This window comes from Bufo gargarizans, chromosome 1, assembly GCF_014858855.1.
Source record: "Bufo gargarizans isolate SCDJY-AF-19 chromosome 1, ASM1485885v1, whole genome shotgun sequence".
Taxonomy (NCBI): Eukaryota; Metazoa; Chordata; class Amphibia; order Anura; family Bufonidae; genus Bufo; species Bufo gargarizans.
This window is the reverse complement of record NC_058080.1, coordinates 504,390,391-504,462,479: the sequence shown is the minus strand read 5'-3', so window position 1 is coordinate 504,462,479 and position 72,089 is coordinate 504,390,391. Positions and strand designations below refer to the sequence as shown.

At 43.6% G+C, this 72,089-nt stretch overlaps 2 protein-coding genes across 2 annotated transcripts; one reads left to right on the top strand and one right to left on the bottom strand.

The window, feature by feature from the left end:
* Positions 1-13,482: 13,482 nt before the first annotated feature.
* On the top strand, positions 13,483-14,415 carry LOC122928392 (olfactory receptor 11A1-like). The gene has a single exon (XM_044281181.1). The coding sequence runs from the start codon at positions 13,483-13,485 to the stop codon at positions 14,413-14,415; it is 933 nt and encodes a 310-aa protein (XP_044137116.1).
* Positions 14,416-35,408: 20,993 nt separating this feature from the next.
* On the bottom strand, positions 35,409-51,665 carry LOC122928384 (olfactory receptor 6F1-like). Its single transcript, XM_044281171.1, has 2 exons — positions 50,792-51,665; positions 35,409-35,671 (listed from the first exon to the last, which is right to left on the bottom strand). Exons 1-2 carry the CDS (start codon positions 51,663-51,665, stop codon positions 35,409-35,411), a joined length of 1,137 nt encoding a protein of 378 aa, XP_044137106.1.
* Positions 51,666-72,089: the final 20,424 nt, after the last annotated feature.

Here is a 72,089-nt window from a genome sequence, read left to right as displayed (position 1 = left end):
GACATGGCGTCCCAGATTTCCAAAAAGAACTTTGAATCGTGACTCGTCTGACCACAGAACAGTCTTCCATTTTGCCACACTCCATTTTAAATGATCCCTGGCCCAGTGAAAACGCCTGAGCTTGTGGATCTTGCTTAGAAATGGCTTCTTCTTTGCACTGTAGAGTTTCAGCTGGCAACGGCGGATGGCACGGTGGATTGTGTTCACTGACAATGGTTTCTGTAAGTATTCCTGAGCCCATTCTGTGATTTCCCTTACAGTAGCATTCCTGTTTGTGGTGTAGTGTCGTTTAAGGGCCCGGAGATCACGGGCATCCAGTATGGTTTTACCGCCTTGACCCTTACGCACAGAGATTGTTCCAGATTCTCTGACTCTTCGGATGATGTTATGCACAGTTGATGATGATAGATACAAAGTATTTGCAATTTTTCGCTGGGTAACACCTTTCTGATATTGCTCCACTATCTTTCTGCGCAACATTGTGGGAATTGGTGATCCTCTACCCATCTTGGCTTCTGAGAGACACTGCCACTCTGATAAGCTCTTTTTATACCCAATCATGTTGCCAATTGACCTAATTAGTGTAAATTGGTCTTCCAGCTCTTCGTTATGCTCAAATTTACTTTTTCCAGCCTCTTATTGCTACTTGTCCCAACTTTCTGGGGATTTGTTGACACCGTGAAAATTTGAATCAACGTATTTTTCCTTTAAAATGATACATTTACTCAGATTAAACGTTTGATCTGTCATCTACGTTCTATTACAAATAAAATATTGACATTTGCCATCTCCACATCATTGCATTCAGTTTTTATTCACAATTTGTTTAAAGTCCCAACTTTTTTGGAATCCGGTTTGTATATGATGCCCTGCTCATTGCCTACAATATAACAATGTACCAATTTCAGGAAGTTGAATAAGCCTACCATAGGAATTCACTTTTCTTACCGGAATATCATAGCACACCTGGCAAGTTCTGATGGCACCCTGGTTGGGAATAGCTAATTTAGGGGACGATGCAGAGTTCTTATAATATCATGCAAGCAGCATTTAGAATGAATATGCTGCTTGCATACACAATAACCATGATTGTGAAATGTGATGCACAAGTGGAGAAGGTTTTTTTCCGTCCAGTCACTGATGGAATATGAAACACTGTCCACAGAATGCAGGTATAGGTGACAGTGACAAAGATTAAAGATCCTATAATTACTAATGCAACAAGACCAAAGTCAATAATTTGAAGTAAAGTTGTATCTGCACAAACCAGTTGAATCAATGGGACAGAATCATAGAAAAAGTGGTTAATTACATTTGGCCCACAATAAGGCAACTGAGCTTTGAAGATCGATGGTATGCTAACTGATAGGAATCCACCTAACCAAGATAGAACAACTAAAAAAATACGTCTGCTCCTCCTCATAATCAAGGTGTATTGGAAAGGAATGCAAACAGCGACATATCGGTCATAAGACATCATAGCAATTAGTATCAAATCTGCTGTCCCCAAAACAAAAAAACAATAGCATTGTGCCATACAGCCAGCATATGAGATACTTTTTGTTGTAGATAATAAATGAGTAAGAACTGTTGGTGTTATGATGCATGATAGGGAAAGTTCCATATAGGCATAGTTGGCCAGGAAAAAATACATAGCTGTGTGAAGTTGACGGCTTTCACAAACTAGAAAGATTACGAGGCAATTCCCAAATACAGTGACAAGAAATATAATAAGTAGAATGCAAAATAGCAGTATCTTAAAGGCCAATTTATCTGGAAATCCCACTAAAATAAACTCAGACACCTTAGTATGGTTACTTGTTGTGGCGAAACCAACCTCGCCACAGTGTTTTGGAGGGGGCTGTTTGCTAGCCTCCTGCCCCAGGATTATGGTCCCTTAAGTTATTGGGTCTTAAGGCACTTGGGACTGAGCCCTCTGTCCCTGGATTGCATCATTTGCCTTACTTGCTTGGATGGAGCACATGGTGAGAACAATAGATAGCGGCCATTTTAACTCACAGACACTGTTCTGACTTTTCAACACGGTGCTATCTTGCCTGTATTTGGTACACAGAGACATCATTCAGTAGTTTGAAACTACCAAACAGGGGACACATTTATTAGTGACTATTTTCTGTATAACTTGTATATTTTCAGTGTAACTGGCATAAAACTGTATCTTCCAAACTACTGAACGGATGTGGGTGAATTTTGGACATGTGGTTCACCCAGATCCCCCGGTTCCGAGGATATATTGGTTATGGGGTTATTGCATGTTTTGGGGTTCCTGTGATATGTTTTATAAAACTGTATTTCTCTGCCTTTGATGATTATATTCGTCATTGTGTTCAATAATCATCATCGGCAGAGGGGAGGATTTTGTGTGGGTGTGTTTCTATTGTCCCATTGTGTGTTTAAATGGTGATGTCTGTCTTGTTGTCTCCACATGTGTATTGGCGATCTCCCTTTTGTCCTGAGAGATAATTGGATTGTCTTCGGTCGTCTTCGGGACAGAGGGGAGGAAACCATGATGCATTGTGGGGATGTGTTGTATCTGCAACAAACTGTAATAAAAACCAGGCTGGGTGTGCCAGCACATCAGATCACTGCTGACCCTCAAGACGGAGCCTTGTCTCGTTATTGGGGGGATTCCCTGTATGCTGTTGGAGACTGATTGCCAGGAGTGTAAGCCGAGTGTACGCTTTTCCTGTTCGTCTGCTGACAGCTATTTGCGAGGTTCCAGTTTGGAGTGCTAATATCGCCTAAACCGATTTTAACCCCTTGTCTGCTGAAACGGTGCCGTTACACTTGTCATATTTAAAAGATGCATGTTTTCACAATGCCAAGCTGGATGCTACTGGACAGCACAAAATGACAAACCCAACAATACTCAACTATTGCAGACACTCACCCTTACTACTTTGGTAGAACTGACCAGATTTAGCCATCAGCCTATTCTACTGGCTTACAGTCGGGCTTGTCCAAACAAATATTTAAAGCATGATCTTTTTTTAACAATATATTGCCCCTTTACAGCATTATTATTATTATGAAGATATAATTGCTTCAATTGCCTCAATTACATAGGAGCTACTACCACCCAATTTCCTGTAGTGCTACCCCAAAAGTCTCAGCAGACAGAAATGATTTTGAAACCATTTAAAGTGTAATTCCAAAATATAAAGGCTTTAATACACAACAGTAGAAAAACATATACAATTAGAGCTGTGTACTCTTTGCTTTCATCGTTCCATGTGTTTTTATTGCTGCTAACTAGATGAGATGCAATAGTCGGCGATGCATTTTTATTACTTTAGGATGATCTGCCAGAACTTTTGGTTACAGTTATGTCTTCAGACACATTAAAATCCAACTTGCCAAACAGCAGGCGCCAGAGGCAGTAGTGCTATCCTCATACACATTTGATAGTTCTTGGGTCCTGTTGACATCAGTATGAAATTACATCAATTATCAGAAGCTGTCACTGGGGAGCGGGACCCACCAAATAATGTGTGTTTATCTAAGTTGGTACCATAGTATAATGGAAGAGATGTACACACTTTGTAATTGTGAAAATACATTTATGGCTTTAGTATTGCTATATCTTATTGTGCCAACACAGCCTTTAAAGCTTAAAGTCTAAATCTATTCAGCTTCCTAATAAGTGGAATCAGTTTTGGTATTTTTCTTTTTTTGCTGCAAATCTTGTTTTCCTCAGAGATAGAATGTAAAGTTGCAATTTCTCATTACAAACAGGAAAGCAACAAAGAAAACATCTTCAAGGTAAACAATTTTATCTTAGCTGGAAGTTTACAAAAATGAAATACATATAAAATATGCATAGATGTCAAGAACATGAGACATCAGGATTTTCCAGTAAAAGACTGGATTATTAGACTGATAATTTATGTACTTTATAGACACGGCTCTGTGAATTCTAATTCCTTCAGGTGCCGTGGTTAAGTCTCTGATGCGAAATTAATAATGGTTTACAAAAATAAATTTTGGTATTTAAGTTTGGTTCATAAAATAAACAGTAAACAGAATTTCATTTCACAAAACATTTAACCATACTATGTTAGCTATACTGTATGTACAGATTACAGAAAATCAGATTATTGTCTAATATATCACTTAGATTTATTTCATAACTACAGTCAGCACATGGACCAAAGGGTAAAAACTCAAGATCAATGTCATAGTATACTGAGGACATCCCCCCCCCAACTTGTTGCTCAGATGTATAGCCCTCAGTGGTACTGTTAGGCCTCTTTCACACGGGCGTCATGTTTTTTGCCCGGATAAGAGGCGGGTGCGTTGCATGATTTTTCCGCGCGAGTGCAAAACATTGTCATGCGTTTTGCACTCGCGTGAGAAAAATCGCGCATGTTTGGTACCCAGACCCGAACTTCTTCACAGAAGTTCGGGCTTGGGATTGATGTTCTGAAGATTGTATTATTTTCCCTTATAACATGGTTATAAGGGAAAATAATAGCATTCTGAATACAGAATGCTTAGTATAATAGTGCTGGAAGGGTTAAAAATAATAAAAAAAAGTTAACTCACCTTCTCCTCTTGTTAGCGTAGATCCCGGTCTGTTCTTTAGCTGTGGACTGAATGACCTGTGGTGACGTCAGATCACATGCTCCAATCACATGGTCCATCACCGTGGTGATGGAGCATGTGATCTGACGTCATCAAAGGTCCTTTAGCCCACAGCTAAAGAACAGACCGGGATCTACGCTAACAAGAGGAGAAGGTGAGTTAACTTTTTTATTATTTTTAACCCTTCCAGCACTATTATACTATGCATTCTGTATTCAGAATGCTATTATTTTCCCTTATAACCATGTTATAAGGGAAAATAATACAGTGAATAGACTGTCACCTAGAACCCATGCGTGAAAATCGCACCACATCCGCACTTGCTTGCGGATGCATGCGATTTTCACGCAACCCCATTCATTTCTATAGGGCCTGCGTTACGTGAAAAACGCACAAAGAGGAGCATGCTGCGATTTTCACGCAACGCACAAGTGATGCGTGAAAATCACCGCTCGTGTGCACAGCCCCATAGAAATGAATGGGTCAGGATTCAGTGCGGGTGCAGTGCGTTCACCGCACGCATCGCACCCGCACGGAAAACTCGCCCGTGTGAAAGGGGCCTTAGGGTTGAAAAGTCTGGACATGCTCTTTTAACTCACTCGCAATGTCTGAAAGTAGTAATTAGGAGGAAGGCTGCATTATTTGGTGGTGCCATTTTGAAATCCTTCATATTGAATTTAGATCATGTTTTGCCAATAGAAAGGGGTCATATGAGATATCAATCTTGGCTAGAATTTACTAAAAAACACATCTGAAGTTATGACCTATCTTTATCTGTTTAGGAGTTAATCAAGGTCAATGTTTCCTAGAGTGCTTTACATGATGTGTTCTATAGGTGCCTCTCAATAAATTAGAGTATCATCGAAGTTAATTTACGGTATTTCAGTAATTCAACTCAAAAAGTGAAACTCATATTCTATAGTGTGGTGATGTGACAGTATAGGTGCTGGGAGGTTTGTATATCTCACCCATATACCTCAGCTGGGTGAGAGAACTGAAATCCAGAAAGCTGCAGTCGTTTCAGCAAAGTGTAGTTTGCTGAGACAGTTTTGTCTAGATGTTGTTCTGAGCTGGATTTCATGTGGACTGGGGGATAGGCTTGGTAGTGGGATCTGCCAGTCCACACCCTTCCACTACATGTATTGTCTTTTGCCGGAGGTGATCGCAGGTGAGGTCTGCTGCTGTAATCAAGGTGGGATAAAACAACCTTCTGTGTATGACTTGGAGGAGGAAAGGCTGAGGAAGCCTGCGAGAGAGGGGAGCCAGAGAGGCTCTGTGTGGTCTCAGCTAGGAGGGCTGAGGGACCACGAGGCTTTGTAAAGCCTGAAGTTTGGGGGTGGCTGAGCGACGCAGACGGAAAGAGGGTCGCATAGTCAGAGTCGGTAGGCTGCTAGACCGTATATGGCTGAGGAAGCCGGATCTAATCCCGTGTGTGAACGGCGCTCTATAGGTGAGGTAGAGACAACACGTGTATTAGGTAGAGCCCAGACAGGCAGGTGTTTATTTTCGATGTTTATGTGTGTGATGGTGCTGAAGTGCCAAAATAAAGCACCTTTTAGACTTGAACCCCATTGTCACAGGAGAAGTCTGTGATTGTGACCCGTGAGAGAGAGTAATCCCTTAAAATAGATTCATTACTCACAGACTGATCTATTTCAAGCACCTATTTCTTTTAATATTTATGATTATGGCTTATAGCTGATGAAAACCCCAAACTCAGGGGGTAATTTATTAAGACCGGTGTTTTACACGCTGGTCTTAGTAACACCTATATCTGCCAGTGGATCTGCCGAAGTTATGAAGATGCGCAGGCCTCCACATACAGATGTGTCATTGCTAGCGCTCATTGTTTTCGCATAACATTACTACTGAAGCGCGAGTTCTCATAGTTCGCTATGAACGAAACAACCACTGTAACTGCAATGCACAATAAAGCCAGTAGATGGCAGTGTTAACCTAAACTAGGTAATTACACTACACAATACACTATGCCTAATCCTCATCTGCAACCTTACTGGCTATCCTCATCCCTACACTGTTAGTGATTCTTATAGTGATTCTTAACATCAAAGACTTATATACTACCGGCACATACTGCTCCGCAGTCTCACTCTGTCGATTTGGCTGTGTTCAAAGCAGTAGTTATGATTGCGATATTATGTCCCAGCTGTATATTCAGATTGTTACTCAGGGATGGAGGGGAGGGGGGGGGGGGGAGAGCTTGGAGATAATATCGCTATCATAACTACTGCTCTGCACGCAGCCAAATCGGCAGAGTGAGACATGGAGCCGGACACTGCCGTACAGTATGTGCCAGTAATTCCTGTATATATCATTTGGGCAGAACATGCAATGTTGATCCCGCTCCATTCTCAGTGACTGACCGGCTATCAATGGCAAGAAAATACAGAAGGCTTCATTTCAGCCTGGAAGGGGTTAAATAAATAAAAATATATTTAATAAAAATAGGTATGCACTCCTCCTTCTGGTTTTGCATATAGCGCTATAGATATATTGTACATTTATAAATTAAAAATACAGATAAAAATACACATTCAAGTAAAATAGGAATGGATATAAAAATAAAATTAGAAATAAAAATATTCCACAAACTCCATGTGTGAGATTCAGCATTTATTGTATAACACATATTAAAATTAAAAATAAGAATACAAATATATATGAACTATATACAGTAGAAGTAGATATATGTACACCAACTAGATGCCGATTAAATCAATTGATATCCTCCTGATCTTGTAAATGAATAAACAATATTAATTGGTTTGATAACTATATATTGATTTATATAGAGAAAAACAAATAATAATGAATAAAAATACATATGGAAAACTGTCAAGATAAAAATAAATAGATATCACTTAATCAATATCCATAAATATATATACAATCCCAGTGAAGATCGATGGATATGATCCTATTTAGGTACCAATAAAATGATAATAAATGCTGGCAAATGTACAGTATTTCTTATATGGCCCGGACCGACAGTACAGTATTTGCGGAAACTTTTAATGAAACTTTTTTGTATCACTCGTGTCGGCACATTAATACTCACTTTATGGACACCTAGATTACTGTTATATATCTAACCTTTCTCCGAGATTTATTAAATAAAAGCATCCAATATTTATTACCACATAATACGATCTGCCAAATTAGGCTTTGTCCTTAAGATGAAAACACACGGTTTTTTTAAGGAGTTAATTATACTGACTGGTCCATATGCTTTTCATTAGGTTAGGTAATCAGAGGACCAGCTAATTCTTCCCCTGAGACTTTCATAACATTTTCTTTTCTATTTAAATACTGCATTTATTTTCAATCAGTTCATTGTGTAGCTTTTAACCAGTAAGGTAAGAATTTCTACTGCATGTAATTCTTTAGTGCTAGCAATTTTTTTCCTTTTATATAATGTCTGCTAACATTTCTTGCTGTGTTTCCCTTTGCATATTTGCTGTAGGTAGATTATCATTAGTACAGATCATGCTGGGTATACACACAATAATATTTTCATCTATTACTTTATACTGCTCTGAACACTAAGACTTAGGGGGTGTTTATCATTTGAGGTTGTTATTGTGTCAGTTTGTGTCAGTTATTGTGGTGCAATGTGATTTACATCTATATGTGTAAAATTACACCAGAGGATTGCCTAGTGTAGGTTACAACTTTTTTGTGACTTTTGCAAAAGTCACACATGTGCGATAATCCTGGTCTAATCTCACTTTTAGTTCTTAAACATATACAACTTTGAAAAGTGGCAAGGAATACCAAGTGTCGTAAAATTTGACCAAATGTTGCAGAAAATGCTGCAATCTGCATGACGTGCAACATTTTTAAACCACTAAACTGACATATCTGATTTGATAAATGTTCTCCTTAAAGCTTTACTCTCCTGCAGACGTTACAGACAAACTCACATGAACCCCTTAATTGTTGAACAACTACAATGCAATGTCCAGTCTATAAAATACTAATATGATACTTACTGATTTTAGAGGTAATTCTGGGCTTAAATGTTTTGTGATTACATAAATTTAGATTTAAGAAACAGACTACTAATTTAGACTGTGTTCATATATGTAGCTATCATGTAATGATGATGTATTTTATTTTTATTTTTTTTTAACTAAAGCTAGATTCCAGCTTGTACAGGCCATGTACACTTTGGGGGCAGTTTTTGTTATTATTGCATTGTACTCTTTTTGAGCTAAAAAAATCTTTTTTTAATTGGTCTTTATTAAAAATGTTGAACCACTGTCTTTGTGCAGTCTTGAGTTTCTCTAGTAGCAGGATTTAAATTTTTACTTAAGTCCGTCCGTTAGACTGGCTCCTTATCTCTAATCTCTGACCTTATAAATACTCATTAAAGCCCAGTTCTAATCTTACTCATAAGAATGTGGCTTAAATAAGTGTTTATGACCTTTTAGTAATTTAGAGATAAGGTTTATTTGATGACCAGCGCAAAGTGCCAATACAAAGTACCATTCACACAGCTAGATAAACAGTTTACCCTTTGTGACAGAAAAGCTCAATATTTTTTAATAAAGATCAATTGAAAAAATGATTTTTAGACCAAAATTAGTAAAATGCAATTATAACAAATTGTCCCAGAAGGTGTAAATAGCCTTTAAAGACCTGTCATGGCATAAAAAATTGCAAAGTAAATTCATGTACTTGCAGCTGGTTGCTCCCTGAGTATAGATTTTATTTATTTCATTATTGAGATATGCCACCCCCATACAATTTGATGAACTGTATGTTAATAAGTGGTATGTGATCAGGGTGGCAGCCATATCTATTTTCTGTAGGTGATGTCTACAAAATCACTCTAAAGCTGTCCAATTGAGTGGACAGCCACAGAGTGATGCAGAAGCCCAGTGGTTTTTAAGTGGACATAAGCTTAAAGGGATTCTGTCACCTCCCCTCAGCCAAAAAACGATTTAAAAGCAGCCATGCAGCACAGCTTACCTGGATTAGGCTGTGCTGTTTTATCTTGAAATCCGTCCAGCAGTTACTTCAAAAAACGACTTTGATCAATAAGGAAATGCGTCCTGAAGGTGCCCAAAGGGGCGTTTTTTTCTTCCTAGTGAGCCCAGTACCGCCCCTCTTTCAGTGCCCAGCCCGCCTTCCTTGTATTTTCTAACCGCCGCCCCCAGCCTGCCACAGCCTCCCCTCCCTCTCCTCCCCCTCCCTCACGCCGAACGAAGTCTCGCACAGGCGCAGTACCCACTGAGGGCTGCGCCTGTGCGATCATCAGGAGACTGAGGGCGGCAGCTTCATCTTCGTCACTGGGCATGCACCGAGCCCAGTGACGTCCGATGCTCGCTCTTCCCTGCTGACTGAGGGAAGAGCGAGCATCGGACGTCACTGGGCTCGGCGCATGCCCAGTGACGAAGATGAAGCTGCCGCCCTCAGTCTCCTGATGATCGCACAGGCGCAGCCCTCAGTGGGTACTGCGCCTGTGCGAGACTTCGTTCGGCGTGAGGGAGGGGGAGGAGAGGGAGGGGAGGCTGTGGCAGGCTGGGGGCGGCGGTTAGAAAATACAAGGAAGGCGGGCTGGGCACTGAAAGAGGGGCGGTACTGGGCTCACTAGGAAGAAAAAAACGCCCCTCTGGGCACCTTCAGGACGCATTTCCTTATTGATCAAAGTCGTTTTTTGAAGTAACTGCTGGACGGATTTCAAGATAAAACAGCACAGCCTAATCCAGGTAAGCTGTGCTGCATGGCTGCTTTTAAATCGTTTTTTGGCTGAGGGGAGGTGACAGAATCCCTTTAAGTGTGACCTGACCAGCAGCTTTAGAAGACGAGTCAACAAGAGGGACATCACACTGCTGACTAATGTTCTTAAGCTGCTGGCCCTCATTGAAGCTTCTGTCCACTTTTGATGGTGCCCAGTCCTGGAATGATGTCTTCTTCTAGCCTGGTCTCATGTGATCTTTCTTATTCAGGTATTAAGTGGCATCGCAAATGGGACAGAAGCTTCTGTGGGGATTAGCAATGTCAGAAGACCTGTCACTGGTGTGATGTCCATTCTATTAACTTCTGCATAGCATTCAGGCTGTTCACTTTTATTGGACAGTAACCAATGCTATAACATCACCTAAAGAAATAAGATGTAGTGTTGATCGAGCGCCAAAGTGCTCAGGTGCTCTGATGCTTGAATAGAACACTTTGGGATGCTTGGGTGCTCTACAGAGCACTCGAGCATAATGGAAATCAATGGAAGAACCAGAGTATTAAACCAGGCACCCCCTGCTCTGAAGAGGGGAGGGTGTCTGGTTCACAGGAAAATGTCAGAAATTGATGGAAACACCACTGAAATGGTTTAGGAACAGCATGGGGAGGATGTCTGGATGCATCTTGGACTCTCAGGTCGCTACTGGGAACCATGTTGTCCAAGTAGTATGCCACTTTTACAGACTGACAATAATACGCACAAAACCGAAGATAAAATTGATTTTAGAGGAAAAATTATTAGGAACCATTATTTCCTGTATATTTACTTGTATATGAAGTGCAAGTGCTGCCAAAAATAACAAGGAAGAGGCACTTCGATACAACCTGTATATCACATAAAGGAGGGCTTCATTCACATTGTGGTACAATTGTTCAGGTAGTGGGGCTCCTACAGTCATAAAGCCTATGCACTAAGTGAAAGGTCTGCCAAAAATTACAAGGAACCGGCACTCCAATACATCCTTTATTACACATAAAGGAGGGCATCATACACACCCTTGAAAAATTATGATTAATGGCCTGCTGGTGACCCTCAAAAACATTAGGAGAAAGGGCCTGCTGATGACCCTCTAAAACATTAGGGGTGAGGGCCTGCTGCTGATATGACCATCTAAAACATTATGGGTGAGGGCCTGCTGCTGATCTGACCATCTAAAACATTATGGGTGAGGGTCTGCTGCTGAGCTGACCCTCTAAAACTTTAGGGGCAAGGACCTGCTGCTGATCTGACCATCTAAAACATTAGGGGTGAGGGTCTGCTGCTGAGCTGACCCTCTAAAACATTAGGGGCAAGTGCCTGCTGCTGATCTAACCATCTAAAACATTGGGAGCGAGGGCCTGCTTCTGATCTGACCATCTAAAACATTATGGACGAGGGCTTGCTGGTGACCCTCTAAAACATTAGGGGGGAGGGTCAGCTGCTGAGCTGACCCTCTAAAACATTAGGAGCAAGGGCATTAGGAGCGAGGGGTATAGACATCTGTACGCTGCACTGGGACGCAGAAGTGGATGTGCTAGATGTTGGTGCTTGCGAAGGTGCAGGTGCAGGGCGGGAGGCATCCGGGCCTGCATCTTGGACAGAGGATTGGCAAGTGATTGTGGACCCAGGCATTTAGCCCACCTATTAGGGTGCTTTGATGCCATGTGGTGGATCATGATGGTGGTGGTGAGGTCGCGACTGTTCATGCTACTGCTCATTTTGGTACGGCACAGGTTGCAAATGACAATTCTTTTATCGTCCACACATTTTTTTAAAAGCGCCAGACTGTGGAACACCTACCCATTGGCAAGGAATATTTGCTGGTCTGTTTGGTGTGGCCCGCCTTCTCCCTTTTGCCACCCCTTCTTATAACCTGTTGCGGTGCTGGGGATCCTTCCCCCTCTGTGCTGCTGTCCTCGCTCGGCTTGCCACCTTCCCAGGTTGGGTCAGTGATTTCATTGTCCACCACCTCCTCCTTCACTTCCTCACTCTGGTCATCCTCCTGACTTGTTGACCTAACAAGAGCCTCACTTATTGACAACTGTGTTTCATCCTCATCATGAACCTCTTGAAACTAATTGCCGTTCAATTATTGGCAACTGTGTCTCATCATCCTCATCCACCTCGTAAACATTATTTGCTGTTCCCCACCGTCATCTTTTTCTGACTATGGATAGATCAAGAGTTTGGGAATCAGTGCACAAGATCGCCTCATGTCCCTCTTCAAGCGGGCTTGGTGAGAGGGCCAAATCAAAGAATAGCGATGAAAAGAGCTCCTCGGAATATCCGAGTGTGGGATAACTTGTTTGCCAAGACTCTCCATGGTGGGAGGAAGGAGGATCAGGGTAAGGATTCTGTTGAGTAGACTCTTGGCTACTTAGACTGGACTTTGTGGAAGACAGGGTAGTGCTTAACTGACTGGAAGCATTATCTGCTGCAATCCAACCGACCACCTGGTCACACTGGTGTTACTTCGAGAGTGGTGTCCTGCACCGCCCTGCAAACTGGGACATGAAGCTAGGTATCGTGGATGAGTGTGTTTCTTGTGCTCTGGCAGCAGGCACAGTTTCACCGCGCCCAGAGCTACGGCCTCTGCATGCACCATCAGCAGCACGGCCACTTCCCGTCCTTTACTGCTCGCCTTGAGCATATTAAATGGTATATACGCTTGCAAGTATGTCACATGTACAGGAGCGCAGGTTTTGTAAGTGTATGCGCAAATAAATTACACTGAATGTCAGATATTTAGGATGCGCAAACGTTATACAGGAGATGTAGCGCAGGTAGGGCCGTGTTTAACAAGATGCAAAAGGGGCAAATTTAGAAAATTGTGAATTTTTCAAAATTTTTTGTAACTCTGGAATAAATGAAAAATATATTGACTTAAATTTAGCACTGTCGTGAAGTACAATGTGTCACAAGAAAACAATCTCTCAGAATGGCTTGGATAAGTAAAAGTGTTCCAAAGTTATTGCCACATAAAGTGACATATGTCGGATTTGGAAAAAATGGCCTGGGCAGGAAGGTGAAAACAGGCCCGGGTTGAAAGGGTTAATAATTATGATTAATTTGGTGAAATTATAATTAATAATCAACAATTATTCACTTGGTTTAAATGTATTTGTTACCAGATCATGCAAAAGAACAAGACAGATATCAACATCAATGACTTCACGATGACTGGATTTGAAATTCCTCGCACCTATAAAATTTTCCTGTTCGTTGTTTTTCTGATAACATATATTTTTACAATTTCTGGAAACTCTCTCATAATAACACTAGTGTTCGGATGTAAACAACTCAATAAACCCATGTACTTTTTCCTTGGCAATTTGTCTGCATGTGAAATCCTTTTGACCACAAATATCATACCGAACATGTTATATTTACAGATAGTAGATCAAGGTCTAATTTCTGTTACAAAATGCTTTGTACAGTTTTACTTTTTTGGAACTGCAGCAACTACAGAATGCCTTCTTCTTGCTGTAATGGCCTATGACCGTTACTTGGCCATCTGTAGTCCACTGAACTATGTCTCAATCATGGACCAAAGATTTTGTATCTGTCTTTCACTGTGTGTCTGGCTGGTTGGCTTAATGGCTACTATTGGAACAATAATACTGATGAGCAAATTGCATTTTTGTGGCACAACTGTAATTAATCACTACTTCTGTGACCGCGAGCCTATCTTAAGTCTTTCCTGTTCAGACACCACAGAAGTTAGAGTGCAAGCCCTTGTCTTCTCATTTTTTATTACATTATGGCCATTTGTAGCTATTATCTGGTCCTATGTTAGAATTATCCTTACTATTCTCAAAATGACTACATTAATTGAGAGGTATAAAACATTTTCCACGTGCAGTTCACACCTGACAGTAGTATGCATATATTATGGAACATTGATTATTATGTATGTGGTTCCTTCCAGTGGACAGTCATTTAATGTTAACAAATTACTATCTTTGTTATATGTTGTGGTCACTCCATTGCTTAATCCTATAATATACAGTTTAAGAAACCTAGAGCTAAGGAATGCATTGAAAACATGTGTCAGAAAGATTTTGTAATTCGGTAATTACCAACCTTATTACTGCAGGGGAAATCCTCAGACATGTTTCTACTCCTGAGGAACGTTTGCCCAGTGCGATAAAATGCCTTAAATATATTAACTGTCAAAGTACCTTTGAACAGGCTGAAATCAGTTTGCCCTACCTGTTGTAATAGTGTCAGATCTTGCTGTTATGGTTTTTAGGGGAACTCGTGATCAGGACTCAAGGAACCCAACATTTTCTGTGAACCATGTCTTATATTTGATTTATTATCTGAAGTGTATGAATATGTATTACCGCCCATTGAGAATATGAAATCCTTTTTAAATGTCTAATGTTTGGATATTTACCTGTGTTCTAGATTCTAGGTTTTATGACATCAAATGGCATATAGCATGGCATTGAGTGTTAAGAAACATAGGGTAGTTTTAATTCGTATTGTTTTCCGATGAGTAGAAACTATATACAATATAATTTATGGCAGAAGCAGCAAAATACAATTTTACCCTTCTCCTGACTGATACCTTTTAACAATGAGATCCCTCTGATGCTTTGGAAGCTCTCTGTGGACCATGGCTTTTGCTGAGGGATGCGACTAAGAAAATTTCAGGAAAGACCAACTAGAGCAGCTGAACTTTATTTGGGGTTAATCAGAGGCACTTTAAATGATGGCAGGTGTATGCTGACTCCTATTTAACATGATTTTGAATGTGATTGCTTAATTCTGAACACAGCTACATCCCCAGTTATAAGAGGGTGTGCACACTTATGCAACCACATTATGTTGATTTTCTTTTCTTCCCTCCACCTAAAATATTTCAGTTTGTTTTTCAATTAAGTGGTACAGTTTATAGGTCACATTAAAGGTGTAAAAAGTTCTGAAATGATTTATCTTTGTCTCATTTTTTTTACATCACAGAAACCTGAAGTCTTAACAGGGCTGTGTAGACTTTTTATATCCACTGTATATACAATCAAGTGCAATGATTTTTGTTTCCTGATTGATGATGATTTTTGATCCATTAAGTAATATTTTCACACTTTGTGATCCAGTCAGATTTTGGATATTACCTTGGTTTTTGCAGACATCACAGGTAATAATCTGTATTTTTTTTAAATAGAGTGGTAACCAGTCCTGCAGTATTTTGTGAACAAGAGCTGGTATAGACTCAAAACAAGTAGACATTGACTGTTTCACCTGTTTATGGATTTATAGTAAAGATATGGAATTCATGGAATGCTGAAAAATACTTTCATCATTTGAACTATAAGATAGTTAATTTTGTTAATTTCAGTACATCCGGGGTCATATAATACAGTTTGCCCCAGTGGGTTGATTTACATAGGTGTGACAACTCAAAAGCTCAGAATTAGGATTCTAAAACTTGTTATATAAAAGCACTGAGTATGATAGAACCAAGGTATGTGGAGCTGATAGTAAGCTTAAGTTCAGGTATGCTCAACCTGCGGTCCTCCATCTGTTGCAAAACTACAACTCCCAGCATGCCCTAATAGGTGTAGGCTAGCCAGGCATGCTGGGAGTTGTAGTTTTGCAACAGCTGGAGGGCCGCAGGTTGAGCATCCCTGCTTAAGGTCATCTCCAGACATTTTCAGGACAAGCACTTAGATAGGTCTTAGCATTTAGGTAACTCTTTAGGTAAGTTCTTAATGTCGGCGGGATTGATGGAGTTGTAGATTTAGTCAGGATTAGTAGTGTCCATAATACTTAGAAATACAGGCAGATATTTATCCATTATGCAATACTATCAGGGAGGTGTCTGACTGACTCTAAATTAGAGATGAGCAAACTTTGTGTTGGATTCTGTGAATTTTTCAAATTGTTGGGTCTGGTGTCAATCATCCTGCTCTTGGCAATAACCTATAGATTCTCTTTAGGGTTTAGGTCAAGCGAGTTTGTTGGCCAATCAAGCACAGTGATACCGTGGTTATTAAACCGTGTATTGGTACTTTTGGCAATGTGGCCAGGCGCCAAGTCCTGCTGGAAAATTAAATCAGCATGTCCATAAAGCTTGTCAGCAGATGGAACATGAAGTGCTCTAAAATATCCTGGTAGACAGATGTGCTGACTTTGGACTTGTTATAACACAGTAGACCAACAGCTGCAGACGACATGGATCCCCAAACCATCACTGACTGTGGAAACTTCACATTGGACCTCAAGCAACTTTGATTGTGTGACTCTCCACTCTTCCTCCATACTCTGGGACCTTGATTTGTAAATGAAATCTCCTGTTCTGCGATCCACTGGGTCCCACAGGGGTCCTCGTGAGGCTCGGCCTGCGGGGGACCCCGTTGGAGTAGAGGGACAGGTCACACATGTGCCTGGGGAGTCTTCAGTTCCGACTCATTTGCGGGCAGACATGGTAGTGCGTCCGCATGGTCGCCGCAAGGGAAGACTGCCGGGGTCTCGGAGGCAGATTGATCGGACTGGTGGCAGCACGGAGCGGATAGTCCTGTCTCAGGTATCACCTGCGATTTCCATTCCGGTGTCCGTGCCGACGCGATCGTGTATTCATGCTGGGCCGCTCGAGCATCTGCATGTATGCTCGGGTGGAGGTTCACAAAAGGATACGAGGCCGAATGTACGCGCATCTTATTCGCTATGCGGACCGCTGACAGGGAAAATACCTGTATGTAAATTCTAGTACATTAGAGGGCAGGCATGGGTTAAGTGACTAAGGACCAGCCTAGGCCGCACAAGTGTCAGGGATTAGGATCATTATATGACCTATGAGGAATAGACACATGGCACTTGGTGATTGGCTAGCAGGTACTTAAAAGGTAATCTCTCTGGTTGGTCAGTGCCCACTGTTGTTTTGACAACCCGGGTGTATGTTCATATTCTCCCAGACTTCCCTGTGCATGACCTCTGCCTTCCTCGATTTATGTTTAGAGACTGCCTCTGGATGCCTCATCTTTGTTGAACAGTTTGTCTCGTATATGACCTTGGATCGGAACCTGGAATTCCTGACCTCTCATCCTTAGGTACCACGTTACACAGACTAAAACTGCGCATAAGAACTTTGGCCTGGTCACTGTCTGTCCCCTTGGTGTTTACCTGCACAGGTTATTATTCGGGTTGGTTACCTGTATATGCTTACTGGTTTGGACTGTACTGTCATTTATTTAATAAACCCACTATTGTTTAACCTTTGTCTGGTTGCTTGGGGACAAAATTACGGGGGAGTTGTCGGATATTGTGGGAACAAAGAGCGAGATGCCATTCCATTGCGTGAGAAATTGATCCCACATGTTCAACTCAGCCATGACCATGTCGTCCAGACCTATGCTGCTATCCTGGGAAGGGGCTGTAGGAAGGAGTAAAAGTAAACGAGAAACAAATGCCCTACCTTGCGGAATTATGCGCATCGCAAAGTTCAGCATACCTAACAGGGACTGTAGCTGAACTTTCGTAATCACTCTAGTAGATGTGAAATTATGAACGACTTCCCTGATTCTCTGTAATTTGTCCCTTGGCAATCTAGGAACTCCACGAAGTCTGGGTCAGAATACCTGCGTAAGAACTGCTGCAACCGAACTATATTAACAACACACATGTAATTATTATCTGATTTTAATGAACAGACTACTTTAGGGTGGGCTCTGAAGCAGTTAGTACATATGTGTAGCAAGCGACACTGACTGAAGTTACAGGATGCGTAGTTGAAATTATTACAAATCTGTGACCTGCCGAGTAGTTTGATGGGTCTACCCAGCTTGTCAACTAAACCAGAGGATCTGTGTGAATCGGACGGGCCGGAACAGGACCTGTAGAACTGGACCCCTCACTTGGAACAGCCTTATGACACCACACAGTAGAATGGTCAACTGAATGGCACAGGGAGCACGAAGGTGCCCTAAGCCCGGCGAAATGCCTACAAAAATCTCTGTATCAATGTTAGCCCAATTTGTGAGAAACTGGAACTGACTTAAAGTGGCCGCTGCCTTGGCCGAGAAAGAACAATGGTAGTCGTAGAAGGAACTACCACCATACTTGTATCCCAACTCCGTTATCCTAAATAAATACAAATCAAGTTCTTCCCTTCTCTCATTCAACATCAGACGGATTTGTGTCAGAGAATTCTGAACTGTGACCTTGGAGACCTCTTCCTGCTGCTGAGGGCCTGAGTTAATGACCAGTAACCGGTATAACTCCTAGCAGAAGCGGGATACGAAATACCCCTTCTGGACAACTCCGTCATCAGCCTAGGGACGGTCCAACTGCGAAGAGACGACACACTGCCCCCTTCTGACATCCTGGCGGGGTTCTCGTCGACCGAAGTCTCCACTATGTCTGAAGCACATGACATATCCTGTGGATGCAGTATGCACAAATCAAAACCTGACTGTCAACCGACACCGGGATCATGTGACGTAAGCTGTGAGTAGGTCGAGACCCATGCAACTGTGAAGAATACGAGTGAAAAGGGACGAGAGGACCTGAGCCAAAGAGAAGCGATAGCTGAACCTAGAACACCCCAGTGATTGATGAGTCTGACGGTGGCACAACTGACCCACCACCAGAAGGAGATAAGAGGAATAGTAACACGACACAGCCACTGCCATACTGTACCCTGATGGTTGAACAACGTGCAGAATATATTTGAAGAAGGACGACACAGATCCTGGAATAAATCACATGTAAGATCCCTGCGTACGACATACCGCCAGGCGTAGAGGCGTGCGCCCAACAATACGGAGATCCTCTAACTAGCACTGAACAAGTGTGACGCCCTTCCCTAAAAAACAATTCCTTCAATCAAAAAGCATGTATTTAATTTTTTTTTTTTTTTTTTTTTACCCTCCTTTTTTTTTTTTTTTTTTCATTTTAATAACAACCCTAACTAAATCTCCCCAAGGTGGTCATAGCTCTGGTGGCCACTAGATGGAGCCAACACAGAGCACAGAGCCATGGACTGCACTGCCGGCAGTCACCACCAGAGGGAGCCTGCACCATCCAACGCTGCTCATGGACTGTATCGGCTCCAGCGGCCACCAGGGGGAGCCCACACAGTTACCAGCCGCCTGTAGCTCGTGCAGACAGCAGAGGAGACCACAAGCAGGAACGCACGGGTAAGTGTGCCGCAAGATGACATGGGGCCAGTGCGGGCATAAAGGGGGGGAGGGGAACCATGCTGCTGCCAAGGACCCTGCCTAACTAGTGGCACAGCGGCCTGTGCCAGACATTGAAGGGGGGGAGAAATTCGAATCGGGATCACGCTGACCCCTGCACCCTATGATTCATGCCATGTAGGAGCTGAAGCTGCCTGGCAGACTCTCCGGTGCAGTGTGGCTCCCCCTTTACCTAGGGAGCCGGCACTGCCGGCCGGACTTGTGAGATCGAGACTGCAAAGCGTGGCAGTCACTTACCTGATCCAGTAGCTCGCGCATAAAACAAACTTCTGGGAAACGAACTTCTGGGGGCTTGACCAGAGGCAATCCTCACGCACCGAACGAGGCCAGAGTTTGACACGTCGTTCATTGAAGGAGGGGCAGAGGTGCCATGATATAGGCAACCGTGCCCCTCCCACAAATACAGGCCAATTAATCGGCCTTAACACATGTTTCCCCTTAAACCACTCAAGTGTTGCTTCAGCAGTGTGTTTGGGGTCATTGTCCTGCTGGAGGTGAACCTCCGTCTTACTCTCAAATCACGCACAGAGTGATACAGGTTTTGCTCAAGAATATCCCTGTCCATCTTTCCCTCAGCTCTTACCAGTTTCCCAGTCCCGGCTGCTTGAAAACATCCCCACAGCATGATGCTTCTACCACCATGTTTTATTGTGGGGATGATGTTCTTTGGGTGATGTGATGTGTTGTTGGCTTTGTGCCAGACAAGTGAAGGACTGAACCATTACTATGTCTGCAGTAGAAGCCTGAGGCCTAGCCTCCTTCCTACAGGCTTTGTACACAGGACTATGGAGACCCCCACTCTGACGTATTTGGGTTAGAGGGAACTATAAACCTTGAATTTTTGGTTGAGTTTATCGGCCACATTTTTCGTATTCCCCATTAAAGTAGCATGGTGTTAATCCATAAACGCAATAATGGTTAACTCTGCTCTGAGACTCCAAATGAATGTGTTGGTTAATTTGTCCCTTTGTCCTATTGTGTTAGTGATGGGGTTAAGAAGTAGCCGACTCTGGTGTAGAGAATTAGATCATCCTATGATACACTGAGGAGATAATCCCATCTCATGGGTCTCCTCTTGCCCTATTGTTCCATCAAGACACTGTGGAGGGGATGTCTTTTTTCATACTGTTTAATTTTGGATTGAGTTATGTGTCATAAAGCTATCAGCCACTGCAATTATATATAGATCCCTCCATATTGGAATATCTTTATATCAAATGTTCTTAAGATTTTGGAGTTGTTCATCTAAAATCGGAAAATTTTGTGATCACAGACGTTCCTATTCCCTCCATTCGGAGAAGATGACTGGTGGAGGTTGTGGAGGTAGAGAATGAAAGAGGAGGTGGAGGCCGGACCATCCCAGCCTCTTGAGCCACCCCCACCAGGTGTGGGAGAAGTGAAGGAGGTTGAAAGTGCTGTACCCTCCAGCACCACCCGTCTCAGGACTCGGAGGAAGAGGAGGTGATCACCAACCCCCGGCAGGAGGGAAAATATGTGCACATAGCAATATGATTATGTATCCATAACATGTACATAAACATTAAAAGGGCCGACAATGAGGTGACAACACACACTCTAGTAATCCAAAAAAAGAACACTGGACAATAACTCTTTAATCTACATAAAAACAATTGATTTTACAAATAAATAATATTAAACTCAAATGAAATATCATTAACAAACAAAATAAGATTGTAATGTACTGAAATATCACTAACTAATAAACCATATAATGATGATCATAAAGATCACTAATAGAGTTGAGCGAACCCGAACTGTAAAGTTTGGGTTCGTACCGAACTTTAGGATTTTTGGACCCCGGATCCGAACCCGAACATTTCAGTAAAAGTTCAGGCTCTATATAAGCTTGAGTCACATAACGCTGCATGTCACTCTGCTGTTACAAGTGTAAGGAGAGGATGCTGCTGGACTTGTGATTTCAGGGAGAGAATAGGAGAGAATCTAACTCAGCGATCTACATAGAAATAGTTGTGTGGGTGCAGGGCACAATTGTTTTACCCTGCCCTGAGCCCATTGACAAAAAACAAAAAAAACTTTTATAATTCTGTTAGTTAGGTGGGCGGTGGTGGCGGCCATTTTATGCAAGTTCAGTACACAAGCACTGCCTCTGAGCTTTTGGGACATTGCAAATCACAATTTTTTTGGACAATCTACACCCTCTACATACAGGGGTTTGATTCAGGCATTTAAAATACCGCCATTTGGTGCACCAATATTGAATTCAGGCCTACACTGGTTCAGGCCGTGTTAGATACACCCTCTACATTGATTCAGGCATTTGAAATACAGCCATTTTAAATACATCATTTTGGGCAAATAAATCTTTAATTTAGGCCTACACTGGTTCAGACAGTGTGAGATACACCCTCTGCATACAGGGGTTTGATTCAGGCATTTGAAATACCACCATTTTGTGCACCAATATTGAATTCAGGCCTATACTGGTTCAGGAATTGTGAGATACACCCTCTACATACAGGGGTTTGATTCAGGCATTTGAAATACAGCCATTTTGGGCAAAAAAATATTTAAGGCCTAGTCTGGTTCAGGCCGTGTGAGATGCACTCTTTACATACTGTCGTTCTATTCTACTATTAATTAAAAACCCATTTAGGGCAAGATCCTAAATTCGAAAAATATGAGGAGAGCGTCAAATAAGGGACGTGGCCCAGGTTGTGGTGCTGCTGGTGCAGCTCCTGTTGCAGGGAGAGGACGTGGTCGATCTGTGCCAGCTACACGCACAAGTGAAACCCCTTCCTCAGGTGCGAGTAGGCGACCTGCAGAGGTATTTGGTCGGGCCTAATGCGTCTCGGCCGTGCCCCAGAAGTGGAAGAGATTGAGTGCACCGATTCCTAACCACTTATCTTTCAAGATGAGTACATGGGAGGACCATCGCAGCACGTCTTGGATGATGACGAAACACAGTTGCTGGGGCTTTCGAAAGTGTGCAGACCGACAAGGAAGGCAGGGGTGAATACTGGGTGGAAGATGATGTGGAGGACGATGAGGTCCTCGACCCCACATGGAATCAAGGTCAAGCGAGTGACACATGTAGTTCGGCGGAAGAGGCGGTGGTCACACAGAGCCACCAGCACAGCAGAAGAGGGAGCAGGGTGCAAAAGTGGAGCTGCTGTCTTCTAGACAGTACCCCAGCTACTGTCCACCGCAGCAAGGGACTGAGCACACCAATGCCAGCTACAAGAAGTTTCCTGGCGTGGCAGTTCTCCAGACAATGTGCTGACGACAAGACACGAGTGGTTTGCACGCTGTGCAATCAGAGCCTGAAGCGAGGCATAAACGTTCTCAACCTGAGCACAACCTGCATAACCAGGCATTTAAAGAGGACCTTTCACTAGAATAAAGCATCTAAACTAACATACAGACACGAAAAGCGGCGCCCAGGTATATCAATAAGTGCAGGGAGATCCCTGGGCGCCGCTTTTCGTGTTTGTATAGTTAGTTTAGATGTTTTATTCTAGTGAAAGGTCCTCTTTAAATGCCTGGTCATGCAGGTTGTGCTCAGGTTGAGAACGTTTGGCCAATCGCAGCGCTCAGCTCATAGCCTCATAGGCTTTTTTTTCTCTCAGGCTATGAGCTGAGCGCTGCAATTGGCCAGCGCTACAGCATGGGAGAATGAGACTCCGGCAGGTTCCCCTGGGTGGAGCCTAACTATGAAGATACCGGAGGCTATACCAGGAGAATGGAGCGGCGCCCAGGTATAACAGTAAGTGCAGGGAGATTCCTGGGCGCCGCTCTCCATGTCTGTATAGTTAGTTTAGATGTTTTATTCTAGTAGAAGGTTCTCTTTAAGTGCAAAGCACAAGCTGCAGTGGAGTAGACACCTCAAAAACCAAGAAAGTTCTCTGGCTCCTCCTGCTTCCTCTTCTGCTGCAGTCTCGGCCTCTTCATCCACCTCTGGAGTGACAGTGCCACCAGCCACCACGCAAACAGAGGATCTGCCAGCAACACCAACACCTGGGTCACCAAGCATCTTCACAATGTCCCACGAAAGCATTCAGCTCTCCATCTCCCAAACGCTGGAGAGGAAGAGGAAGTACCCCTCTACCCACCCACGATCCCTAGCCCTGAATGCCAGCATTTCTAAATTACTGGCCTTTTAAATGCTGTCATTCCGTCTGGTGGAGACGGATAGTTTTAAAGGCCTTATGGTGGTGGCTGTCCCACAGTACGTCGTGCCAAGAGGCCACTACTTTTCAAGGCGAGCCATCCCTTACCTGCACAACCAAGTAGGGGACAAAATCAGGTGTGCACTGTGCAACGCCATCTGTGGCAAGGTGCACCTGACTGTGGATACATGGACCAGTAAGCACAGTCAGGGTCGTTATATCTCCATAACAGGACACTGGGTAAATGCAGTGGCGGCTGGGCCTGTGGCGGATATCAGTTTGGCGAATGTCTTTCTACCATCAAGGATTGCAGAGCGCTTCAGTTTTCCTCCTGTTGCTTCGTCCTCCTACTCTTCTTCCTCATCCTCTATCAGCTCCTCATCCGGTCAGAGTAACACCTTTACCACCAACTTCAGCACAGCCAGAGGTTAACGACAGCAGGCAGTTTTAAAACGTATCTGTTTGGGGGACAAACCCCACACCTTGCAGATGCTGTGGACGGGCCTTGAACAACAGACCGATGAGTGGTTTGTGCCAGTCAGCCTCAAGCCCGGCCTGGTGGTGTGCGATAATGGGCGAAATCTCGTAGCAGCTCTGTGACTAGCCGGTTTGACGCACATCCCTGCCTGGCGCATATGCTGAATTTGGTATCATATGCTGAATTTGGTGGTGCAGAGGTTCCTTAAAAATTACCCCGATATGTCAGAGCTGCTGCAGAAAGTGCGGGCCGTCTGTGCGCGCTTTCGGTGTTCTCACCCTGCTGCTGCTCGCCTCTCAGCGCTGCAGCGTAACTCCACTTTGCACATGCTGGCCAGACTGTGCGAGCAGCAGCAGGCGATAGTGGAGTTTCAGCTGCAGCATGAACGGGTGAGTCGCTCTGCGGAACAGCACCACTTCACCACCAATGACTGGGCCTCCATGCGAGACCTGTGTTCCTTGTTGTGCTGTTTCGAGTACTCCACCAACATGGCCAGTGCCGATAACACCGTTCTCATCGTAACTATCCCACTTCTTTGCCTGTTTGATAAAACGCTGCTGACTATGATGTAAGAGGATGCGGCAAAGAAGGAGGAGGAAGAAGGATCATTTAATAGAGTTTCCAGCCAGTCATTCACAAGTGGCTCCGAGGGTGGGTTCCTGCACCCAAAAACGCCAGATACACAATTGTCCAGCCAGGGCACAGTTCTGGAGGATGACGAGGTGGAGGATGAGGAGGATGAGATAAAGGAGGAGGAACCATGTTCACAGGAGAATGGCACCCAGACCAGCTCATGGCCATCACTCAAGCATGGCTAGGGGGATACAGAGGACACAGACAATACACCTCCCACAGAGTACAGCTTTCCGTTGCCTCTGTGCAGCCTGGCACACATGAGCGATTACATGCTGCAGTGTCTACGCAACGACCGCCATGCGGTCTAACTTCTAACTTGTGCTGATTACTGGGTGGCCATACTGCTGGATCCCCGTTACAAGAACAACGTACAGTTCTTAAATCCCTTTGCTTGTAGACACGCTGCTGATGGCATTCCCACCTGACAGTGGGGGCATAGTGGAAGCACAAGGCGAAGGCAGAGGAGGAGGAAGAGGTCGCCAGCACAGCTGAGGCACCGCCAGCACCTCAGAAGGCAGGTTTAGCATGTCCGAAATGTGAAAAAGCTTTGTCAGCACACCACAACAACCAGCACCATCAGCTGATATGGAACAGCAGGAGGCAGCATTTCAGCAACATGGTGGAGCAATATGTGTGCACACGCCTACACGTACTGAATGATGGGTCTGCCCCCTTCTGGGTCTCCAAATTGGGCGCATGGCCTGAGCTTGCCCTTTATGCCTTGGAAGTGCTGGCCTGCCCTGCAGCCAGTGTATTGTCTGAACGTGTGTTTAGCACGACTGGTGGGGGTTATCACAGGTTATATTTCCCAACTAAAAATAAATTTAAAACCAAAAAGCAGTGTAGGCTACCTCCTCCGCTTCCACCTACACCACAACATCCACCGCCTCCTCAGCCTCCAACTCCATATGGACCTCGTCCTCCTAGATCAAGATTATTATTTTTTGTATTTTATGTTATTTAAAGTCATTTCCCTATCCACATTTGTTTGCAGAGGACTTGCCATTCTCTTAACCCCTTAAGGACTTTAAAACTCTTTGACTTACCCAGGCCGTTCTGAGATAGTTTTTTTGTCACATATTGTACTTCATGACACTGCTAAAATTGGGTAAAAAAAGTTAATTGTTTTGCATAAAAAATACCATATTTACCAAAAATTTTGAAAAATTAGTACATTTCTAAGTTTCAGTTTCTCTACTATTGTAATAAATATCAATACCCCCAAAAATTGTGATAACTTTACATTCCCCATATGTCTACTTCATGTTTGTAGCATTTTGGGAGTGATATTTTATTTTTTGGTGATGTTATAAGGCTTAGAAGTTTAGAAGCAAATTTTGAAATTTTTCATAAATCTTCAAAATCCCACTTTTTATGGGCCAGTTCACGTTTGAAGTCATATTGTGAGGCTTAGATAATATAAACCTCCCAAAAATGACCCCATTCTAGAAACTACACCCCTTAAAAACTGTTTTTTTCAAACTTTATTAACCCTTTAGGTCTTCCACAAGAGTTAATGGCAGATTGAGAAACAATTTCGAAATTTATATTTTTGGGAAAATCTTCCAATATAATCAATTTTTTCCAGGAATAAAACAAGGGTTAACTGACAAACAAAACACAAAATGGGTTGCCCTGATTCTGTAGTTTGTAAAAACACCCCATATGTGGTCGTAAACTACTGTTTGGCCGAACGGGAGGACATAGAAGGAGGGGAACACCATATGGGTTTTGGAAGGCAGATTTTGCAGGACTGGTTTTGTTTATACCATGTTGTGCCGGAATACATACAGTACAGACCGAAAGTTTGGACACACCTTCTCATTCAAAGAGTTTTCTTTATTTTCATGACTATGAAGGCATCAAAACTATGAATTAACACATGTGGAATTATATACATAACAAACAAGTGTGAAACAACTGAGAATATGTCATATTCTAGGTTCTTCAAAGTAGCCACCTTTTGCTTTGATTACTGCTTTCCACACTCTTGGCATTCTCTTGATGTGCTTCAAGAGGTAGTCCCCTGAAATGGTCTTCCAACAGTCTTGAAGGAGTTTCCAGAGATGCTTAGCACTTGTCGGCCCTTTTGCCTTCACTCTGCGGTCCAGCTCACCCCAAACCATCTCGATTGGGCTCAGGTACCGTGACTGTGGAGGCCAGGTCATCTGGCGCAGCACCCCATCACTCTCCTTCATGGTCAAATAGCCCTTACTTTCAAAGTTTTCCCAATTTTTCGGCTGACTGACTGACCTTCATTTCTTAAAGTAATGATGGCCACTCGTTTTTCTTTACTTAGCTGCTTTTTTCTTGCCATAATACAAATTCTAACAGTCTATTCAGTAGGACTATCTGCTGTGTATCCACCTGACTTCTCCTCAACGCCACTGATGGTCCCAACCCCATCTATAAGGCAAGAAATCCCACTTAATAAACCTGACAGGGCACACCTGTGAAGTGAAAACCATTTCAGGGGACTACCTCTTGAAGCTCATCAAGAGAATGCAAAGAGTGTGGAAAGCAGTAATCAAAGCAAAAGGTGGCTACTTTGAAGAACCTAGAATATGACATATTTTCAGTTGTTTCACATTTGTTTGTTATGTATATAATTCCACATGTGTTAATTCATAGTTTTGATGCCTTCAGTGTGAATCTACAATTTTCATAGTCATAAAAATAAAGAAAACTCTTTGAATGAGAAGGTGTGTCCAAACTTTTGGTCTGTACTGTACATAATTCCTCTGGGTAGCCTGGGCCACCTATGATATAGATGGACACTTTTATTACCACTACTCTGTGAGGCCGGCTATAAAAGGTCATGAAGGCTATACCAGGCCCACCTCATCCTGTCCTATAAGATAAAGATCAGCTCGCTGTCAAGCCTGGCTGGAGCGTGACGTCATTAATTTCCAGGTCTGGTTTGAGGAGAGCTAATAGCCCTTAATTAGCTCTGGGCATAAAACCAGTCCACTTTCATATTTCATTTATGAATCAACTTATGCCCTTTCTGACACCAGATCCAGGCTCTACAGAGTATTGTGGTTAATTGGGTATCAAATATGACCAGAGGATGTGATTCTGTAGCTGACCTATGGGTGGTAGAAGAACTACAGGTCCCAGCATTACCGTGTGTGGTCTCATTCTGTATGTAAATAAATAAGGATCGCAAATATGTATTCTGTACAAAAATATGCCGATGTATCAGGGAGATACAGGCTTAAGTACAATCCTCATTGTAGGAACTGAACTTTGATGGGGTCATAAAACACTTGGAGGCCAATCCCTAGGCTTCACAGTCACTCTGCTGCCATTGGCTGACAGGAGTAAGTCTCCTGCCCATGGCAGAGTTCATAAAAATCTGTGCACAAGGACTGAGGAGAGAGACCCATGGAACATCACCAGACACTTAATTGGACATTGACGGCATATTCCTGTATGAGAAGAACTTTGAGGGTCTCCCCTGATACATACTGAACGGGGTTTGCAAGGATTCAAAAAGGACATATGAACGACCATCTGAAACCCTCCAGAGAAACTAAGTATTCTTTCATCTTTTTCCTTTTCATTTGAACTGTCGTGATTATTTATATTGTTATTATTATTCTGTAGATTTATAGTCATTTTCATTAGATTTGTATGCACTGCTTTTTACCTCTTATTAAAGATTATAAAATCTAAATGGCCAAGTCTTTCATATTCTAAGCTGCTGAACAACGTACCTTGCCTTTGAAGAGACGTTACCAGATAGTTAGTTAAATTGCATTTAGGAATTGTAGCTGGGGGTGATTGACTGCGGTTGGTCAGTAAGTGATATCCGGTTCATCCATTGATCTGTGTGATAGTGAATGACCCGGATAGTCGGCTCGTGGAACCCACGTGGTGGCAGTTACCGAAGTGTAGTCGGGGGTGTTAGCCGAATGGTAATACCCCTGTCACGTGAGTTCTCTGTGTGTGCGCAGACTCCATCACAGACCACTACGTCACAGCTGCGGGATCCGGAGCGATCGGATCCATAGTTCGTGACACATGTCCCAATTTTGAAGCCCCCTGTTGCACCCCTAGAATAGAAATTTCAAAAAAGTGACTCCATCTAAGAAAGTACACCCCTCAAGGTATTCAAAACTGGATTTACAAACTTTGTTAAACCTTTAGGTGTTCCACAAGAGTTAATGGCAGATGGAGAAACAATTAAAACATTTCTATTTTTGGGAAAATTTTCCAATATAATCAATTTTTTCCAGGAGTAAAACAAGGGTTAACTGCCAAACAAAACTCAATATGGGTTGCCCTGATTCTGTAGTTTTCAGAAACATCCCATATGTGGTCGTAAACTACTGTTTGGCCGAACGGGAGCACATAGAAGGAGGGGAACACCATATGGGTTTTGGAAGGCAGATTTTACAGGACTGGTTTTGTTTATACCATGTCCCATTTGAAGCCCCCTGTTGCACCCCTAGAATAGAAATTTCAAAAAAGTGACTCCATCTAAGAAAGTACACCCCTCAAGGTATTCAAAACTGGGTTTACAAACTTTGTTAACCCTTTAGGTGTTCCACAAGAAAAATTTCCATTTTAACCCTTACTTTATTACTGGAAAAAATGGGTTAACAGCCAAACAAAATGGGTTGCCCTGATTCTGTAGTTTGCAGAAACACCCCATATGTGGTCGTAAACTACTATTTGGCTAAACGGCAGGACATAGAAGAAGGGGAACGCCATATGGTTTTTGGAAGGCAGATTTTGCTGGACTGGTTTATTTACACCATGTACCCTTTCAAGCCCCCTGATTTACCTCTAGAGTAGAAACTCCATAAAAGTGACCCCATCTAGGAAACTACGGGATAAGTTGGTTGTTGTTTTGGGACTATTTTAGGGGTAAATATGATTTTTGGTTGCTCTATATTACTCTTTTTTGAGGCAAGGTAACAAAAAATTAAAATTCTAAAATTGTTTCTACATTCGCAATTTAGTTTTGTGGAACACCTAAAGGGTTAACATAGTTTGTAAAGTAACTTTTGAATACCTTGAGGGGTGTAGTTTCTTAGATGGGGTCACTTTTTTGGAGTTTCTAGTCTAGGCTACATCAGGGGGGGGGGCTTCTAATGGGACATGGTGTTAAAAAAAAAAACTGTCCTTCAAAATCTGCCTTCCAGAAACCGTATGGAGTTCCCTTTGTTCTATGCCCTGCCGTGCGGCTATATAGCCATTTACGACCACATATGGGGTGTTTCTGCAAACTACAGAATCAGGGCAATAAATATTTAGTTTTGTTTGGCTGTTAACCCTTGCTTTATTACCGGAAAAAAGGATTCAAATGGAAATTTTGCGCAAAAATTGGTGTTTTGACACCGTTTTTATTTTATATTTTTAACACCGTTAATCCGAGGCGTTTGGTCAAAAGTTTTTTTTATAGCGACGACTTTTACGCACGCGACGATGCCCAATATGTATAGCTCTCAGACTTTGGAGACACTAAGCAGGCATCCTAAAAACTGCGGCCCTCCAGATGTTGTAAAACTACAATTCCCACCATGCCCTGCTGATGGCTGTAGGTTGTCTGGGCATGCTGGGAGTTATAGTTTTACAACATCTGGAGGGCCGCAGTTTGAGGATGCCTGCTCTAAAACTAATATTTTTGGGGGGAAATTCTTTTTTTTCTGTGTCTCCAAAGTCTGAGAGCCATAGTTTTTTATGTTCTCTAGTGGACTGTTGGGGATTATAAAAATGTAGTACAGAAGCAATCGATAACGCAGAGGCCCGGATGATCGAGGCATGTGTCACATTGAATGGTGGTGTCCTTCCGTTTCCCCCTCTTGTGACACACTCTGCATCTTTTTCGGGTTCGTCCCTTCTTTCCAGTATGGGGGACCACACCTGGAAAGTGTTGGCCAGGGACGATCCGGGCGCCTCCAGTTCCCGAGGTACTCCGGCCTGCTCTTTCCCGCTCCGAAAAGATCAGGGCTTTGAGGACTGCCTCATAGAACTGGAGGAATGTCCCTGTGCTGCCAGCGCTTCGGGATAGTACAAAAGAGTTGTACATGGCAACCTGTACCAAGTAGACCGCAACTTTTTTGTACCATGCCTGGGTTTTGCGCATGGCATTATATGGCTTGAGGACTTGATCAGAGAGATCAACTCCTCCCATATACCAATTGTAGTCGACGATACAATCGGGCTTGAGGACCGTTGCCGCGGTACCTCGCACAGAGACGGGGGTGGTGCTGTTACCGTGGATTGTGGACAGCATAAGGACATCCCTCTTGTCCTTATACCTGACCAGCAACAGGTTTCCACTGGTAAGTGCACGGGTCTCACCCCTGGGGATAGGTATCTGGAGGGGGTGGGCAGGAAGGCCGCGTTGATTTTTCCGCACGGTCCCACAAGCGAACGTGGATCTGGCGGCAAGGGACCTGAACAAGGGAATGCTGGTATAAAAGTTATCCACGTACAAGTGGTAACCGTTATCCAGCAGTGGGTACATAAGGTCCCACACGAGTTTCCCGTTAACACCCAAAGTGGGGGGACATTCTGGGGGTTGAATACGGGAATCTCGCCCCTCGTACACACGAAATTTGTAAGTGTACCCTGAGGTACTCTCACAAATTTTGTATAGCTTCCCGCCATACCTCGCCCACTTTGTGGGAATATATTGGCGGAAACTGAGTCTCCCCTTGAACGCAACAAGAGACTCATCAACCGCGACCTCCCTTCCAGGTACGTAGGCCTCCATGAATTTGGCCCCAAAGTGATCGATGAGCGGCCGTATCTTATACAGACGGTCATAGGCAGGATCACCTCGGGGGGGACATGCTGCATTGTCGGAATAATGCAGACATTTCCGGATGGCCTCAAACCGGGGACGTGTCATGGCCATACTGTACAGTGGGGTCTGGTATAGGACGTCCCCACTCCAGTATTGCCTGACACTGGGTTTTTGGACTAGACCCATATGCAGCACGAGGCCCCAAAATGTCCTCATCTCGGCTGCACTGACCGGTGTCCAGCCACCGGGTCTAGCCAAAAATGAGCCTGGGTTTTGAGCGACGAACTGTTGGGCGTACAGATTCGTCTGCTCCACCATCAGATTCACCAGTGGGTTACTAAAAAAAAAAAAACTAAAATAGTAAATTTCAGTAAACCCCACTGTGGGAATCTGGATTCCAGGATTGCCAGCAAAATCCGGAATCTCAGGCTCAAAGTCCACTGGGGGACACCAGCTAAGTTCATCGGCAGGGGGCTCCGGTGGACTTATTTGGTGGGCCGGTGGTGGTGGGGGGCTGTTGGGGGGGCGGCAAGTGGCAGGGGGGGGGTCTGATAGATGGATCAAAGAAAGTTTAGGGTAAAAGTTATTTATTTATTTTTCTAACTTTTCCCTTCTTTCCCTTCCTAATGGTGCCTCTCCCTCACTGACCCTAACCTACCTGGGTGGCGATGGGTGCAGGAGGGTGATGGATTACGATTAGGAGGACGCAGGTGCTGGTTATGAACGGTGCTGCACAATGAGGGTGCTGGACAGGAAGAGGAGCGCAGGAAGTTTGAATCTTGCGCCTCTCTCCCCTGCACCAATCAGCACCTTGGACAGCGGTGTTCAGCACCAGGGCCAGCACCGCCTCTTAAAATCTTCGTACTGCGATTGGTGGTGTGTAATCATGCCACCGATCGCAGTCTTTTTCCGGTTCATTGGGTCACCGGAGACCCGAATGGACCGGAAACGCAGAAAACCGCAGGTCTGAATTGACCTGCGGTTTTCAGCGATTGCCGATACGGGGGGTTAAATGACCGCCCCCCCGCATTGTTACGGGATGCCGGCTGAATGATTTCAGCCGGCATCCCGTTCCGATTAACCTCCACAGCGCCGGAATCGCGAATTAAAGCCATGACGTACCGGTACGTCATGGGTCCTTAAGGACTCGGGATCCATGCCGTACCAGTACGTCATGGGTCCCTAAGGGGTTAAACACATTTTGCTGCCATTTGCAGCACTCTACACTTTTCATGACTTTTTACAGCCATTTTAGTGCTCAAAAGTACAGATCCCCATTGACTTCAATGGGGTTCGGGTTCGGGGTCAAGTTCGGATCCCGAATTGGAACTTTTTTGTGAAGTTCGTCCGAACCCGTCAAACCCAAACATCCAGGTGTCTGCTCAACTCTATTCTTTTATTTTATTTTTTTATATCTTTATTACAATTTTTACAATTCTTACAAAATTTTCACAAATCATACATAATTACATAAGTTAGTTACATAAATTAATTTTTACACAACATCTTGTACCTACATAATTACATCTTTTAAATACATATAGATACTCCCCCCCCCCTCCCTCCCCGTAGTTAGTCGGAAGCCACAACAAAAAAATAAAAAAATAAAAATAAAATAAAAAAATGTTTCTTTTTTTTTTTCCCCCTCTCCTTCCTTCCTCATAGAAAATAAAATAAAGTTCTCTAATGTTTCCGTCCTCCCTCCACTGCCCCTCTCCCTCCCATTCCTCTCCCCCCCATTTTTATTTAACCATCTCCGCCACAGCCTGGCAAATCTATGTTTTTTCGTCAATCCGGTCAAGCAGAGCTCCTCACTGGCTATCGACCTCCTTGTGCGGTTTTCCCATTCTTTAACTGTGGGGGCCTCACTCCCCCCCCCCCAGTGCCCAAGTATGCATTTCCTGGCTTGGAACAGTAGTTTGGTTGCAATCTCCCTATGTTGAGACCCTTCCACTCCATCCAGCACCCCTAGGATGCATTCCTCAAAATGTCTAGGCACTGTAAACTGATGGTATTCCTCTATTTTTTCAATTATTTTTACCCAGTAGTTTTGAATTTTTATACATGTCCATAATATATGTATATCGTCCACCCCTATCTCTCCGCACTTTTGACAAGTAAAAACTTTAGTACTATAGTACTTCATTAGCCTTTTAGGAGAGTAGTAGAGACGATACATTATATTAAATTGGATTATTCTATAAGAGAAATTCCTTGAAACCCTAGTCTTTGCCTGCATGGCTGAGTCCCAAAAGTCTTCCCGCACAGGTTCCAAAGTGCCCTGCCATTTATGAGTTAAATTCTCAATTGCTCTTCTGTTATTTTTTTGATGCGACAGCCATTGGTATATTCTTGAGATCAATTTCTTGCTAGGTCTTAACTCAATATTTTCCAATGGCTGTGGCAAAGTGGCTATTTGGGTGCCCTTCCCTATCGCCTTATACAATGCATGTTTTAGTTGTAGGTAATAGAACCTCAGCCCTATCTCTCTCAGTTGATATTTCCTTTTTAACTCTTCATACGATATTATATCCCCCGCCTCCCATACCTGTCCCAATTTGTATATCCTATATTTCCACCAGATCTTCTGCTCGATTAATTCTAACTCTATGAGGGTAGTATTATCCCATAGTATGGTGTCTACATGTAACCCAGTTTGGGACCATAGTTCCTTAACCGACTCCCAGCTCTTGGCCATCAAAAGAATCAAAGATCTATATTTACCTCCCTGTTGGGCAAGAATACCCATTGCCATAACCTGAAAAATATTGTATTTCTCCAATCTTTTATTTATCTCTACTATCAAATTTTTATAATTTTGCGAGTTGCTCCATGTTGTCATATTTTTTATAATCCCTGACCTAAAGAAGAGCTCCAAATCTGGTACAGACAGTCCACCCTCCCTCTCCGGAATACTCAGTATCTGTGCCTTTATCCTCGTTTTTTCTCCTCGCCATATTAAATCAGTCAATAAGCTAGCTATTGTTTTAAAATATATTTTAGGAATTATCACAGGTGTATTCCACAAAATGTAATTCAGGCAGGGCAGTACACACATCTTAACCAGCGAGATGCGTCCTGCCATCGACATGTACAATCTTTTCCATATCCCTATTTTCTTCTTTATTTCCTAGATTTTCGGGATCACATTTAGTCTAACATAATCATTGGGATCCGAAGTGATCTGAATTCCCAAATATTTAACGGGTTCATTCATCATCTTAATTTCCAACTGGCCCGGTCTAAAGTCGTTCAGGGGGTCAATCGGAATGCATGCCGATTTAGACCAGTTTATACTGAGTCCTGCATGTCTACCAAATTGTTTGAATACCTGAAATATCCTGTTTAGTGATCCATGTGAACCCACAAATAGCATGATATCATCCGCATACAAGGCAATTTTTTCCTCATGGGTACGGTATCTGAACCCCACAATTCCCGGATCCTGTCTAATCATATCTGCAAGCGGTTCAATAGCTATGGCAAAGAGCAGAGGGGACAGGGGACATCCCTGTCTAACCCCCCTGCCGATTGTTACGCTATCTGAATATTCTCCATTTACAATCACCCTTGCAGAGATTTCTGTATACAACAGTTTTACCCATGTGACAAAGCGATCCCCAAATCCCATTTTTTTCATTGTGTTAAATAGGAAGGGCCATTCTATAGTGTCAAAAGCCTTTGAGGCATCTATAGTTACAATCAGCCGTTCTCCACAATTTGTGGGTTCAAACTCATAATATTCTCTGTGGTAGTCTTGCCCAACATGAATCCCGCCTGATCCTCATGCACAAGCACCGAGATCACCTTCCTAAGTCTATTTTCCAAGATCTTAGCTAATATTTTTATCTGTAGTGATCAGTGAAATGGGGCGATACGAGTCCATCAAGGCCGGGTCCTTCCCTGGCTTTAGAATAAGTGTGATCAAGGCTTCCCGCATAGAGTCTGGCAGTTTTCCCACCTGCTTCGCTGACTCCCAGACCATAAGCAGTTTCGGAATTAATATTTCTTTATATTGAGCATACACCTCAAATGGAATGCCATCTATGCCGGGAGCCTTGTTCTTTACTATACCATTTAGCATCTCGTACACCTCTAAAAGGGTTAAGGGAGCTTCCAGAGACTTACATTGATCAGTTGTTAACCTCGAGATAGTAATTTGATCCAAAAACTGTTGTATTTGCTCTGAATTTTTATTTAACTTACTTCTGTATATATCGGCAAAGTATTTTTGGAGAAGTTCTATTTTAGCTGTTTGCTCAGTATTTTTACGTCCCGTTTCATCCGTTATACAATGGATATACTTATTCTTTTTTGTTTGGGTTGCTACCAAGGCCGCTAGTTTTTTCCCAGGTATGTGTGCATGGATATAGTTATCCCTTACATCATTTTCTTTTTGTTATTCTGCCAATAGGAGCAATTCGTCCTTTAGTGCCGAGGCCTTTTCTGTCCAAGAAGTATAGTTTTGATCTGTAGGGTTTTTTTCATTTTTTTCTGCCTCGACTTCTAATTTTGTTATTTTCTCCCTTATTCCTTTCTTGTATAACCCTGTATACTTTGCAATAATCCCTCTAATAAAGGCCTTGGCAGCCTCCCATATTATATTAACTGTCGTTGATCCATCGTTCATCTCAAAGAACTCTCTTATCTCTCGCAGGATCTTATCGTGTGTATCCATCATATTTATCCATCCTATACTTATATTCATTCCTCTTTTTTTTTTTTTTTGTGTTTTAATATTTATATTAATTGTATTATGATCCGAAACACCACACTGTCCATATTTCACCCCTTCAATTTCCAGTGAACCTTTCTCATTTGTGAAAAAAAAATCTATCTGTGATAGACTCCAGTGAGTCTTTGAAAAACACGAGTATTTCCGTGAATTAGGGTGCATAACCCTCCAAATGTCAATCCAGCCCATCTCTTTAGTGATATTTTTTAATTTGGATCCCATACAGGGGCCCTGTTTATTCCCCAATTTACATCTATCTACTCTTGCATCCATAACGTTATTGAAATCCCCAACCACCAACAGTGATTTATCCCCTGCCTTAAGTGCAATATCGTAAATTTTTAATAGGACGTCGATTTTAAAGGGTGGCGGTATATACACACTTGCTATTAACCACGCTCTACCTTCCAATATACAGTCCTACAGGACATAGCAACCCTCCTTATCTACAGTAGCTTTCACTAATTTTATATCTATATCCCGATGTATTAATATGCTTACTCCTCTCGCGTATGCTGAATACACTGAGTGGAAAGCATATTGCATCCATGGTCTACCTATCCGATCCCTAGGTCTCCTTCGTCAGGTGTTTTTACTGCAGACAAACTATTGCGGGGAGAGATCTATGTATTGCATCAAAGACCTGCTACTCTCTTGGAACCCTACTCAGCCCCCTAATATTCCATGAGATAATTCTCATGTTTTTTGTTCATAATCCTATTCCATGGCCTGAGTATGGAGGGCCCTCTTTATTATAAGAGAATCGAAAGTATTGGAGCTGGGAAAACAGGGGAATGGCACAACGGGGATAGAGGAGAGCGGCAATGGGGAACGGCCAAGAGAAAAGAAGAAGATTTTTTTTTTTTTAAATTTAATAAAAAGGCAACCGACAAACCCCACCCATCCCTCACTATTGATCCAGGAAACCTAAGTCCTGGTTCTCTAAACTAGCATTCCCCCTTACAGTCCCCCGTACAACCCTGCCACCCGCTCAATCCTTTTTCTTTTCCTTAACCCATTCTCCCGCCGACTCTGCTGTCTCAAAGAACCACGATTTACTTTTCCATTCAATTCTCAGCTTAGCCGGAAACATCATTGAGTATTTGACGTTCTTTGACCGCAGTATTTTTTTCACATCCATAAACCGGCTTCTTTCATTTACTGTTTCTTTTGCGTAATCAGGAAATATCATAACTGTTGTACCCACATAGTCCAACCTCCCTTTCCTTCTTGCGCTGCGCAATATCTCCTCGCTGTCCCTGACCGAGAGCAGATTCAAAATCATTACCCTTGGTCTTGTACCTGGAGGAGGTATGTTTGCCGACACTCTGTAGGCGCTCCCCACAAAACTTTTGTGTTCCGAGATGTTCTGACTCAGTTGTTCCCTCAGCTAGTCTTGTATGAAAATACGAGGATCCTGCCCCTCTACTCCCTCTGGAATCCCCAGACATCTCAAAGTTGACCTCCTGGCCCTATTTTCCAACTGTGTTAATTTATATTTTATTTCCTTATTTTCTACCATTAACATATTTTTCTCTTTAACCACTATCTGCACTGTATCCTCTACTTCTATCAATCTATCTTTGTAGTTTTGTAAATCCGACCTGAGGAGACCAACTGTTTCTCTAATATTTCCAGTCTGGAGAGAGAGGTCCTGTATCGCCATATTGCATTTTTTATTTTCTGAAATATATCTTGCAGGCTAGGAGCCTGTTCCAAACCGGCTCTTTTTTTCTTTCGGCCTCATCAGTCTGGCCACCACTTCTCTCCCCAGACTGAAAGCCTTCCCCCACCAACCCCTTTTCCGAATTTCCCTCCATGAACCTCTCCCCCTCCTGGTCCATCAACCCATCCCCTTTTTTTTTCTTTATAGGGCTAAGTCCACGCATGCTAGTCAGAAGTAACTGTTTAGATTTCTCATTCCTTTTAGGCACTGGGGAAACCGTGGTGTTCAACTCCAGTTGGCCCTTTGCCTTTTCCCCTGTACCCTGTCTTGCCATTGCCCCACTTCGCCTCTAACCACCTTTCCTCCACCCCAGACTAGCCCAGGTACTCTATCAATATAGAACCACAGGGCGGGACAGTTCACTTAAGGAAATATCTATCACATGCACATATAACACCAATATCTTATATTCCCAGTCAGTTATCAATTAGCAGTCCATCTTTACTGTTAATAGTATAGTAGCGGTCACTTAACCAAAAGGTCTACAATTAATAGCATCGACAGCCAATAAGGCAGTAACACCATCTACTATACTAAAATCACCAATTTTTCTTATATCCACAAACAAATATGCATTAACTGTCTCACTGACTATCTATGGTTGTTAGAAATACAGTACAGTTAGGTAAACAAGAGCTCGGCAGTTAATTAGTAACAGCAGCAGTTGCAAGTTGTTAGTTCATAGATATTAGAAACAGTCTCTTGGTTATTTATGTTATTTAAATTAGTTACTGTTTACTCACAGTCACCAGTCCCCGTTTCTCCTTGTATAAGTAAATTACACTAGGAGTACTTGCATGCTGTACTGATTGCAAATTCCGTACCGTCCCAACCATGAGCAATTAACCTCGGGGCAAATTATCTATATGTCCTTTGTAGCAACCGGCCAGTAAACTTGGGGTTCAGGCTGCTTCAGCTTATTTTTTTATTATTTATTTATTTTTTTCCCTGTTTTGTTGTTATGTTCTTCCGGCCGAACAAGTTCTGGACCCGCTGCCCTCCCTCTAATAATCTTTGTAGCCCAATTCTCAACCTCTATCGTGGTCTAGCACCCAGATGCCAGCTTGTGGTTTTGTTTTGTTTTGTTCCCCCTTTTTTTTCTTTTTCCTTTCTCCTTGGGAAGGGGGGGTGGGGGGCACTCAGATTCCACCAGTATTGTTATTATTTAGAAACTGTTGTTCTCACCCCCTCTGTCCCTCCACCCCGGACCTGTGATAGATGTGTATCTGGTTTGAACATTATTCTGTAGTACACATTTTTGTCCACAAGATGGCCGCAAGCCAGATGTTTGAGCCATGTGTGCATTCTTTTGTTTAAGGTAAATAAGGGAGGGGGAAGAGGGGATTACATTACAGTTTTCAAATATACCTATGAACTCAGAGTTGAGGATGCTGAAACCACCCCTATCAGGTTAAGGAGCTAATAGTCTCTACTTAAGGAACACCCCTTTTGTGATGTCATGTCTGCTATTTGGTGTGGAGCAGGTTCCAGGAGCTGGTATAGAGCAGGAGCTAGGAGCTAAAGTAGAGCCTGATTCCCGGCGGCATCCCCGGCAGCCTCAAAGCAGAAATCACGGCGGCATCAGGGCTTCAGTCAAAGCGGAATCGCATCGGGCAGGGAGCATGGACGCCGAAGGGGTGTGTGCACGTCATCAGCGTGCGTCCGCACGCATGCTCAGGGTCTCATGTGAGAATTCGCTCAACTCTATTCACTGATCAATGGTACAAGTATCACAAGAATGTGATATGGGTCACATTAGCTGTAAGTGTGGTCAAATTGATAATCAGGGTTGAAAAAACATTTGAAAATAGATCACTTTTTTCAGACACACAGCAAGATCCAGCTCTGATCAGCTCACTAACTGAAGTTAGTAAATTAGAGCACAAACTGCTGCAAAAAAGAAATTTTTTAATTAAAAGTGTTATTCCATGAATAATGTAAACAATAAAAATCATATAGCACATGACAATCTCTTTCTAGCAAAGCTAGAACCAGCCCTGTACCTCACATAGACCCATAGTTATCCCCATTAATTGCTCTCCTAGATTTATATCAAGCTGACAGCTTAAGGTGTAGCTGGCTAGCTAAGACCTGTCCTAGGTTGCTATATTGCTTATATGTGTATACAGCTAGACTTGCCAATAACCTTAATACAGTTCCTATGTTTATATGTTAAAGACAAAAGCAGAGTTATTTACTGTGACTTAATGTTTGGATGTCATATAACAGTTATATATTGTGTTCCCAGAAGCAGAAAAGATAATATGCTTTTAAGATTCATTATATGGATGTAAGGTAAGCTCAATGACACAGCGGACATAGCAGAAAGCATAGAGTTAAGCTGTTGTTACTGAGTTGGAGGTAAGACAAATCACAGCCAGCCTCACACTGAGCAGGAGTCTTGGCCAATTACAGCCAATCTTACACTCAGCCTGTGTGGGAAATCCTAGCTGGAATCATTACACCAAAGGAGAGGAGCTAAACAGACATTCACTCCATTAAGAGCTGTGTTTTATGGAAGCAAGAGGCCAAAATATTTCCAAATTCCAAATTGCAAATTCCATACAAACCACAAATTGCATACAAACTGCGAACTGCTCATACCAGATCATAAGCAATTGTATAGAGCAAACTGCAAACCAAGTTGAGCAAGTAGAACTATTGGTTAACCTCAAATATACCTCTCAGAGAGATCATAATGTGCTTAAATAACTTAAAGTGAGAGTATAGATACTGAAGAGAGAAATATATCCACCATTTTATGTTGAATGACAAGATTGAACAGTTGAACCACCATCTTATGCATACCACCATTTTATGATATTTTATTCAACACATGTTTTGTACATGGACTCTCTGCTGCGAAGGCGGCAGTGTTATATATAAATGAAAGATTACATAGAATAAGCAATATGATCTGTAGGAGTGACAGGATGTTGGGTGACATCATACTAGAGGGTGAATGTATTTGCATTAGCCTTATTTCCATATAAGGAATGGTTTCTGCCCAGCACCATTGTATATGTGAGCCACACCTGTTTCCTGTATGTATAAGAGGCCGTATGGTCAAGATTAAATCAGAGCTGTTTAAGAGAAATACCGTCTGTGTGTATCAATGAGATAGTTCTCCAGGTGCCTGTATTTGGAGACGGAGGAGGAATCAGGGTGCATTCAGAAGCAGATTTTTTTCAGCTGGGGGCTCTGTCCGGGATAGAGCATACAGGAACTCCGTAAGTACGGAACATTCCTGTCTTTAATGACTGGGGACATTCTGATGCTTTCCGAAAACTCACTGTTATTTCTATTTTGAATCCAATTCAGACACACTGAAACGAATAGTATCTATCTTTAGGCAAGATAGATTTTAAATAGACTGCTGGCCAAGTCTAACAGATAAATTCTTTAGGGAAGGATTTAAAAGAGAAATTATTTTGGGAAGAATTCAAATATTGTCTGCAACCTGTTTTTATCTTGTCAGCCAATTTTTATTGCTTCTTATCTGTCGCTTTCTTCTGCTTTCTGTTATGTTATGATGTTATGAAGCATTAAGTAATTTTATTTTATGCTGAAGGTAAGCAGCAAATGATACTGTGAAAACTATACTAACTTTATTGTGTGTGTCCTGGAAGACTGTAAGACGCCCCACCACTCTGGTGAGGGGAAACCCACTAACCCAGAAACTGGTAAACGCAAGTGACGGTTTTAAGGGCTAATACTAACAGTCAGTTAAGAAGGAAGTTGAGCATAGACATAAGTCCTCTCTGACCCAGTTGACAGTAATTGTCGGAGCCTTTTACGGTTCAGTGCAGCCAATCCTGGGGAGAGCTCTGCCTCCGTCTCAATTAAGTTATAAGAAATGGGTGCAAAGCAAGGAAAGGTCTCTCCACCCCATCCGTATGTAGGAGAAACATGTAAGGATTATGTAGCCCGGGTCTGTGGGACTGATTATTACTTAGTTAGTCCCTGGTTTGATAATATGGCAGGATGGACAGAGGGGATGAAGTGTATAAATTCGTTCCCTCGGGAAGGGGCTAATGACACCTTCCATATGGATATGGTAAAAGGATTATGTTTAGGTGACACTGAAGCTTACCCACATTATGGTCCAGACGCCCAGTGGGACATGAAGTATATAGAAGTTGGGAGGGGAAAATTGGCTTACTTATACACCATATTGGTATGATAGACCAAATAAAAAGGTTAACAAACAGAAGTCAGAGAACCAGGAGGGATCTAAAAAGAAACATGAGTTAGAAAAAGAATTGACAAGGTGTTCACCTCAGAAGCCCCCTCCTCCCTATTTAGGAAATATCCCACAGATATATCCATCCCTTTCAAAAGATGACTTAGATTTACTGGCTGGATATACTGCTACCAATATCCAAACACCTACAGCTCCCCAGATCTTGCATCCACCTCCGCAGTTACCCCAACCTATGCCTGATCAGAGTGGTCAGGATCCAATGGCTGGTGCTGTTGGTGATGGGGATGCCATATCTCCCAGGCGCCTTAGATCACAAAAGTCTTTTCCCAAACCTGAACATATACCTCATCCTGATGAGGACAATGACCCTGAGGAACAGTTCCCTTTTATGAATGTAGGGGACACCTTTTTAAAGACACCTATTGAAGTAGATGATATTAATAAGATTGTTAAATACTACCCTAAACCCTCTTCATCTTCATCTGGGACATTTCATTATTTGAAGAGAGCTTGTAAATGGAGATGTCTGACTCAGGAGGATATGCGCCTTATAATAGATGGGATCGTTGGGCACAATTCCCCCTGGGATTGGAGTAAGGTCCCCTCTATAAGAACTGTAGAGCCCCCGAATACGCCGGCTGGAAATTATAAATTAAATACTGAGGCAGGCATAGACACAATGTAAGAAGAAATTAAATGTGAAATGGAGAGGTGTTTTCAGACTAGGCCTCGTTGCCGACTGCTGTAGCCTGTAAACAAATATCAGGAGAGTCTGTTATGGACTTTTGGAAGACGTTTAAAGAAGTTTTGAGTTTGGAGGCAGGAATGAGTATTCAGGATAATATGCATTCTATGCTCATTCAGACTTTCCTTACCAATCTACAGCCACATCTCCAGCTTACTGTTAAACAAATGATCTCTGAATGGCCTGGTCTTAATAAAGATCAATTTCAAAATAAGTTAATGGAGAAATATGCGGCGGGTTGTTTTTAAATAGTAAGACCTTAAGAGGCCCATTACCAAACTCAGCATAGGAATTGTCCCTCAAATCATCCCAATAGGGGAAGTGGCAGAAGAAGGGGTAGAGGGCCATGCTCTTGGAGAGGGGGGAATAATAGAACTCGTCCAGCAGGTTGCTTTAATTGTGGGAAGACTGACCACTGGATCAGTCGATGCCCTTACCCACTCAGGCAACATGCCCAAAATGATACCCAAGCTCAAGGCACCCAACCATATCCAAAAGCTCAGATCCGAGATCCCCCCCCCCCACTGCCACAGCCCCAGCCCCAGAATAATAACCCTCATTTTCCCGTAGCCTGGGGCAGCAGACATCACAATGAGGATGCCCGGGGGACTGTATCCCAGCATTCACTCTCATCATAAACCACTATAAGGAATCACCACTGATTGTGTTAACCATAGAGGGACATCCTCTCCCTTTTCTTGTGGATTCTGGTGCTACTAGTAGTGCTATATGTAAGGATTATTAAAGTGGTCCAAGAGAGAATGCTGAGCCCTCTGTGAGAATTAATGGGCTACTGACCAGATCTTATAAAACTCCTCCCCTCTCGATCCAACATCCATACAACCCCCAGCCAATGTTCACACACAGTTTTAAGATCATTCCAAATTGTCCTGTGAATTTATTAGGGAGAGATTTGTTTGTTCTGTTAAAGTTGCAGTTGGGGATTAGCAAGACGGGACACCTACATGTCACATCCTCAGTTATGCCCATTCATGTACCAAAGGATAATAGTTTTTTATATTTGGAATGCCAACCTCAAGATCCGCTACTTGATCCGGTTCCTCCTGAGGTTTGGGCAAATACTGACCAAGATGTTGGCCTTATCTCTTGTACACCATATAAGGCAATGCTTAAGCCCGGCGCTGCACCTGTTTACATTAAGCAATACCCCCTTTCACCAGAAAAAGAAACAGGATTGAGTCTATGTTGATGGAATTCCTAGAGGCAGGGGTTATTGAAGAAATTATTTCCCCCTATAATAGGCTGATAATATCTTTAGGTTTGTCCAGGATCTTAGAGTGGTAAATGCACAGATCATACCCATAGACCCTGTGGTTCCAGACGTACCATCTCTGCTACCAGCTATTCCTGCCCATGCAGAGTTTTTCTCTGTTATTGATTTAAAGAATGCATTTTTTTCTGTCCCAGTTGACAAGGAGACATGGCCACTCTTTGCCTTCACATTTCAATTTTGCCAGTATACTTGGTGTAGAATGCCTCAGGGTTATGTAGACTCCCCAGTAGTCTACTCCATTGTCCTCCAAGTTACACTGTGCCCTTGGACTCCCCCTCATGGCTCTGTCCTTTTACAATATGTGGACGATCTTCTCATATGTAGTTCTACTCGGGAGGCCTGCCAGGCAGACTGTGTTAGTTTATTACTGTGGTTATTTGAAAGTGGTCACAACGTTTCTAGGAAATTACAATGGTGTATGGAAAGTGTTGAGTATTTGGGCTTTGTTCTCAGTAAAGGTGAGAGGAAAATCAGCCATGCCAGAATTACCGCTGTACTGGGTCTGCCCCGCCGACAAACCAAGAAAGACATGTTGACATTTCTTGGCATGATTGGTTACTGCCGCCAATGGATTGCTGATTGTTCCTACTGTGATAATATTCTGAGACAAGCCACTAATACTGATATGCCTGACTCATTAAATGGTCTGAGGAAATGTTACAAGCTTTTAGTCATTTGAAATGTGCAGTGGTTTCAAGTCCTGGTATGGGCCTACCCGACTATGGCGTGATGTTTCACTTATTTGCCAGGGACAATTGTAAAACCATGGCGGGAATCCTGGCACAAGATCATGGAGGCAAATTCCGCCCTTTTACTTTTTTCTCAAAAGTGGTTCCCGTACAGGTTCAGGGCATGCCTACGTGTCTCTGAAGTTTGGCAGCCTGTGCTATGGTTGCTGAGATGGCCACGCCTATCACCCTAGGTCATCCCACCACTCTGCATACCTCACACAATGTTCAGGCCCTATTGAAGAACATACATACGCAACATATGTCAGCACAAACACTGAGTGGATTTGAAGTTGAATCCTCAACTTCATATCAAATACTCAGCACCCACATTCGGTCAAATGGCTATACTGAATGCCCTACTTGGCCACAAGGGGGAGCAGGATGATTTGCCTCCTCCCATACATGTACTGAACTTATACATGAACATACCTCACCTAGGCCTGGCTTACAGTCCACACCTATTGAAGGAGCACCTGATATTTTTGAGGATGGATCCTGTTCCCGCTCTAATGACAACACTTATCATGCAGGATATGCTGTGGTTCAACTCCATGATGTTATACTGGAATTGAATCCTATGCATTTTCAGTCAGCCCAAGCAGCTGAACTGATTGCCCTCATTAGAGATGTAAATGTATACACCGATTCCAAGTATGCCTTTGGGGTTGTACATGATCATGGGGTAATCTGGCAGAGGAGAGGATTAATAGATGCAGATGGGAGACAAATCTCACATTCCACCCTAGTACATGATCTCCTTGCCGACATCCAATTACCAAGCAAAGTTGCTATTATCCATTGTAAGGCACATACTGGTCTCCAAACGCACATAGCTAAAGGGAATGCCCTAGCTGATCAGGCAGCAAAAGAGGCTGCTGTTAGAACGACAGCAACAGTTCAAATGCCCTCCCTAGTTACAGACATTACCCTTACTGACAATCTATTGCTAAGCCTTGAGGATTTGGCTACCAGTAGTGACAAAATAGAATGGCAGTCGGAAGGTGCAGTACAAGACCCTGATACGGGGGAAACCATGTATCCCAGTTGCAAGCACACTGATTTGCACTGATTTTAATTGCACAATATCATGGTCTTGGCCATAGGGGAGCACAGGCAACCACTGACTTCATTCAGAGAGATTTTTTTTATACCAGGTCTTAAATCAAAGGTACAATCTCATGTATCACGTTGTATTATATGTCTCAGGAACAATCCAAATAATTCAAGGAAGGCCCAACACTAGCATCTGAATTACCCAACTTCGCCATTCACTCACTTACAAATTGACTTCACCCATATCCCAAAGACAGGAAGAAAGCAGGAGTATGCCATTGTAATTGTGGATATGTTCTCTAGATGGCCAGAGGTCTTTCCTACTACCAATGAAACCACACAAATTGTGGTAAAAATTTTGTTACAAGAGATCATCCCCAGATGGGGGTGTCCTGTTCAAATTGACTCAGATACAGACGTGGACAAAATTGTTGGTACCCTTTGGTCAATGAAAGAAAAAGTCACAATGGTCACAGAAATAACTTTAATCTGACAAAAGTAATAATAAATTAAAATTCTATAAATGTTAACCAATGAAAGTCAGACATTGTTTTTCAACCATGCTTCAACAGAATTATGTAAAAAAATAAACTCATGAAACAGGCATGGACAAAAATGATGGTACCCCTAACTTAATATTTTGTTGCGCAACCTTTTGAGGCAATCACTGCAATCAAACGCTTCCTGTAACTGTCAATGAGACATCTGCACCTCTCAGCAGGTATTTTGGCCCACTCCTCATGAGCAAACTGCTCCAGTTGTGTCCGGTTTGAAGGGTGCCTTTTCCAGACTGCATGTTTCAGCTCCTTCCAAAGATGCTCAATAGGATTGAGGTCAGGGCTCATAGAAGGCCACTTTAGAATAGTCCAATTTTTTCCTCTTAGCCATTCTTGGGTGTTTTTAGCGGTGTGTTTTGGGTCATTGTCCTGTTGCAAGACCCATGACCTGCGACTGAGACCAAGCTTTCTGACACTGGCTAGTACATTTCTCTCTAGAATTCCTTGATAGTCTTGAGATTTCATTGTACCCTGCACAGATTCAAGACACCCTGTGCCAGACGCAGCAAAGCAGCCCCAGAACATAACAGAGCCTCCTCCATGTTTCACAGTAGGGACAGTGTTCTTTTCTTGATATGCTTCATTTTTTCGTCTGTGAACATACAGCTGATGTGCCTTGGCAAAAACTTCGATTTTTGTCTCATCTGTCCACAGGACATTCTCCCAGAAGCTTTGTGGCTTGTCAACATGTAGTTTGGCATATTCCAGTCTTGCTTTTTTATGATTCGTTTTCAACAATGGTGTCCTCCTTGGTCGTCTCCCATGTAGTCCACTTTGGCTCAAACAACGACGGATGGTGCGATCTGACACTGATGTTCCTTGAGCATGAAGTTCACCTTGAATCTCTTTAGAAGTCTTTCTAGGCTCTTTTGTTACCATTCGGATTATCCGTCTCTTAGATTTGTCATCAATTTTCCTCCTGCGGCCACGTCCAGGGAGGTTGGCTACAGTCCCATGGATCTTAAACTTATGAATAATATGTGCAACTGTACTCACAGGAACATCTAGTTGCTTGGAGATGGTCTTATAGCCTTTACCTTTAACATGCTTGTCTATAATTTTCTTTCTGATCTCTTGAGACAGCTCTTTCCTTTGCTTCCTCTGGTCCATGTCGAGTGTGGTACACACCATATCACCAAACAACACAGTGATTACCTGGAGCCATATATATAGGCCCAATGGCTGATTACAAGGTTGTAGACACCTGTGATGCTAATTAGTGGACACACCTTGAATTAACATGTCCCTTTGGTCACATTATGTTCTGTGTTTTCTAGGGGTACCATCATTTTTGTCCATGCCTGTTTCATGAGTTTATTTTTTTACATAATTCTGTTGAAGCATGGTTGAAAAACAATGTCTGACTTTCATTGGTTAACATTTATAGAATTTTAATTTATTATTACTTTTGTCAGATTAAAGTTATTTCTGTGACCATTGTGACTTTTTCTTTCATTGACCAAAGGGTACCAACAATTTTGTCCACGTCTGTAATGGCCCAGCTTTTGCGTCCAGGGTATGTAAGGAGCTTTCCAAAACCCTTAGGATTGACTGGAAGTTCCATCTCCCTTATCACCCACAGAGTTCTGGGGTAGTAGAAAGAATGAATAGAACAATTAAAGAGAAAATAAGGAAAATTACTGGAGGCAAGTTCACTAACTGGAAAAAGTTCTTGCCTATAGCCCTAGCAGAAATTAGCATGTAGCCTAATAAGAATACTGGTTACTCACCATTTGAGGTCCTAATGGTAAGACCCTTGCCCACCCCTTGGGGTCTAAAGGCCCTCGTGATAGAAAAAGGGGATCTAGAAGTAGTACAGGCAGAATATGTGAGATAACTTGTAGAAATGTTAGATCAAATTGAACGAGATGTTGCCCGTGCCTCTCCTTTCTCTCCACATGAACCTACTCATCTTTTCCAACCATGAGAGGTGGTGATAGTTCAGCGCCTGGCAAAAGGACTACCCACCCGAGTGGTAGCAGTCACCAGAACAGCGATTCTCACAGAAGAGGCTCCAATCTGGATTCACGCTACCAGAGTGAAAAGGGTCCCTGAGGCTTCTTCTCTGGTGACGGACAAAGAGGGTGAAGCAGGTGTGAAATCCATGAACAAAGAGGGGAGCTCAGAAGAAGTTTCCCTGAAAAGTGCCTTGCCACAGGCTGAAGATGATGACCCCACAATATTCTGAAAGATTTGTTTGTCTGCTGATAATTATTAATCTTTGTGTTTTCTTATTCCGGCCTTCTCAGTGAGCAGGACAAAGAAATAACAAAAAGTAAGTGGTACTATACAGATACATTATATTGAATAACTTAGTGGCTCTGCAAAATAACTTAGTGGCTCTGGTTTTAAAATGGTAGAATATGTTTAATGGGACAGCCCCTTTAAATACTGTGAGCTGTCAGTTAGGATTGAATGAAAAGTCACAGCAATCTCTAGGTTCAAAATATTGTGATAGGCCCTCCAGTACTTAGTAGCATGTCTAACGTCAGCTGGCATCAGAAATATGACATTTCTTCACTTTTTTGTCAGAAAAGCTTGAATATTTTCCCAAAATCCCAAAGCTATGCAAATTAACTTTTCTAAAAAAAAGAAAAGATAAGTAATTCTTTCTGTTGCCAGCTGATGTTAGACATACTAATTTCCATATATTTTCCCCAGAAACCAAGAGCATTTCACTAGCCCACAGTAATTATCTCGTATATTAAGTGGTCTCCGTAATTAAAATAGTAAACAGCCAGAGGTTCCCCAAGGCCTGTAAACTAGAAAAGATTATTCTATCTGCTTTGCTGTCATAATGTCACGGACGGTGTACAGGAAACAAGGCAAAGCAACATGTATAAATGACTCGCTGGATCCAAAAGCTAAGGAACCAAGGGAGACCCCTGCAGAAGACCTGGCACTTTCCCTGGTTGCTCAGCCTATGCAAAGATCCTAATGGTGGAGGTTTGCATATCCACGAACCTTGACTATAAAGCCCTGAGCACCCTACAATAGTGAGGGGACACGACCACCGGCTCCCTACACAAGATACGGAGGGAGTCAGGGTCACCTGGGATCCAGCAAACAGAAAATAACAGATAAAGGTACAACACTTAGCTTTGAAGCAAACAGGAGAACAGAGTCAGCATGCACACACACTCCAGGAAGTAGCATAAGCCGCCCAGAAAAGCCTTCTGGGGAGGAATTTAAAGGGAAGCAATTAGTCCAACACATGACAGCTGAGAGAGGTTAACGAGAGGAGGAGCTGAATACCACAACACAGAAACTCAAGGAGGAGGTTCTGAAAGGCCTCTGTCAGAGCTTCTCAGCTGTCTGGTTGTGACACATAAAGAGCTTTTGTCCTGGAAGAGCTATTATCCTAGTAGTTATGCTACCAAGACTTTTAAAAGAATGACCAATGCTTGGAAGGTTATGCTATATTTGTGAAACACGCTCTTGTAATTATTTTAATATAGCTGAATGGCACATGTATTTTGCACATAAGGATCTTTCTTAATTTGCCTTAAATGAATTGCAAAGTATTTGCGTTTGTTAGAATCCCAATTTATTTGAAAACTCAGGATTAATACCAAATTGAAGGTTTAATAGTTGTATATAATAATAGGAGCTTTAGGCTACTTTCACACTACCGTTTTTTGCAGATCCATCATGGATGTGCAAAAACGCTTCCGTTACAATAATACAACCGCATGCATCTGTCATGAACCGATCCGGTTGTATTATGTATTCTATAGCCATGATGGATGAACACCATTGAAAGTCAATAGGGGACGGATCCGTTTTCTATTGTGCCAGATTGTGTCAGAGAAAATAGATCCGTCTCCATTGACTTACATTGTGTGCCAGGACGGATCTGTTTGGCTCTGCTTTGTCAGGTGGACAGCAAAATGCTTCAGGCAGCGTTTTGGTGTCCGCTTTCAGAGCAGAATGGTGACTGAATGGAGTCAAACTGATGCATTCTGAGAGGATCCTTTTCCATTCAGAATGCATTAGGGAAAAACTGATCCGTTTTGGACCGCTTCTGAGAGCCCATGACGGATCTCACAAACGGAAACCCAAAATGCTAGTGTGCAAGTAGAATTACATGTATAACAAACACAAAAGATCATTAATTGCAAAAAATAATAACAAAAGAAAGATTTTTTTTCAGTGCTGCATGAAAGTCACGGCTTCGGAGAGTATAAACAAGAGGATTAATTAGTGGAATTACAACTGCATAAAATATAGACACAACCTTATCTACTTTTGTGGAGGACCGGATATACATAAAGATAATTGTGCCATAGAAGGTCAGGACAACAGTTAGGTGAGACACACATGTTGAAAAAGCTTTGCTTCTACCTAACTGGGAAGGCAAGCAATACACTGCCCTCACAATCTGTACATATGACATACTGGTTAGAAGAAAGGAATATAGTATGATGATCCAAGCAAAAGCATAGTAAATTACATCTGTAGGCAGAGTTTGATTGCAGGAGATATTTAACAGTGGTATGAAGTCACAAAAAAAGTGGTTAATGATTCTTGGACCACAAAATAAGAGCTTTGAGCTAGGAATGACCAATAAGAGACTGCTCAAAAATCCACAAATCCATGACCACAAAGCCATTTGCTGACATAGGTTGGGGGTAGTAAGGGTGTTGTAGCGTAGTGGCTGGCATATGGCTAAGTACCTGTCATATGCCATTACAGAAAGGAAAAATAGTTCAGTGAATCCCAATGCATAGAAAAAGTAGACCTGGGCAAGGCAACCATTGTATGAAATTGTGTTGTTGTCAGTCATAACATCCACCAGCATCTTCGGCACTGTAGAAGTGATATACCAGATTTCAAGGAAAGAGAAATGGGATAAAAATATATACATAGGGATTTTCTTCAGAGTACAATCCAAGGTCACAATCCCAATAATGAGCATATTTGTAGCAATGGTCAAGATATAGATGGCAAAGAATATTCCAAAGAAAAGTAACTGAAATTGCCTACTGCTTGGAAATCCCAAAAGTATGAACATTCCTGCTTCACTTTGATTTCTGGATTTCATGTCTCATGCTGGCTTATACCTTTGGAGAAATCGCAGGAAATAGAAAAGAAATTACACTAAATTCTACTAAATATGCTGGTCACTTGTTTGGAGAACTCAAGTATGTACATTTTTATATACTGTTTGTACTGTATGTATAAGTATTGATAGAAAACCATGGCATTCTGAAGAAATTTTGTAATGATTTAAATAAGAAATCATTACAAAATTACTTCAGAGTGCTGTGGTATTATATCAATACTGTTACCCCCTTTAACACTGAGCACCGTCTATCTAGAGGAGGAGTGCTATTTAATTCTCCCGTTCAAATTTACTGTATGTATAAAACCTGATAACAAAACCAATAAAAAACCATTATACTTATATAGTTGGTAAGGTTGGAAAAAGACACAGGTTCATCAAGTCCAACCTATAATTCTACAGTACTGATCCAGAGGAAGTTTAAAAAAAAAACAACAACCTGTGAAGCAAATGTCTATTGGTCACAAACTGCAATACTTTTACTTTTAAGGCATCCAGGCCCTTCTTGAACCAGCTCAATGAATTAACCACCACAGCCTCCTGTGACAGAGAGTTCCATAGCCTCATTTCCCTTCTTTCCTCTAGATGTAGAGGATGTCTTCTTGTCATGGAAACGGGCTAGGCATAAACGGATCATTAGAAAGATCTCTGTATTTTCCATTCAGATACATGTACTGTACATTGTAATTACATCTCTCCTAAGCCAACTTTTGTCCAGACTAAACAAACCCAATTATGATAGTGATAAATAATGATAAATTATATGATATTCTAGGTGATGCAGTCCACCCACTCATGTAAATTAAGGTTAATTGCCCTCATTTGCACTCACTGTAGTTGAGCTAATACCAGTTTATTCATGTATTATCAGCCTACTTTACCTTCGGCAGTTAGATCAGGTGTCCCCCAGTGAGACTTGCTGGATTCCACAGCATCTGTTCTGATGTCAGTTTCCCTATTCATTCCCTTGAGTGTCTTGATGTCAGTCTCATACAAATGAAATAAAATACTGAATTTCTTTCCACACAATAGACACTGTGGGGATCCAGCAAGCCTCGTTGGGAGTCACAAGATCTAAGTTAAACAACTGATTATGTGTAGCAGCTCACTTACAAATGGGGAAGGGGGTGGGATTTCAGACCCAGGCCAAAGGAACTCAGCCAAACAATGCAAAAAGTGTATTTTTAAACACTCTTGTTACAATATTTTGTCCACAAATAGCTCAATTTCTGGCCAAATGTTGCAACTAGAGATGAGCGAATTTCTCAAAAATTCGATTTGGGCGGTTCGCCAAAATTTCTGAAAAGATTCAATTCAATACGAATTAATTTGTGGCGAATCGCATAAAAAAAACAGCTATTTCTTGGCTGCATAAAGCCTGTATAGTGGTGTAGAACACTGTGCCTTGCAGTAACATGCATAGGGATTCTACTATGGTAGTGAAACAATACTGTGAGTCAGTATGGCACGCAGATGACAGGTGTCGCTCTAAGAACCACTGTACACTTGACTTATTTGGTCAGTTACGGGGCAAAAACTGACCAAATAACTCAAGTGTGAACTCAGCCTTAGAGGTCGATGTTAGCGTCAAGAAGAAGCACACTCCTTTCACATCGTCATCAGCTGATTCCACATAGATGTCTACAGAACCTGTTCTATTTAACGCTTATACAAGTAGAGCCCCCCCCCCCGACAGAGTGGAAAGGGTGTCAGAAGTAAGTTTGTATTTTGCCCTTCCTCTGTTCTGTCAGAACAATAACCCCCCAAAAACGGATCTTGTATGTCGAGCATCCTCCTTCACTCGATCAACATTTGGTCAGTAATCCCTCAATATTGCTAATGCCCAAAAAAAAACAGAAGTGGATCCAAAACAGAGATGACACTTGAATTGAATATTTGCATGTCTTCTGAGTTTTTTACCCACTCCTGCTTTTAGCTACCAAATCAGCCAATTCTGACGGGACCATACAGGCCTACAGCTGCTACACAGACAGGATCCATTGTGTGTCTCATTTTTCCTTCCTTCTGACACATCAGAAGAAAGGTCAAATAAATGGTGATATCAACCAGGTCAAAAAGGCAAAATAAATGGGAAGGATATCCCACGGCGCAAAAAACACCCAGTTGTTGGAGTAATGATGGTTTCTGTTTATTTAGGCAAGCGGTACAACGCGTTTCGGTGTTTAACCCCTTCTTCAGGTACAATTGACTTGCAAAATAGTAGCCCAGTCATGGAGTGGGGAGGGTGAAAGCAGCATGAGGAGACTACAGAGTGGACAAGTGACATAGTGATGAGGTGGCAGCAGATTGAGGAGGCCGCAGAGTGGCAAGGTGACATAGTGTTGAGGTAGAAGCGGCATGAGTAGACCACAGAGTGGCCCAATGACATAATGTTGAGCTGGCAGAAGCATGAGGAGGCCACAGAGTGGCAAAATAACAGAGTGTGGAGGTGACAGCAGCATGAGGAGGCCACAGAGTGGCACAATGATAGAATGTGGAGATGGCAGCAGCAGCATGAGTAGGCCACAAAGTGGCAAAATGACATAGTGTTGAGGTGGCATCAGCATGAGGAGGCCAAAGAGTGACACAATGACATAGTGTGGAAGTAGCAGCAGCAGTAGCATGAGGAGGCCACAGAGTGGCACAATGACAGAGTGTGGAGGTGACAGCAGCAGCATGAGGAGACCACAGAGTGGCCCAGTGACATAGTGATGAGGTGGCAGCAGCAAGAGGAGGCCACAAAGTGGCAAAGTGACATAGTGTTACAGTAGCAGCAGCATGAGGAGACAACATAGTGGCCCAGTGACATAGTGTTGAGGTGGCAGCAGCATGAGGAAACCACAGAGTGGCACAATGACATAGTGTGGAAGTGACAGTAGCAGCAGCATGAAGAAGCCACAGATTGGCACAATGACAGAGTGTGGAGGTGGCAACAGAAGCATGAGGAAGCCACAAAGTGGCAAGGTGACATAGTGTTGAGGTGAAAGCAGAATGAGGAGGCCACTTAGTGGCACAATGACATAGTGTTGAGGCGGCAGCATCATGAGGAGGCCACAAAGTGGCACAATGGCAGAGTGTGGAGGTGACAGAAGCAGCATGAGGAGGCTAAGGAGTGGCATAATGCCATAGTGTGGACATGGCAGCATGAGGAGACCACAGAGTGACACAATGACAGAGTGTGGAGGTTACAGCAGCAGCATGAGTATACCACAGAGTGGCACAATGACATAGTGTGGAAGTGGCAGCAGTAGCATGAGAAGGCCACAGAGTGGCACAATGACAGAGTGTGGAGGTGACAGCAGCAGCATGAGGAGACCACAAAGTGGCCCAGTGACATAGTGGTGAGGTGGCAGCAGCAAGAGGAGGCCACAGAGTGGCAAGGTGACATAGTGTTACAGTAGCAGCAGCATGAGGAGACAACATAGTGGCCCAGTGACATAGTGTTGAGGTGGCAGCAGCATGAGGAGACCACAGAGTGGCACAATGGCATAGTGTTGAAGTGACATTAGCAGCAGCATGAAGAGGCCACAGATTGGCACAATGACAGAGTATGGAGGTGGCAGCAGAAGCATGAGGAAGCCACAGAGTGGCAAGGTGACATAGTGTTGAGGTGGCAGCAGAATGAGGAGGCCACTTAGTGGCACAATGACATAGTGTTGAGGCAGCAGCATCATGAGGAGGCCACAAAGTGGCACAATTACAGAGTGTGGAGGTGACAGCAGCAGCATGAGGAGGCCAAGGAGTGGCATAATGCCATAGTGTGGACATGGCAGTATGAGGAGACCACAGAGTGGCCCAGTGACATCGTGGTTAGGTGGCAGCAGCATGAGGTGTCCACAGAGTGGTAAGCTGACATAGTCTTAAGGTAGCAGGAGCATGAGGAGGCCACAGAGTGGCACAATAGCATATTGTGGAGGTGGCAGTAGCAGCATGAGGAGGCCACAGAGTGACAAGGTGACATAGTGTTGAGCTGGCAGCAGCAGCAGCATGAGGAGGTCACATCGTGGTTAGGTGGCAGCAGCATGAGGTGTCCACAGAGTGGTAAGGTGACATAGTCTTAAGGTAGCAGGAACATGAGGAGGCCACAGAGTGGCACAATGACAGAGTGTGGACGTGGCAGGAGCAGCATGAGGAGGCCACAGAGTGGCAATGTGACATAGTGTTTAGGTGGCAGCAGCATGAGGCTGCTCCTGCTCCTCCTCTCTTGTCACCTATGTAGAAAAAAGAAACATTTCACTTCACATTGCTTGTGCTCCAATGTCCTCCTCTTCCTACTCCAGTTCAGCCCTGACAGGGCTCATGTGGCTGTGAGATATACTGTAGGCACCACATCTCCAGTCCCATGACCAGCCAGATTTACAAGCATCTTTTCCAGGATTTGAATCAGTGAAATTACATTGTTCATCCCGTAGTCCTGGCGACTAACAAATAAAGTGGCCTCCTCAAAGGGCACAAGAAATAGGCAGGTGTTATGCATGAACAGTCACTGGCTAACATCGAAGTTACACAGGGGAGTATGTCTGTCCGCCTGTATAATTAAGAAATCGTTTATGGACCTTTCTCTGTTCGTACAGTCGGTCCAACATATGGAGGGTGGAATTCCAACGGTATAAACGTCGCATATCAGCCTATATTGGGGACGCCATTCTGTCACTGCAGGTCAAGAAGGGTTTGCTTGGCGGTGTACGAGTGGCTGAAGTGCATGCAAAGTTTCCTAGCCATTTTTAGGATGTCTTGCAGATGGGTGGAAGACATCAGGAACCGCTTGGGCGCATGGCTCAGCCCTCCTTGACTCAGTGCAGACAGCATGTTCTTCCCGTTGTAAGTCACCATGGTTCCGATTTTGAGTTGTTGTAGAAAAAGACAGGATTCAATTTCTTGATGAAGGACACAGAGCAGTTCCTCCCCTGTGTGACTCAGTTTGCCCAGGCAAACGAGGTGTAGAACAGAGTGATGCTGCTGTGCCCTGCACATGTGGTATGCTGGAGGAGCACTGTGAATTGTCCCTGCAGTGGGGGCTGAGGACAGGTAAAGGATGAGGAGGCAGAGGCGGACATTGTCGCAGGACCAACAGCATGAGAACTTGGAGGCGGAAGCGGCGTAACCTGGCAAAGTTGCTGGTGTGGCTGGGCAGGAACCACATATGCCTAATGGGCCATAAAGGACATATATTGTCCTTGCCCATAGTTACAGCTCCACACAACGCTGCCATGCACTTTGGAAGACACCGACAGGCTCAAGGACCGGCCCACCTTCTGTTCTACATATGTGTGCAGGTCTGGTACTGCCTTTTTGGCAAATAAGGATGGCTTGGGACTCTCCACCTTGGCTCGGCACAAGCATCCGTTCTCTTAAAGGTGCAGAGTCCACCACTTGGAAAGGGAGGGACTGCAGCACCAGCAACTTGGACAGGAGCACGTTCAGCTTCCGCGCAGTTGGAAGAGTGCACGCATACTGTTGTCTCTTGACAATTGCTTCGGTGATCGATTGCTGATGGAATGACTGACGATGAGGAGGAACAGGAGCATCAGGACCGGTAGAAGATGGGAAGGACAGACAGCTCCCTTTGGCTGAGGTGGTGGAGCCTTGACTGCATAAAATAGGGTGCATGCCATTGGGTGATGCAGTGGTTGCACCCTGGCCACGGTTCACCTTTTGCCCACAGATTCGGCAAATGGCCATGTTCACTTCCTCCGGCGGCTTTACAAAAAACTGGCACACCGCCGAGTATGGCATTTTCTCCCCAACACTGACTTACTGCTACCGCCACTTGGTCCGCAAAACCCTGTAACACTACTTTCTGGGCCAATAGGCTCCTGCAAAGTGGGTGGTCAACCTCAGGCACGTTTGGCTCCCGACCTCCAACTGCTGCAACCCTGCTGACTCCCGGCCACACTGTGACTCCCCTCACGCGCAAGCTGCCACCCTCTTCTACTGATAGTGATGAAGCCCCTTCGTCACCCGGCTTCAGATTGCAATCAGCTACAGTATCATTGAGTACTGTCTGCATGTCACTGTATAGTGGAGCTGAGTCCACAGCATATAGTACTTCTCTGGCAGAGGGAACAGAAAAAGGCAAATGCAGGTTGAAGACAGGTGAGGGCACAGGGCCTGCTTCCGGGCCATGCCAACTAAGGGTTTTGTCTGACAAACCCACCGACTCTTGGAGTCAACCATTCAAGAACCGTTGCTGGTCAAGACACGACCGCTAGCTGACACTAGGAGCTCAGGCCTCTACAAGTGACCCCTGATGCCACGCCCCTTTACTCTGCTGCCACCTGTGCCTTTTTTTTCCCACTTATACACGGCAAAAAAGGCTTTAGAACATATAACTGCACAGCAGAATGACAAATAATATATATATTTTTTGCCACTATTACACGCCAAAAAGGGCTGTAATTTTCTCACTTCACCAAAAAACGGCTAATAAGTAGGGTTAAATAAACCTAAACTGCAAAGTTTGGGTTCGTACCGAACTTTAGGATTTTTGGACCCCGGACCTGAACCTGAACATTTCAGTAAAAGTTCGGGTTCGGTGTTCCGCTATTTTATGGCGCTTTTTGAAAGGCTGCAGAGCAGCCAATCAACAAGTGTTTAACTCGGTGTCCTTAGAAGCCATCACAGCCATGCCTACTAATGGCATGGCTGTGATTGGCCAGTGCAGCATGTGACCCAGCCTCTATATAAGCTGGAATCACATAGAGCTGCACGTCACTCTGCTCTAATTAGTGTAGGGATAGGATGCTGCTGCTGTGAGGGAGAGACTAGGACAAAATCTTTAATCAGAAGTGCTTGATTACTCAGCAATCTACCTAGATTTTGTTTTGTGGGTGCAGTGCACAATCTTTTTACCCTGCCCTGAGCCCAGTGAACCAGAAAAATACCTTTTATCCGTCTGTTAATTAGGTGGGCAGCGGCTGCAATTTTATGCAAGTTCTGTGCACCAGTACAGCATCTGTGCATTTGTGACAGTCAAATAGAAGCTTGAAATACTGCAATTATATTCTGGGTTTAAAAAAATCACCCATTTTTGGCAAGACCCTACATCTGTGGCCTTTGCAGCATTTGTCTGTGTGCAATTTAAGCTGAAATACTGGAATAATTTTTGGGGTTTTAAAAAACACACATTTTTGGCAATATCCTCCATCTGGGGCCTATGCCGCATTAGTCAGTGTGCAATTTAAGCTAGAAATACAGCAATAATTTTCTGGGTTTTAAAAAACACCCTTTTTGGGCAAAATACTAAATTTTACAGCCCTTGCTGCATCTGTCAGTGTGAAATTCAAGCATTATATACTGCTGTCATATTTTGTTATTAAAAAAACACTCTTTTTGTGCAAAAAACTTAATTTTGCGGCGTTTGCTGCATCTGTCATTGTTAAAAACAAGCTTGAAATACTTCAATAATTTTCTGGGTTTTAAAAAACGCCCATTTGTGGTTAACCCTCCATCTGGGGCCTATGCCGCATTAGTCAGTGTGAAATTTAAGCAAAAAATACAGCAATAACATCTGTCATTGTTAAAAACAAGATTAAAATACTTCAATAATTTTCTAGGTTTTAACCCCTTATTTCACCTTAAGGACCAGGCCATTTTTTACTAATCTAACCAGTGTCACTTTATGTGGTGATAACTTTAAAACCCTTTTACTTATCCAGGCCATTCTGAGATTGTTTTTTCGTCACATATTGTACTTCATAACACTGGTAAAATGGAGCGAAAAAAATTCATTTTTATTTATAAAAAAATACCAAATTTAACTAAATTTTTTAAAAATTAGCAAATTTCCAAGTTTCAATTTCTCTACTTCTATAATACATAGTAATACCTCCAAAAATAGTTATTAGTTTACATTCTTCATATGTCTACTTCATGTTTGGATCTTTTTGGGAATGCCATTTTATTTTTTTGTGGACGTTACAAGGCTTAGAAGTTTACATGCAAATCTTGAAAATTTTCTGAAATTTTCAAAAACCAACTTTTTAGGGACCAGTTCAGGTCTGAAGTCACTTTGTGAGGCTTTTATAATAGAAACCACCCAAAAGTGACCCCATTCTAGAAACTACACCCTCAAGGAATTTATTAACCCTTTAGGTGTTCCCCAAGAGTTGATGGCAAATGGAGATGAAATTTCAGAATTTAAATTTATTGCCAAATTTTCCATTTTAATCCATTTTTTCCACTAACAAAACAAGGGTTAACAGGCAAACAAAACTCTATATTTATTGCCCTGACTCTGCGGTTTACAGAAACACCTGATATGTGGTCGTACACCACTGTACGGCCCCGTGTCAGGGCATAGAGGGAAAGGAGCGCCGTGTGGTTTTTAGAAGGCAGATTTCGCTGGACTGGTTTATTTACACCATGTCCCATTTGAAGCCCCCTGATGCACCCCTGTAAACTAAAGAATCAGGGGAATAAATATTGAGTTTTGTTTGGCTTTTAACCCTTGCTTTGTTACGGGAAAACATGGACTAAAATTGAAAATTTTCCAAAAAATACCTGTTTTAGCATCGTTTTTATTTTTTATTATTTACAACATTCATCTGACAGATTAGATCATGTGCTATTTTTATAGAGCAGGTTGTTACGGACGCAGGGATACCTACTATGTTTACTTTTTTAAATTTATTTAAGTTTTACACAAAAATTAACATTTTTGAAACAAAAAAATTATTTTAGTGTCTCTATAGTCTGAGAGCCACAGTTTTTTTTTGTTTGTTTTTTGGGCGATTGTCTTAGGGTATCATTTTTTGCAGGAGGAGATAACTGTTTTAATGGTGTGATTTTGGGGTGCATATACCTTTTTGATCGCTTGCTATTACACTTTGTGTGATGTAAGGTGACAAAATTATGGCTTTTTTTACACAATTTTTTTTTTTTACGTTGTTCACCTGAGGGGTTATATCATGTGATATTTTTATATAGCAGGTTCTTACGGACACGGCAATACCTAATATGTGTACTTTTTTTTATTTATTAAGGTTTTACACAACAATATCATTTTTGAAACCAAAAAAACTTGTTTTAGTGTCTCCATAGTCTGAGAGCCATCTTTTTTTTTATTTTTTGCGGGGTGAGGAGACTGTGTTAATGGTACTATTTTGGCGTACATATGACTTTTTTGATCACTTTTATTACCTTTTTTGGGAAGTAAGGTGGGCACAATGTAAATTTCATCATAGTTTCTTTTTTTATGGCGTTCACTATGCAGGGGATGTAACATTTTATAGAACAGGTTGTTACGGACGCAGTGATATATAACATGTGTGGGAAATTATTATTATTATTTTTTTAATCAGGGATAAACTCCCTCCCTCTGTGACTCCATCCTGTCCGAGGGCTGCAAAGGCACAGCAGCCCCCAGATGGGAGACAGAGCTCCCTCCCCTTCCATACAGCGGTCCCTACGGACCGCGGCATGGAAGGAATTAAAATGGCTGACATCTGCAGAGATGTCAGCCGTTTGAATCAGAGTGTCAGCAATTCTGAGAATAAACTGGGGGCGGGCGGAAGATCACGCACCCGACCCCCACACTGTCGCCCACCTCCCGCACCGCCCGCAATCCTCCCCCCGCTGTGCCCGCACAAAAACACAAAGGGCTGCGGGGGGGGGGGTTAACTTTGAAATATAGGCACTTTGAGGTTTCTGATCCCTGTGGTCACGGATCGCGCACCCGCCCCCCACACTGTCGCCCGCCTCCCGCCCGCGTCCCGAATCACCTGCAATCCTCCCCCCACTGCGCCCGCAAGCACAAAAACACAGAGGGCTGAAGGGGGGGTTAACTTTGAAAAATAAGCACTTTGAGGTTTCTGATCCCTGAGGTCACGGACAGCAGAGATCAGAAACTTGCATAAGCGCTACAAACCGCAGGTCTGAATTGACCTGCGGTTTGTAACGATCGGCAATGCTGGAGGGTCATAGGACCCCCCTAGGCATTGTCACAGGGTGCCTTCTGAATTATTTCAACAGGCACCCTGCTCCAATCACTGCCAGCCGTCCGGCAGTGATCAAAACTACACAGGACGTACAGGTACGCCCTGTGTCCTTAAGTACCAGGACATCAGGGCGTACCTGTATGCCCTGTGTCCTTAAGAGGTAATAAAACACCCATTTTTGTCAATACTCTCCATCTGGGGCCTATGCCGCATTAGTCAGTGTGCAATTTAAGCTAGAAATACAGCAATCATTTTCTGGGTTTTAAAAAACATCCTTTTTGGGCAAAATACTAAATTTTACAGCCCTTGCTGCATCTGTCAGTGTGAAATTCAAGCATTATATAATGCTGTCATATTCTGTTATTAAAATAACACCCTTTTTGGGCAAAATCCTAATTTTGCGGCGTTTGCGGCATCTTTAATTGTTAAAAACATGCTTGAAATACTTCAATTATTTTCTGGGTTTTAAAAAAACACCCATTTTTGGCAATAACCTGAAATTCAAGTGTTATATACTGCTGTCATATTCTGTTATTAAAAAAACACCCTTTTTGGGCAAAATACTAAATTTGCGGCCTTGTCTGCATCTATCATTGTGAGATACAAGCTTGAAATACAGCAATAATATTCTGGGTTTAAAAAAAAAACCTTTTTGGGCAAAGCACTTAATATTGCAGCCTTTGCTGCATCTGTCATTGTCAGATACACACATTAGATACTGGTGTTTTATTATGCTATTAAAAAAACACCCCTTTTGGGCAAAAAACTAAATTTGCGGCCTTGTCTGCATCTGTCAGTGTGAGATACAAGCTTGAAATACAGCAATAATATTCTGTGTTTAAAAAAAGACACCCATTTTTGGGCAAAAAAAAATATCTTGCTGCCTTGTCTACATCTGTCAGTGTGAGATACTAGCTTGAAATACAACAATAATATTCTGTGTTTAAAAAGACACCCTTTTTGGGCCAAATACTTAATTTTACAGCCCTTGCTGCATCTGGCAATACCCTGAAATTCAAGCGTTATATACTGCTCTCATATTCTGTTCTTAAAAAAACACCTTTTTTGGGCAAAATACTAAATTTGCAGCGTTGTCTGCATCTGTCAGTGTGAGATACAAGCTTGAAATACAGCAATAATATTCTGGGTTTAAATAAACACATTTTGGGCAAAGTACTTAATATTGCAGCCTTTGCTGTATCTGTCATTGTGAGATACACACGTTAGATATTGGTGTTCTATTCTGTTATTAAAAAACACCTATTTTGTGCAAAAAACTAAATTTGCGGCCTTGTCTGCATCTGTCAGTGTGAGATACATGCATTAGATATTGCTGTTCTATTCTGCTATTAAAAAACACCTATTTTGAGCAAAAAACTTAATTTGCAGCCTTTGCTGCATCTGTCAGTGTGAGATACATGCGTTAGATACTGCTGTTCTATTCTGTTATTAAAAAAAACACCTATTTTGGGCAAGATCCTAAATTTGAGAAATATAAGGAGAGCATCAAATAAGGGACGTGGCCCCGGTCGTGGTGCTGTTGGTGGAGATCCTGTTACAGGGAAAGGACGTGGTGGATCTGTGCCAACTACACGCACAAGTGAAACACCTTCCTCAGGTGCGAGTAGGCGACAGAACCTTCAGCGGTATTTGGTCGGGCCTAATGCGGCTTTATAAATGGTGAGGCCAGAACAAGTGCAGGCGATAGTAGATTGGGTTGCTAACAGTGCCTCCAGTTCCTTTACATTGTCTCCCACCTAATCTCCTGCTAAAAGATCAGAGTTGGCACCTGCAGCCGATGTCCATCAGTTTTTCACCTCACCCCCTTGCAAATCAGCCAAGCAGTCTGAGCCCCAAGTCATGCAGCAGTCTCTTCTGCTTTTTGATGACTCTGCTAGCAGGCTTTCCCAGGGCCATCCACATAGCCCTGCCCCAGAAGTGGAACAAGCTTTAAGATGAGTACATGGGAGGACCACCGCAGTACGTCTCGGATGATGACGATACACAGGTGCCAACTGCTGTGGCTTTCGAAAGTGTGCAGACCAACAAGGAGGGCAGGGGTGAAGACTGGGTGGAAGATGATGTGGAGGACGATGAGGTCCTTGACCCCACATGGAATCAAGGTAATGCGAGTGACCTGTGTAGCTCGGAGGAAGAGGCGGTGGTCGCACGGAGCCACCAGCACAGCAGAAGAGGGAGCAGGGTGCAAAAGTGGAGCGGCCGTCCCCTAGACAGTACGCCTGCTACTGCCCACCGCAGCAAAGGACTGAGCACATCAAAGCCAGCTCCAAGGAGTTCCCTGGCATGGCAGTGGCAGTTCTTCAGACAATGTGCTGGTGACAAGACCCGAGTGGTTTGCATGCTGTGCAATCAGAGCCTGAAGCGAGGCATAAACGTTCTCAACCTGAGCACACCCTACATGACCAAGCATCTACGTGCAAAGCATGAGCTGCAGTGGAGTAGACATCTCCAAGAAAAGGTCTCTGGCTCATCCTGCTTCCTCTTCTGTTGCAGTCTCGGCCTCTTCAGCCACCTCTGGAGTGACAGTGCCACTTGCCACACCGCAAACAGAGGATCTGCCAGCAACACCACAACCTAAGTCACCAAGCATCACCACAATGTCCCACGGAAGCGTTCAGCTCTCCATCTCCCAAACGCTGGAGCTGAAGAGGAAGTATCCCCCTACCCACCCGTGATCCCTGGCCCTGAATGCACAGTGGAAGCACAAGGTGAAGGCAGAGGAGGTGGAAGAGGTCGCCAACGCAGCTGGGGCTCCACCAGCACCTCAGAAGGCAGAGTTAGCATGGCCGAAATGTGTAAAAGCTTTGTCAGCACGCCACAACAACCAGTACCACCAGCTGATATGGAACGTCTAAGCAGGAGTCAGCATTTCACCAACATGGTGGAGCAGTATTTGTACACACGCCTACACGTACTGAATGACGGGTCTGCCCCCTTCAACTTCTGGGTCTCCAAATTGGGCACATGGCCTGAGCTTGCCCTATACGGCTTGGAGGTGCTGACCTTCCCTGCAGCCAGTGTATTGTCTGAACGTGTGTTTAGCACGGCAGGGGGTGTTATCACAGACAAGTGCAGCCGCCTGTCAATAGCCAATGTGAATAAGCTCACATTCATTAAAATTAACCAGGAATGGATCTTACAGGACTTGTCCGTACCTTGTGCAGAATAGACATGTATACTGGCCTTAACCAGCCATTGTTATACTACAGCGCAATTGCTCATTGTTGTATTTTGGATATTTCACACTCTTTTGGAGTGTACCCTAATAAAAAAATTAAAATTAAAAATTAAAACCAAAAACCAGTTTTGGCTACCTTGTCCTCCTCCACTGCCTCCTCAAACTCCTACTCCATATGGACCTCCACCTCATAAATCAAGTTTATTTTTTTTAATTTGTATGTATTTTTTTATGTCATTTCATTAATTTGTCTGTTACATTTTCATGTAAAATTCACCAATTTTAGGGTGTGCTATAACACTGCTATACCAAGTAGACAGGTACAAACATTTCACTAATTTTTCTGTTACATTTTCTGTTGAAATTCACCAATTCTTGGGTGTGATATACCCCTGCTTTACCTAGTAGACAGGTAAAAACATTTCACTAATTTGTCTGTCACATATTCGGGTGAAATTCACCAATTTTTGGGTGTGATATACCACTGCTATACCTAGTAGACAGGTAAAAACATTTCACTAATTTGTCTGTTACATTTTCTGGTGAAATTAACCAATTTTTTGTGACATGATTAAGAGGGATGGCCGGGGGCATCTGTATTGCTCCGCTAGAGGTGAAATTCTTGGACTGGCGCAATACGAACCAAAGCGAATGCATTTATCTAGAATGTTTTCATTAATCAAAAACGAAAGTTGGAGGTTCAAAGACGATCAGATACCGTTGTAGTTCCGACCATAAACGATGCCGACCGGCAATCCGGCGGCACTATTCCCATGACCCGCTAAGCATCTTCCGGGAAACCAAAGACTTTGGGTTCCGGGGGGAGTATGGTTGCAAAGCTGAAACTTAAAGGAATTGACGGAAGGGCACCACCAGGAGTGGAGCCTGCGGATTAATTTGACTCAACACAGGAATCATCACCCGGCCCAGTCCCCGAAAGGATTGACAGATTAGAAGCTCTTTCTTGATTCTGTGGGTGGTGGTGCATGGACGTTTTTAGTTGGTGGAGCGATTTGTCTGGTTAATTCCGATAACGAACGAGACTAATTACGCATCCCCCGGCGGTGAGAATTGTGTTCACCAGACTCTTGGATAGTGATACTGGACTTGTAGGTGAGGGCCTAGAGGTGAGCTGACGCTGTAAAACATTATATGCGCGGGCATACAGGTGAGCTGACCCGGTAAAACATTATATGCGTGGGCCTGTAGGTGAGCTGACCCTGTAAAAGATTGTAGGTGAGGGCCTGCTGGTGAGCTGACCCTCTAAGAAATTATATGCTAGGGCCTGCAGGTGAGCTGACCCTGTAAAACATTATATTCATGGGCCTGCAGGTGAGCTGACCCTGTAAAACATTGTAGGTGAGGGCCTGCTGAAGAGCTGACCATATAAAAAATTATATGCCAGGGCCTGCATGTGAGCTGACCCTGTAAACCATTATATGCGTGGGCCTGCAGGTGAGCTGACCCTATAAAAGATTGTAGATGAGGGCCTGCTGGTGAGCTGACCCTCTAAAAAATTATATACCAGGGACTGCAGGTGAGCTGACCCTATAAACCATTATATACGTGGGCCTGTAGGTGAGCTGACCCTGTAAAAGATTATAGGTGAGGGTCTGCTGGCGAGGTGATCCTCTAAAAAAATGATATGCGAGGGCCTGCAGGTCTAGCTGATCCTGTAAAACATTATATGCAAGGGCATGCAGGTGAACTGACCCTGTAAAACATTATATGCGTGGGCCTGCAGGTGAGCTGACCCTGTAAAAGATTATAGGTGAGGGCCTGCTGGCGAGCTGACCCTCTAAAAATTTATATGTGAGGGCCTGTAGGTGAGCTGATCCTGTAAAACATTATATGCGTGGGCCTTCAGGTGAGCTGACCCTCAAAAAATTCCCTTTGGCCCTAGAATAATGCCCAGTGTTCAAAGGCCACGTACCCTGAACTCAAAGAGTTCTGAGGACATAGTTGACTGGCTAACACTGGACACCCAATCCTCTACAGCTTCCGCTAGGAACCTTGAGGCACCATCCTCCTCCAGCTTAGCTTCGGGCACCTCTCAAGTTACCACTCGCCCGCTTGCTGCCACCACCAACACTAGCACCTCAGCCCCTTCACTTGATCTGTCAGAGGAGTTATTTACACATCAGTTGGAAGAAATGAGTGATGCGCAACCATTATTGCCAGAGGATGTAGATAACAGGGATATGTCTCAGTCAGGCAGCATTGCACACATGGACGTGCGGTGTGATGATGATGATGTTGTACCTGCTGCTGCTTCCTTTGCTGAGTTGTCAGATACAAGTGAAGCAGTTGACGATGACCATGTGTCCGTGGATGTCACGTGGGTGCCCCCTAGAAGAGAAGAAGAGCAGGGGGAAAGTTCAGACGGGAAGACAGAGAGGAGGAGGAGACGAGTTTCAAGCAGGGGGAGGTCGTCGCAAGGAGCTAGTGGCACAGTCAGACAGCATGCATCGGTACCCGGGGTCAGCCAGACAGCACGCCAATCAATGCATGCTGTTGCCACCACCAGAATGCCGTCATTGCAGAGCTCAGCAGTGTGGCATTTTTTTGTGTGTCTGCCTCTGACAACAGCGATGCCATTTGCAACCTGTGCCAAAAGAAACTGAGTTGTGGGAAGTCCAACACCCACCTAGGTACAACTGCTTTGCAAAGGCACATGATCGCAGATCACAAACGCCTATGGGATCAACACATGAGTACAAGCAGCACACAAACACAAAGCCACCATCCTCCTCCTGGTCCAGCATCTTCAGCCATGTCAACCACTGCTGTCCTCCTTGCCCCCTCTCAACCACCCGCCACTCCGCCTCTCGCCTTGAGCAGTTCCTGCTCATCTGCCCACAGTCAGGTGTCTGTCAAGGACATGTTTGAGCGTAAGAAGCCAATGTTCCAAAGTCACCCCCTTGCCCGGTGTCTGACAACTGGCTTGTCGGAACTCTTAGCCCGCCAGCTTTTACCATACAAGCTGGTGGAGTCTGAGACCTTCCAAAAATTTTTAGCTATTGGGACACCACAGTGGAAGGTACCCGGCTGAAATTTCTTTGCACAAAAGGCAATCCCCAACCTGTACTCGATAGTGCAAAAGGAAGTAAATGGCATGTCTGGCACACAGTGTTGGGGCAAGGGTCCATCTGACCACTAATACCTGGTCTGCAAAGCACGGTCAGGGCAGGTATATCACTTACACTGCGCATTGGGTAAATCTGCTGACGGCTGCCAAGCATGGAATGCGTGGCTCTGCAGAGGAGTTGGTGACACCGCCACGACTTGCAGGCAGGCCTGCTGCCACCTCCTCTACTCCTCCTACTCCATCCTCTTCCATAACCTCCTCGGCTGAGTCCTCTTCTGCTGCTGCGTCTTGCTCCACATCAACGGCACCCCCCCAGCTCCCCAGGGGCTATTCCACATCCCGGATTCGGCAGTGTCACGCCGTCTTGGGGTTGACTTGCCTGAAAGCAGAGAGTCACACCGGACCAGCACTCCTGTCTGCCCTGAAGGCACAGGTGGATCAGTGGCTGACTCCGCACCATCTGGAGATCGGCAAAGTGGTGTGTGACAACGGAAGCAATTTGTTGGCGGCATTGAATTTGGGCAAGTTGACACATGTGCCGTGCATGGCACATGTGTGTAATCTGATCGTACAACGCTTTGTGCATAAATACCCAGGCTTACAGGACGTCCTCAAGCAGGCCAGGAAGGTGTGTGGCCATTTCAGGCGTTCCTACACGGCCATGGCGCACTTTTCAGACATCCAGCGGTGAAACAACATGCCAGTGAGGCGCTTGATTTGTGACAGCCCGACACGTTGGAATTCAACACTCCTAATGTTTGACCGCCTGCTCCAACAAGAAAAAGCCGTCAACGAGTATTTGTAGGACCGGGGTGCTAGGACAGCCTCTGCGGAGCTGGGAATTTTTTTGCCACGTTACTCATGCGCAATGCCTGTAGGCTCATGCGTCCTTTTGAGGAGGTGACAAACCTAGTCAGTCGCACCGAAGGCACCATCAGCGACATCATCCCATTTGTTTTCTTCCTGGAGCGTGCCCTGTGAAGAGTGCTGGATCAGGCTGTAGGTGAGCGTGAAGAGGAAGAGGAAGAGTTGTGGTCACCATCACCACCACCAGAAACAGCCTTATCAGCATTGCTTGCTGGACCTGCGGCAACGCCGGAAGAGGAGTGTGAAGAAGAGGAGTCAGAGGAGGAATGTGGCTTTGAGGAGGAGGAGGAAGACCAACCACAACAGGCATCCCAGGGTGCTCGTTGTCACCTATCTGGTACCCATGGTGTTGTATGTGGCTGGGGGGAAGAACATACCTTCAGTAAGATCACTGAGGACGAGGAACAGGACATGAGTAGCTCGGCATCCAACCTTGTGCAAATGGAGTCTTTAATGCTGTCGTGCCTGTTGAAGGACCCTTGTATAAAAAGGCTGAAGGAGAACGACCTGTACTGGGTGTCCACACTACTAGACCCCCGGTATAAGCAGAAAGTGCCTGAAATGTTACCGAATTACCGGAAGTCGGAAAGGATGCAGCAGTTCTAAAATAAATTAAAAAGTATGCTTTACACAGCGTATAAGGGTGATGTCACAGCACAACGGGAATCTAACAGGGGAAGAGGTGAAAGTAATCCTCCTCCTACCACGACCACGCCGGCAAGGACACTTTACAGACGTGTTGTTGATGGAGGACATGCAGAGCTTTTTAAGTCCTACGTATCGCCACAGCCCTTCGGGGTCCACCCTCAGAGAACGACTCGACCGATAGGTAGCAGACTACCTCGCCTTAACTGTCTATCGACACTCTGAGGAGCGATGAACCCCTTGACTACTGGGTGTGCAGGCTTGACATGTGGCCTGAGCTATCCCAATTTGCGATAGAACTTCTGGCCTGCCCCGCTTCAAGTGTCCTGTCAGAAAGGACCTTCAGTGCAGCAGGAGGTATTGTCACTGAGAAGAGAAGTCACCTAGGTCCAAAAAGTCTAGATTACCTCACCTTTATTAAGATGAGGTATGGATCCCGAAGGGACTGATAGTGGGCGATACATTCGACTAAAAAAGGCCTGGTGATGAGATGATCTGCCTTGGGCTAAAAATGGTCCACACGCTGCTGTATTTTATCTCTGAATGCCGGATGACTTATCCGCCACCAACTAGTGTTCATGCCGCAATGTTTTTGGGCACTTTCTGCCTGGGAAACAAACATCAATACCTAATTTTCCAGGCATGTGTACATGCCTAATTTTTCTGGCCTCTGGTGCTGCACTGTGGCTTCAAAAACCAAACAAAAAAAAAAGGCACATACATGTGTCAATTCCCCTTCGTGATCGTTACCTTGTTGTGGTGAAGGGGCTTGCGTATCACAATGAAGCGATCATCACCTCTATGAGTGTGTTGGCAATGGCAATGTTGGCACACCCTAGATGATAAGGTCGTTGCTTCATTGTGAACAGACCAAAAGCGATTGGCTGGATAATTTTGCATAGAAAAAACATTAATTTTCTTTGTGATCATCTAAGGTGATCATTAAAGCCTACTAGGTCAACAATGGGCCCACACTGCAGAATCATTGTTTTTTGGGTCACTTAACTTTCACTGAACCACCTCAGCATGACCATAGACTTTGAAAAAACCCCATCGCCTGCAATCTCCCAAACGTGCGCATGAGCACAGTCATCACTACACCAAGATTGACGCATAGAGAAAAAAATTTATGTCATGAGTGTGTCAACTATTGAGAACTCTTTGCGGTTGTCTAAAATCAATTCCATACCCGTCCCCTGATAGGGGACGTAACAGGCATTAAACTGATAAGAATAGTACTACTTAACACGCCACTCATATCTGCTGGCACATTAGATTGCACGCGCAGTGCCCCAAATTGGAATTAAGAGGACCGACCAAGCATCTTTTTCAATCTTCCGGTTCCTAAAATCGATGCCATATACACGTCCCCTTATAGGGGACGTAACAGGGATTAAACTGATAAGAATAGTACTACTTAACACGCCACTCATATCTGGTGGCACATTAGATTGCACACGCAGTGCCCCAAATTTGAAGTAGGAGGACCGACCAAGCATCTTTTTCCATCTCCCGGTTCCATATACACGTCCCCTGATAGGGGACGTAACAGGGATTAAACTGATAAGAATAGTACTACTTAACACACCACTCATATCTGGTGGCACATTAGATTGCACGCGCAGTGCCCCAAATTTGAAGTAGGAGGACCGACCAAGCATCTTTTTCCATCTCCCGGTTCCATATACACGTCCCCTGATAGGGGACGTAACAGGGATTAAACTGTTAAGAATAGTACTACTTAACACGCCACTCATATCTGGTGGCACATTAGATTGCATGTGCAGTGCCCCAAATTGGAATTAAGAGGACCGACCAAGCACCTTTTTCCATCTCCCGGTTCCTAAAATCGATTCCATATACACGTCCCCTGATAGGGGACGGAACAGGGATTAAACTGATAGGAATAGTACTACTTGACACACCACTCCTATCTGGTGGCACATTCGATTGCACGCGCAGTGCCCCAAATTGGAAGTAGGAGGACCGACCAAGCATCTTTTTCCATCTCCCGGTTCCTAAAATCTATTCCATACACGTCCCCTGATAGGGGACGTAACAGGGATTAGAATGATAGGAATAGTACTACTTAACACACCTTATAATAACGCAGAGAGAGGCAACGCAGAGAGAGGAGTCTGAAGAAGAGGAGTCAGAGGAGGAAGGTGGCTTTGAGGAGGTGGAAGACCAAACACAGCAGGCGTCCCAGGGGGCATGTTGTCACCTTTCGGGGACCCTTGGTGTTGTACGTGGCTGGGTGGAGGAAGAGACCTTCAATGACATCAGTGAGGACAAGGAACGGGACATGGCTAGCTTGGTATCCAACCTTGTGCAAATGGGGAGTTTGCGGTTGTGAAAATGGACTGTTTGCGGTTGTTTGCGGTGCGTTAAACAGGGAGTTTGGTCTGTCACTGTGAAGCGGGCGTAACCGTTACACTACCTGATCGATACAACATCATACCTGATGTTTTAAAGCACGTTATTCCAAACAATTTAGGAATGTTAGGTGATTTATGCCCTTTATGGATTAAAACCCGACTCTGCGTCAACTATGTAATTTTCCATGGGAGTTTTGCCATGGATCCCCCTCCGGCATGCCACAGTCCAGGTGTTAGTCCCCTTGAAACAACTTTTCCATCACTATTGTGGCCAGAAAGAGTCCCTGT

What these genes read in the sequence shown, in the direction of transcription:
- LOC122928392 (XM_044281181.1), top strand. Translation starts at nt 13,483, where the DNA reads ATGCAAAAGAACAAGACAGATATCAACATCAATGACTTCACGATGACT.
- LOC122928384 (XM_044281171.1), bottom strand. Translation starts at nt 51,665, where the DNA reads ATGAAATCCAGAAATCAAAGTGAAGCAGGAATGTTCATACTTTTGGGA. An exon ending in TGTTTATACTCTCCGAAGCC is followed by an intron (nt 35,672 to 50,791) that starts GTGACTTTCATG and finishes TAACCCTTTTAG; the next exon opens with AGGTGTACGAGATGCTAAAT.